This window comes from Ammospiza nelsoni, chromosome 2, assembly GCF_027579445.1.
Source record: "Ammospiza nelsoni isolate bAmmNel1 chromosome 2, bAmmNel1.pri, whole genome shotgun sequence".
Lineage (NCBI taxonomy): Eukaryota > Metazoa > Chordata > Aves > Passeriformes > Passerellidae > Ammospiza > Ammospiza nelsoni.
The window spans coordinates 10,638,540-10,710,628 of record NC_080634.1 but is presented as its reverse complement, the minus strand read 5'-3'; the positions used below and the strand labels follow the sequence as shown (position 1 = coordinate 10,710,628).

General features: G+C 38.8%; 1 long non-coding RNA gene across 1 annotated transcript; it reads left to right on the top strand.

Moving 5' to 3' along the window:
* Positions 1 to 24,673: 24,673 nt before the first annotated feature.
* On the top strand, positions 24,674 to 53,598 carry LOC132087408 (uncharacterized). Its single transcript, XR_009420510.1, has 5 exons — positions 24,674 to 24,745; positions 29,988 to 30,104; positions 48,904 to 48,961; positions 52,516 to 52,549; positions 53,140 to 53,598. It is a non-coding gene; the product is annotated as an uncharacterized LOC132087408 (long non-coding RNA).
* The last annotated feature ends 18,491 nt before the right edge of the window (positions 53,599 to 72,089 follow it).

The following is a 72,089-nucleotide window of genomic DNA, read 5'->3' as shown; positions in this document are numbered from 1 at the left end:
ACAGTGATGCCAAGAAACCTCTGAGCATCAGCCACCTCCAAAGATAACTCTCCCTGCCCTCCCCATCCCCTCAAACCACCCAGCCTGCTCTTTGTTTATCCCATAATATTATGGTTCATAGAATCTCCCTTCAGCCAGTTTGGCTCAGCAGTCCCAACTGTGAACCCTCACTGTTCTTCTAACCCATCTTCTTTTCCGCAGGGAAAACAAACAACATAAAAAGGAAAGGCCTTTTTTTACTCCTTTTGAAGGACTGCTCAGCAATAGTCCAAATATTGATGTGTTATCAGCACATTTTTAGTCACAAATCCAAAACATGGCACCACATACAGCTTGCTCTGAAGAAAGTTATCTCCATCTCAGTCAAACCAAGTACAGCAAAAAGACATAATCAGGGCAAAAAGCAAAGATGGCTATCTATGACAAGTTTTTGATGTCCCTTGTGTAGGAGAAACTCAGCAATATTTATCCCTAATTGAGTCTTGTAGGAATAGGAGAAGGTCAAAGCCCAGTTCCTGATGCTTTCTACCCCAAGTGTATGAATCAGACAGAAATTTAATTGTCAAATATTGAAGTGAAGATGATTTATTGAAAAGCATCTTGAAGATGCTTCTGGACAGAGTTTCAGAATATTTTCAGGATTTATCTGCAGAGATTGCTTATGAAGGTGTTGAAGAGCACAGGGCTGAGGATGGAACCCCACTGGTGACAGGTCACCAGCCTGATGTCCCCCCAGTCACTGTAACCCTTTGTGAGCTGGTCGCTCACCCATCCCATGCTGTGTTTGTCCAGCTCTGGGATGGCCATTTCACCCAGAAGGATCCTGGGAGGGACAGGATCAAAACTATACTGAAATCCAGAAAGATCTGGATGTGAATTCTCTTCACTTGGTCAGCTGGGTGGTTTACTTTGGCACAAAAGGAAACCAGGTTTGATAAGCAGGAATTTGCCCATGAAGCTGTGCCAGCTGTGACCAATGGCTGTTTTGTCTCCAGGTGTTTTTCAATAATCCCAAAATAATCTCCTCCATAACTTTACCAGGCACTGAAGGGAGACTGACAGCCTGTAGTTTCCAAAGTCCCCCTTTTTGAAAATCAGGACAATGTTCATCAGCTTCCAGTCAGCTGGGACTTCTGGTTTTTCAGGACCACAAAAAAATCATTGACAGAGCTTTTGCTTAGCCAGATCTTTGAGGAGTCTTGGATGAGCCCCATCAGACCCCATAGATTTGTAGGGATCCAAATGGAGCAGCAGATCCTGTACAATCTCTCCTGGGAATTGTTCATTCAAATGGGTGCAAACTGTTAAAAAGTATGGCTTTATCTTGCCTTAAGGGTAGAGGTTCTTTGTTCTAACTTACAGTAGTGTGTATGTTCATAAAAATGTGCCTAAAATCCTTTTCATAGGACATGTAGGCTATTTATTTTGGATTGTGCAACAAATTCTTCTTCAAAGATGGTCAGTATCTTTTTTGCTATTCAATTACAAAGTGTGTGCTACATCCACTTCTTATGACTGCCCAGCACAAATAATTATGTGATAATTAATGGCTTGCCAAAAAGCTTTCTTTTTTATAAACTACAATTTATTCAAAAGGAATTTTAAGCAGGCACTTTCAATCCTCAATTGAAGTATATCATGGCAGACACTATTTATCTGCCTCAGTATTTGAAATATAATAAACAAAGTTTGATGCACTGCAAAGAGAGAATTGAAAAGAAAGTGCAAAACACTTAAAGGAAGTATTGAAATGCACTGAACTCAGCAAAATGCTGTGAAATACATCATATTACCAGTAAGGTGGCAGTGGAGGGAGGGTCATAAACAAACAGTAATACATTTGTGGCAAATGGAATACTGATTTTCTGTTGCAGCCATTATCTGGAACTTGGGAGAGCAATAGAAAGCCAAATGATGTTATATTTACTAAAAGTGGGTACTTCTGAGTAGGAGAGGGTTGTCTACAAGTACTCTCAAAGTTAACTTCTTGCAGTTATTTTTAATGAATTTTAATCTTGGTGTAGAGTTGAGGTCTCTTTATGTATTCAGTTATTCATTTTTGTGATCAAATAACATTGATGTTATGGACTCTATCAAGCAACATTTGATATGCACATTAGCCTTGCCTTGACACTACTGGTTTGGTGCTGCAGCCCACAGAGTGGATAGAATTTCTCTTAGCTTCATTGTAATGGATGATTAAAACAATTAGCAGGATCAATTCTGTGGCTCTTTGCTTATGCAGATAAAAACTTCTTGAATTTTGCCTTTTCAATTAATATCTTTCACTCTCTGACTGACAATGGGAGAGAGTCCTTATTTTGTGTTCTCCCTTCTTATCCAGATCAATTGCTGTTTCTTGAAAGGCAGATTAGCTATCAGGAGTTCTGTGTTCTATGAGAGCTTCTGGTATTATTGCTTACATTTGTTTTATTTTTTTTCCATTTGTCTGATTTGAATTTTCTGGGTTTTTTTCCCCTTAACTTTGACTGTGACTCAACAGCTTAGAAATTCACTGTTTCGCATAGTGACAGATATCTGTCAGGGCTGCTTTACTGATGAAATCCTTTACATTCACAGAGCATCATGTTGCATTGGTGAAATAATGGAAATTATTTTACACTACTGTAATAATGAAAATAATGGCATCACAGAAATAACATCTCTAATTATTCATTAGGATTTGGAAAGATTAATTAGCATACCAGTTATGCTCTTTGAATTGAAACGTGTGACCTACTTTTCCTATATTCAACCATATGCATGCTGCAGAGCTCAGATGCCTGATTTGAGGCGTGGGCTCCTCATTGTTTGGCAAAATGTAATAGAAATGAGAGGAGGTGTGGATGGAGGGATGTTTCCTGAGGGTTCAGAAAGAGCTCAGGCAGCCTGGATTTGACCCTTTGTACATATGAAATGGAAATGTCACAGTCAGAGGAACTGAAACTGAGTATGGAAGTGCTGGGGAAGTTGTTTAACAAACATCTCTCTTTGATCCTGCTCTACTTTAACAGCAGAAAGGCATCGAGGTGGAAAAGGAACAGTTGCTAGAAGTGTAAAACTTAAATTGTGCCGCTCCTTAAGAAAAGCAGCAGAAGCTTTAGCACACCATCATGTTTCCTCTATGAAGAACAGCAACAGGTTCATTCTTCTTAGCATGTAGTAAAAAAATAGATGCAATAATAGAAATGATGGCTACCTCTTCCTCTGCTGGCTTGATTCTTTTTCATTTTTTAAATTAATAGATCAATGATTAATGTGCGCATGAGGGTGTGAGGTGTAGGGGGATCCAGTATGGGTAAATGGAGAATGCAATCTTACCCCCAAAGAGTTGCAGCTGAGCCAATTACTAAAGATTAGGAGCAGGCCTGATGTTAACAGGCCACACCTGTAGCCAATAAGCAGAGTGTTATAAAAGAGTGGAGTGGTTGGTTGAGGAGAACTGCAGTCAGTAGGGTGCTGTGAGGACGACGAGGAGTCAGTGCCAGAGGAGCTGCCTGCAAGAAACATCAAGGAGGTAGGAAACTCTAGTAATATGGAACCCTTGCAATGTAATGATAATAGAACTCTTGCACGGTAATAACAACAGTGAGGGACTGGAACAAGCTGGCCAGAGAAGCTGTGGATGTCCCATTCTTGGAAGTGTTCAGGGCCAGGTTTGATGGGGCTCTGAACACCTATTTTAGTGGAAGGTGTACCTGCCCATGGCAGGGGATTTGGAGCTAAATGCTCTTTAAGGTCCCCTCCAACCCAAAGCATTCTACAATTCCATGGTGTGCAGTATGGACTGCCATGCCATTCTAGCTAGTGGCAGGTTCTTGCTGAGCAACAATTAATTTGTTCCACCACATTCAGTTGCATTTTCATCCAATGGCCTTATCTTCTGTTTCTCTTGCTATCTGTAGTTTTCAGGTGGTGTTTTCTTTGCATGGCCTTTGCTCCAGTTTTTCAAAACTGGGTAAATGACTTGCAGAAAAGGACTCTTTGTGAGTATTCCCTGCTAAAGCCCATATCTCTTTAAATTTTTTTGTAAAATATAAGCACTGAGAATTAGAGAGCATACTTGAGTTAATGTTGTTTCATAAGAGGCAGGAATTAGTAAAACTGAGGTTTGTCTGTCTATGTAAAATCCTTTTCCCTTACACTGTGATTCTAGTATTACCATTAACCTTGCAGTAAAACTACAGCATACATAAAACTGAAATATTAGTTCCTTACTGGTCATAATAATAGTAAAGCATTTTTAATAATAAACCATTCTGATCAGTGGAATATAATATCATTACTAGTTTTTCCTTTTGTATGGCTGTGTCTAGGGTAGTGTAGAATGAACAGTGCTTTAAATACAGTCTTTGGGATGGCTTGTTTGTCTTATGTGTGTTTGTGCTACAAAAGGAAGTGCACCTGCCTTCTACGTCTGCTTTTTTCCTGCATTCATTTGAAATAGCCATGTCCATCAATACACACCTGCCATTGCTGCAATTTATAGAAAAATTACTAATTCAGTCACATTTTTAGACACAAATAGCAAAACTACTCTAGCAGCCTCTATGCAGCTGAGAGAGTTGCATGAACCTGTCTAATCTAATTTCAGAGTTCCAGCAGCTGGGAGGTCAAGGAGGACAGTGAGTGAGATGGAAACAACAACAACAGCAGCAGCAGAGAGTAGGAAACCATTAACTAATTGGGAGAGAGAGGTGTCCGTCCTTTGGTCAGAGAGAAACCCTGATTAAAATATGTCAAGGGTTCAGCTGAGAAGTTGTGGGGAAAAGGAGAGAGAAAAATGCTTTCTCAAACACTGTGATGTGAAAGGGAAGGTTAGAGAGATTGCCTGAGGCAGTGGTACAGAATTCTTTTTGAAACAAGGGGAGGCAGTACTGTAGGCTTATGCAATTTAGCTGGATACTAGCTATAGATAGATTATTTAGGTAGGAACCAATGTTAAAAGATGAAAAAAAAAAGCTGAGAGAGCAGCATAAAGAATGGATTAAAGAGCTGGGGAAATAGCATTTGCATTTTTCCTTGTCAGGCTGGAAATCTGTAGCTTTTTTCACAAGGTTTTCAAAAAGATTCATCTGACTTCAGTCTTTTGTAAGTATATGCTCTCAAGAAGTAAGGGTAAAGTTTGAAGTTCCTGTGGTACCTCTTCTTGCTTGTCCAGAACTATTTCTTAATGGGATCAGAATGGAATAAGCTCAAAACTCCCAAAAATACAGTGGATTGTGAGCTAACAACTGGTTCAAACCTGAGTGGCTGCAGGGTAAGGTTAGCACATGAGCACCAAGGAAGAGCAGAGGATGAACAAAAATTTTCTGCTTAATTTTCTGAATTTTTCACAAAATGTTGAGTTCTTCCCTTTCCTCAAAACAAAATGCGGACATCCAATTCTGCTTTTTACAAGGATAAAACAGCCAGATGCAAGAAAAAAGGATGTCAGCAAAGCAAGGGAGGATTCAGGAAGAGGAAAATGCAATAATCATGCATGTAAATCATGCATCAGCCACACTGGCATTTTCAAAAAGCCATTTAAAATTTCAGGAATTATAGATAACACAGAGTATGTCATTCTGAGGTGTTTTTCAAGGTGCCTCATTTATCCTTTTGGAGGCTTCCCTGTCCAGTCTAATTTGAGTTGCTCAAATTGCAGTGCATTCTAGCAGTCCCTGAAAGGCTTGTCCCAGGTAAGGACGGCTGGAGAGCAATTAGTTCCAGACTAAAAGTTTCTAGATGCATCATCAGTACCTGGGGAATACCCAGTTAGTAGTTTACTTTTCTGTCTGTCTAGTTTATACATCCTAATACTGAGACAAGGAACAGGTGCTATGAGACAAAATATATTTTAGGACATCATATTTTAGGTGGCCTGTCTGTCACTCCAGTCACTCCTGTCCTGACAACAGGCCAGCTCAAGGCAAGAAGAACATGCTGCCTTAATTTCTTAACATCAAGGCAAGAGTCAGGACACCACAGCACGAAAACCAAAGCCATTAAAGTGATTTTTACACACATTTTAAGGTCCTTTAATATGCTGCAAAGGGAAAATTTCAGAAAATATGTTGCTTGTCTTCTTTTAACATGAACTAGCAAGAATATACAAAAAAGGGTCTTAAGAAGTGAAACAAAAAATATTGCATTAAATCCCATTAGATGAATCTATTTAAATTTCATGGCCAACACATGGTATCTTCTCTTCCACATTAGCTGTATGTCCTATAAAACACAAATGTAATCAGGAACAAGTAGAAAATGAAGGAAAACCCTCCAGAAACTAGTGGTCACTTCACCTTAGGAAACTTTCTTCTGAGCTGTGGAAGGAAGGATGCATTGCTGAGTCAAATCTAAGCAGAGCCAATGAACTGGCTTCCTCCTTAAGCCAGTGTCGCAGACATCTTTTATGAAAAATGCTTTCCTTAGGATTTTTTTTTCCTGAGAAGCTGAGAGGCCTCAAAAACAATGTGTAAACATTGATTATCTGCTGCTGTGGAATGCAACAGGTGCATCTTTGATTGACCCATGTTGGATGTTTGTAATTAATGGCCAATCACAGTCAGCTGGCTTGGACTGAGCCAGCTGGGCTGTGATTGTTATCATCAAGCCTTTGTTATCATTCTTTGCTATTCTATTCTTAGCTAGCCTTCTGAGATGAAACCTTTTCTTCTATTCTTTTAATATAGCTTTAATGTAATATATATCATAAAATAATAAATCAAGCCTTCTGAAACATGGAGTCAGATCCTCATCTCTTCCCCAATCCAAGAACCCCTGTGAACACCCTCACAAGACAGTTAAGCTTCCTAACCAGTATATTTACACTTGGCAGTAGAAATTCCCTTTGGAATTCAAAGAAGATATATTCATAAAACTTTCTGGGAAGTTGCAGAATAAGAGCAATGCTGAAGTATCGTTTCCAAATCAGAAACTGTGACTCAGTGGCTTTCTTCCCACCTTTGTCTCAATGTGCTGTTTTCAATGGTGCACTTCAAGCAGTAAAGAGGCAGCCAACAAATATGAGAATTATAATATTGATTATTATAGTATTATATATATAATATATAGTATATATTGTATAATATATGTTAAATATATATATTTTAATATATTATTAGTATATTATATATACTATATGTTATTATAGTATTGATTTAGGGTAAGACATGACTTCAGCTTACAAAGAGTTTGTAGGTAATAAGGTGTGGTTAATGTAGCTGGCAGCTCCATGGTATTTGGTTGCTGACTGGTGATAAGCCATGACAAGGATCAAGTGGAGGCCTTCAAATCTGCACAAACTCCTGCCAAACTAAGTGAGATGTAACTTCTCAGCAGTTTCTTCCTATCAAGGTCATTACAAAGTGTCATGGGATGTGATGGCATTTTTCCATTTCATCATGGCTGGGTCCATTGCTTTTGTCTGCCATACACAAACCATTCATTTTTCTGGAGAATATATTCATTTATTCCTGTGATACCTTCTTCAGAGTTTTCTATTGATTTTTGCTTTTCATCTGTCATTTATAAGTAACCATTCCAGCCCCTGTGATTTTTTTTAATCTAGTCCCTAGATTCCTGTTGCTATTGATTTCTTTTTCTACTTTTGTATGCTATTCTCAGAATTAATCCTTTTTGCAGCTTTACTTTTTTTTTTTTTTCAATACATATGGTAAGAAAACCTGGAGCAATACATTGACTTGGTAATAAAGGACAACCAATAACTGTGGTGCAATATTTCCAACTCCTCATCTTTCAGAGATATATTAATGATTTTTTAGTACATCCATCACAGAACAGTAGCAAAAGGAATTGATGTTTCTTTGACTATACTAGCTCATTCTCTTTGTTGCCTTGCCTAAAAGTGCTTAAGAAAAATAATTGAAAAATCTCGTTTCAATTTTGGGAGTGATTTCCACACTGAGTTCTCTTCCCCTTTCTAATTGTCCTTTAAAATTCCTTTTTCTAATTCTTTTGAATTCTGCAAGCAGGCTGGTGGCTTGAGGCATCTGTAATGGAATATCATACATAAAATCTATGCATAATGTGTCAGTAAAAGACAATTGCAGGCCTATAAGGGCTCAAGTGAATTGCAGGTGTTTTGATGGTTTAAAAGCCAGCAGAAATGCCTCATAAATTGGTATTTTAATAAGTAAGGTAAACTGGGAGCAGTAATTATAATTTTTAGTTTCCGATAAAGCTCAAGCAATGTGGAGCTACTCATCTGTATTCTCACTGTACTCATATGTGCTTTAAAATGCAGTTGGAATTTTTCCCTTCATACATAGCAAATAAAAATATTATTAATTAAAAAAAAATTGTGGGATACACAAAACTTTTTACTTTTTGTGACTGAAAGAAACTAGCCAGCATATAGTACATGACTTGCTTTGCACCAAAGGAAAAAAGTCAATCTTCCCAGCCTAACACAGAAGCCAAAGAACACTCCCTCCACTGGAAACATGGTTTGACCTATCTGGAAGTGTAAGCAGTAATAATAGTAACAATAATTGTAAAAAAAAAAAGGTCTATTTTGACTCCTCTTACTGAGTCTTGTGGTTGTTCTTACATTCTTGTGTATGGGAATTTGGTCCTAGTGACATTGTTGAGGTTTCAAAATGCCCCTTATGAAGAGTTGAGAAGCAGATTTTTTAATTGTTGTTTTTATATTAAAATTATATGTTGGAATCCTAGCCAGTGAGGTGATAAATTTTTTCCTAGTTCTATTCCAATTGGGTTATCACATACACAGAGGGTAATTGCCCTCATTGAATTCTGATTACTGGAAAGCATCAGCAAGAGCATGAATTCCTTGGTTTTTCTTTATACATCTTCATGTTTTCAGTTCTACTGTGATGTCTAAAACCACTCCGCTTTTCTGACAGGAAGGGTGCAGTATTTGCCTCAGCTGCACTTTTCGTGGGAGCAATCATCAGTCATTTCAGCTCTGATTTTCCCCACCAATCCATATGTTCCTTGCAGTGTGTTTTCCCAGCCCCAGACCTCCCAGGCTGCAGGAAGCCCTGGAGTTCTCTCCCTCCTGGCATTTTCTCCAGCCCTGTGCTCTGTCACCCAGCCTGCAGCAGCCTCACAGGTGACAGCTGTGCCCTGGCCAAGGCATGGGAGAGGTGCTCCCTTCAAAGGAACCAAAGGCTTGCTTTCTTCTTTGCTGCTCAAAGATTTTTTTTTTTTTTTTGCCTCTCAGTCAGTAGAGGAAGGGTTTGAAGTGTGGGGGGTTTTGGTTGTTTGTTCATTTTAAAGTATCCAAATATTCATGTAGTAACTGTGTAGTTTTGGGGGCAGGTTAGTTGCTAATAAAAAAGCATTAATTTTTGATTTTTGTCTAAAATGAACTTTGCTGCTAAAGAACTGAAAAGATGAGCAAAGGCTTCCAGTTCAGTTGCTCTAATTGTTTCCAGGGAGTGGGAAGTGAGAAATAGACCTTATTTATGAATGCTACTGATCAAAAGAGATCAAACTAAACTTTAGTTATTTGTGAGATCTAAAAGGACTCCTAAGCACTGATTCATTGTTGTGAACAAAGTGTTCAGAAGCCACAAAAGACAGGTAGATGCTCTGATGTCCCCCTGGAAATAAGGCTCCCTCAAACATCAAAATGCTTTTAATGCTCATTGGTGGGGGGTTGCTGTGCAGAATACTTTTTCATTGGGAGAAAAAAAACCATCCACCCTCTCAACTTCAAGTTTAACAGCCTTGCTTTTGGTATGAAAGGCATTTGGCAAGTGAACCCATTACAATAATCAGGAGTGCAGCTCTAACAACTGCTGTCAGGCAAAGAGCTCCTGCTCTCTCTCTCTCCTCTCTTCCTACTCCTTTACTTTACAGCTGTATTCAGAGAGCAGACCCAAGCTGTAATAAATAACTCTTAAAGACACTGGCACTCAAGGGGATGGCCTTCAACTTCTACACTTCCCTGTCTCTTCTGAAAGAAAATGTAAAAAAAAAAAATTGACTCTGATTTTGCATTCGAAGAAGTAGTGACATGAATAAAAAAAGAACATTACTGCTGAACACATGCTTACTGCTTTAATTGCCAGGATATAGAAGGGTGGAAAATGCCCATCCAGCATGACTGCAGCTGTATGACCATGGTTTAATCTTAAAAAGTGATGAACTAACTTATAGTTAAAGTGCTCTGTGTATGTTGGGCTTATACAAGACTACTGGTACAACTATTTGGGCAAAACCCCCTGCTCTCAGCAAAATAGTTGGACTGTTCTAGTAAATATGTACAAATTCACTTATGTATTGAACTCTGTCCATTTACAGATTGTGGGCTTATTCAACATGTGGTTTTTGGCTAAGCACTGATTCCAAAATTGATATCTCTGAGACTAATTAAGATCATTAGCATACTATTGAACATTTTCAAAACAATGTAATTGAGACAAAAATTTGATTTCTGTACCCCCTGCTGTCTTATCTGTGGTTTTGCTTTCCATTTGGAAGTGAAGCCAAGGTCACAGAATATTTCAATAACCTACAGTGCATGGGCTGCTAAATGTCATTGCCTTGAATACAATTACAACTTAAAAAAAAAAAGTGCATTGTCCATTTGCTCTAAATGCATCTTTGATGGATGCTTCTGTATCTTTGTGATAGATTTTCTCCCCTCCCCTCCTCTATAACTCAATTGGATGAAGTCTTACATAGCTGTAATAATCAATGGTGATATAAAATCAATTAGAAATTTGTTTGGCATTATGAAACTGAGATTTTGGGTCAGATCTAGGTAGGAAGTAGCCAAAGTGCTTAACCTTCTACACTACAAGGGGTTCAGAGGCTAATTTTCACTCAAAAGCATCATTATACTTTATTTTTGACACAACTCAGATCGAATCTTAAAGATAAGCAATTGGAAAAAGGTGAATGACTTCTTAGTTCATCCTGATAACTCAATATTTAATTTTGTATTCATATCTGATACCACAATGATGGATTTGCTTTTATTTGTCACATCTCTTTTCTGTGTCAGAAATCCTTCAAATGGGGCAATACCTTTGGGCAAATAGAATGTAAATCTGACGTCGAAGTTGAGGCTGACTGGGGGAAAGAAAGGTGTTAATGGATGTGCTTCTAGAAAGAAAATGGGAATCAAAGTAGTGATTTGCTTATATTTCATTAGTTTTAATTAGGGATGTTACATTTACAGTCTCTTCTCCATCCTCCTCTCATTTGGTTGACACATTCATACCTCATACCTACTAAAATTGTTCAATAAAATCCCAATTCTGCTGAAATCACTTCCAAAATACTAACTAATTTCAATGGTGCTAATACTCATAGATACAGAGAAGAAAGTTGGTTTCTCTAATTGATCTTCCTATCTCAATTACAGGAGGTGATTTCCTGCTATTTTTTGCTGCTTTTCAGTAATATTAATATCTTCAAAATCCCAAACACACATAAGAAAAAAACAAAACCAAAAAGAAACTAAACCAGCACAAATAATTACAATACCCAAACCAAGAAAAACCCCACAGGCTGTCCACAAAGATACACTTTACAGGTGTAGGATAACTCTTATATTAATGTTCTTGCATTGGGTCATAGGATGACTGAGTGGTGTGGGTTGGAAGGGAAGATAAAGATCACCTTGTTTCAACCTCCTGACAAGGGTGAGGACACTTTCCACCAGACCACACTTCCCAGAGCTCTATCCAAGCTGGCCTTGAACACTTCCAGGGATGGAGCACCCACAAATTTTCTGGGCAACCTGTGCCAATGCCTCACTGCCCTCACAGTAAATAATATAGACTATATGTGTTTAAAAAGACTGCATAGCACACAATTATAACATAAAGGTGAGCATTTCCTCTTAGCTCTGAACAGTGAGCTGTTGATACCTATCCCATCTAAACCCTCTTCCTTCAAGAAGACCTGAGCAATAAATGCCACTGCTCCCAAGTGGCAGAGCCATAATGATAGTAATTGCCTAGATTTTATTTCTCTTTCTCTCTATGTGTATTTCCAGTTCTATTTTGCTCCAAAACAAATGGATGTGAACCTCAAAAAAAAAAAAAAAAGAATGAAAGCTATCTACTTATTGCTGTTTTGGTAATATGATTAGAAATGTAGATTTTCTGTATAGTCAACAGAAAGATTTTCCCAGGCATCAGTGGAAGGCATGAATACCCACTTGCCTGTTTACATTTAATTAGATACTTTGTACTCCCTTATTGAAACACCTGGAGAAGAAAATTCATTGTTCCCTATAGTAACTAATATTTTTGAGCCTGAATTACTCCTTGGAATACACTGTAAATTTGGTGTTGCTTGGAGCATATTTTTGGGAGGGAAGATGATAGTTTGTAATTATGAAAAAATATCTGCAGTAGTTCAGTATCTTTCTCCCTCAGGCTTTTCCTTTTCTTCATATTCAAATCTGTTGCATCTGCTTATATCATCCCAAAACCAGTTCCAAGCCAAGATTTTGAGGCTTTTCCTTGGCTCCCCCACCAATCTGTTTAACTGTTTATTAAGTGTCCATCACAGCAGTCTCTTTCTTACCCTGTGCATGTATTAGGAATCATTAGCTTTGTCACTAGAGGATAAGCATCCACATGGAAAAGCTTGTAATGCACACAAGGTACAGTCTATTGACATTACATCATATGCCTTGTTATATTACCAAAACAATTAAGTTATCTGAGTATCAACACTGCATGTACACAACACATCATTTCTAAATCAAAGCACTTAGCAGCAAAGAAATGAATAATTAAGAACACTTAAAATTTATGCTGCCCACACAGCAGTACAGTAAGTACATTATTCTTCTCAAGGCTTCTACCTTAATAGACCATAAGCTCTTCAATGAAGGCAGATTTTTGCTGTTGCTGTCCCATACTTTGTCTGTGTCTGGCATAAGAGGACTTTGTCTGCTCTACAACAAAATGGAGGAGGCCAAAGATATCTTGTCTTAAGAATGTGTTCATGCATCTTGTAATTCTGAGCTGATCATTATTCAGTCCTTGATAATTTCTGATCATAACTGTTTGGCCTTTGTTTAATTTTGATTTTTCACTCGCCCCGTTCTCGGCTGTTTTGATGGCCTGGAAAGGCTCGGGATGGCCTTGGGACAGCCCACGCTCCAAAGGACGAGAAGAGTCTTCAGGTTTTTTCTCAGTCTTCAGTGTTTATTAGTTTTTATCTACAAGATTTTCTCTCGGCCCGACAGAGGTCTGCACAGCACGCCAGCCATGAGCACACTGCAAGCCCTTGGGGCGGTCACTTATCTTTATACCCAAAACTACGTATAAGATATTTACCTATTTTCCCCAATGCCTTTCACCCTTATTGACAAGTGCACCTTTAGTAAGAACCAATCCCAAAGTGCCACCACCACCACAGAAGATGGAGGCCAAGAAGAAGAAGGACAGGACACGCCCCAATTTCTCCATCTTACTTCTCTGGACCCCCCTGTACCAAAATTCTAAAACCTGTTTTCACACTATAACTAACCTACCCCTTCACCATTTATCCCAGTGAAATCCTCCCATCCTCACACAGGTGTTGTCTCCTGTGCAGGATCAAAGTCCAGCCACCAGACACTTCTGGCAACATTCCAGGACCTCCGAGCCCCCAAGGGTTATCTCGGTGTCTCTGCATATCAGGTCTGATGTGCTGAGATACCACATTCACTGTCTGAAAAAATTTTTGTCTGGTGGACACTGCGCTGAGACCATGGATGCCAAGAACTTGTGCCATGTCAGACACACTGCCAGGTGTCAATCATGAGGATGGTTTTGATTTCCCTGTAAAATGAGCACACCAGACTGGACACTACCCTGAATGAACTTCCTGACTGGGAATAAGTGTCTAGCCCAGGGCAGCAAAGCAAGTGTTCTCTGCCACAGCAAGATGTCTTGCATTGCTTTATTCAGTTGGTCCCAGTCAGTTCATGACTCCTGCCACCAGCATTTCAGCTCTCTTCTTCCATGCTCCATCTCTCAGGCCATCTGTACAGCAAGGTGACTGCTGGGTGTGAAGCCATAGCAGCCTGAGTTTTGGCACAACCATATCCATAGTCATGGATCAGTACTGGATATGCTCCAAGACACTTCCACTGAAGAGGCCTGTGTCTCTGCTGCACAATCTGTGAGGAGCCTAATTGGCACACCTGCTTTCAGGCTCTTGTTGGGGAAACTTCTACCAGGCAATTTTAAGTGTGTTGCTACTCTAAATCCCTTCTTCTAAACTTATGTTACTGTCTACATCTCAGATTCTGAGATTTCAAAGCCTGCCTTTCTTTCAGTTTTGCTCCATTTTGCAAAATGTTGTAAATGCCTGGAACTGGGTTTTGTCGTGTGTGTGTATGTACATACATATATATAGGTAAAATTTTTTCTTAGCTAACAAAAGGAAGCTCAGCAGAAAAAGAAGACATTTTAGAATGTACAGTAAACACCTTGGGAAGGCTGAATAATTTAAAATAAAATACATATATACCAAAGAATTATTTAATTACTTTAATTACTTCCATCTGCCCAGCCTTCCATACTCTCTTCCACTTTCACAGCTGTAGCTTGTATTCTCATGCCATACAGGTATTTAGAAAAGGCATGCACATGAGTAGATAATATAAATGTTGATGAACTGAAGCATCATGCATCTTGTTTCTAAGATAACCTTACCTACTCCTTGTCTTTCTTGATCATTGATGAACTTTCCACAAGTCTGTCTTCATTTTTTTTCAATCGCTAAACTATATCCAACAAACAGCAAGTGGTGAGTACTTTTTTTCCACTTTGTGTGATTTATTAGTAATGAAAATTTCCTTTCTCAATGTAAAATTCTTTTTTGTTTTTTTTTTTTTTTTTTGTTTTTTTTTTTTGTTTTTCAAAAATAACTTAGCAGTGCTTTTACAACGATATTGAACACAGCTTGTTTGTTGTCCTGGAATGTTTACTTAATATTTCATGGACTGGAGATAATAAGCATTTAATTTCTGGAAATTTTTGTTTGCTGAGGTTTACAAAAGGCAAATACTCCCCTTTCTGCTTGAGAGTGCCTAAAATGTGAATTCTTACCTGACTTGCTTGATGGCCATCTCTGTGTAGATAAAACATCTGGTTCTGTTCTCATGCTCCTTATTGGTTGTTTGTCACAAAACTGCTTTATTTTGGGGTATTACATTCACAATACCAATTTTCTGGAGAACCTCAAGTCATATTTCTGTACTGGAGGAAGTTTTATAAACAAGTATTGATAACCAAGTTGTAGTGTTATTGGGTTGCTACACTTGAAGCTGCCCAGAGAAGCTGTGGATGCTCCATCCCTGGGAATGTCCAAGGCCAGGTTGGATTGAGATCTGAGCAACCTGGTCTAGTGGAAGGTGTCCCTGCCCATGGCACATGGGTTGGAATGAGACGATGTTTACGTTCCCTTTCAACCCAAAATGAAAGGGAACTGGGGTTCTTTTGATTCCATGATTCAACACAAGAAGCAAGGAGGAGGGAAAGAAATGATCTGGAGAGGAAAGCCGTCCCACAGGTTAAGTACGTGCAGATCTGGATTCATACAGGGATCTGGCTCTGTGCATGAAACATCAGTCATTTCTTAACCTCACTGTCCCAATGTCCTCAGCTGCAGAATAAGGTTAATAATATTTACCAGCCAGTGGTAGTGGATCACTAGTCTGTCAGAATGCCTGCAATAAAATATAATTTCTGTGTATTGGGGGGGATATCAGTGATGCTTCAGGCTCTCATGACGTGATCCCTATTTTCAGAGAGTGCTGGCAGGAACCGCTTGGCATATTCCCAGGAGGGATAGCATGCCATCTTCAAAGGGTGATAGAAATTTACGGTTGGAGCAGCTTGCCGGGTTTTCCATCAGCGATTCGGCGGGCGGGGTTCCTCCCCACGTACGGCCGCGGGTGCCCGGGGCCGGTGCCGCTGTCCGCGGTGCTGGAGCTCCGGAGCGCCGCAACTTTCGCGCCCCGCCCGGCCGTGCGCCCACTCGGGCACGTTTCCCTCATTAAACTAACTCCTCCCTTCGCCTGCGGAGCCCGTAGGAACGGGGGCCTTCCTCTCGCTCTCCATCCGCTCCCCTTCTTTTTTTTTCACCCCCTTTAGCAGAGCAAGGGAGCCTGCTCCGCCTGGGCTGTGCTCGCTGCGGACCCCGCACCCCGCACTGGGCTCCAGTTCCAGCGGGATCTGCCCCCGCCCTCCCCGGCAAACTTCGGGCATCTCCCGGGACCGCCTTTCCAGGTAAGAGGGGAGAGAGCAGGAGATGAGAGGTTAAAAAAGGGGATGGGGGGCGGAATCCTGGGGTTTATCCCCAGCACAGCCCGAGCTGGGCCGGGGCTCACCCTGGGGGCGGGGGTGGGCGCGGCGGAGCATCCTCCCCTTTGGGAGCATCCTCCCCTTTGGAGCATCCCCCGGGAGCGCCGGCCCCGGCCCCGCACCGCCCCCCGGGAGCCCTCTGCTCCCTCGGCTGGTGCCTCCCGCCGCCCAGGTAACTTCCCCAAGTTTGGCCGGGGCTGGAGGTGGGAAAGCGGGAGAGGTTGGTGGGCTGTGGGGGCGCGGAGCCCAAGGGCAGCGGGGAAAACCCCTCGTGCTTCCAGCTGGCCTTGTCCTGGGCATCCCTCGGAATCCTAACGGCAAAGCTAAGGGAGGAGTCAGTAACGTGCTGGCATGAAGAATGAGCAAAACTCCGATGTTCTTTCATCCTCTTTTACCTACAATTTAATGCATCAAAATGCCGGCTATTTCAAATTATGGATCACAATATAGCAAGCAGTTTAGCTTATAAAAGGTGTTAGAGTGCAGTATGTAAATTGGAAATTGCACACTTCCTTCATTAATTTGGAACTAGCATAATATATTGAATTTGGCTGAAGTTAATAATAAGAAAAAAGTTAGGCAAGAAAGATAGTTGTAATTAGCTTTGGGAGAAGTAATACAAATGCAAATGAGTGTGGTGACACCTCAGTACAGAAATGTTGCACCAAAGGAAACCCAGCCTGATGAATTTAAGCTCTGTGCAACCAACTCAGAAGGAAGCTTTTTTTTTTTTCTTTCTCTTAAGTTTGGATAAGGGGAGCTATGTCCACCACATACTTATGTGTATAGGTAAAACATTTATGGTCAAACAAGAAGGAATAGTAATACTCAAGATGGGTCCAAACATAGGCCTATAGGATTGCAAAAATAGGCTCTAAATTTTTTCTTAAAAACCTTGGGTCAGGATTTTATAGCTGGGTACCAGCTGTAAATCTGGGCAAGTAATTTTTCTTCTAGCTTAAGGTACAACCTCCAATTTAAAGCTATTGATACTGGGTTACTTATTTCAGATTTAACCTACATAAAATATACTTAATTAATTAAAATACTTGTGGAAAACCAACCATATTTTATTCCTAATGTCACAGAAATTAATGATGAAAATTAGTTTTGGAGTTACATGTTATTTGTTACATTTCAGGTATTTCACACCTGGTACACATTTCACTATTTTTCTGGCATTTTTTCATACAGCTGGATATAGCAAGAACATAGGTGGTTCTTTCTGGTCATTTCACTTCTGTAAGCCAGAGGCACAGAGGCAAAATTGAGAAAAGCATTAATTCCCTTGCCTCATGTCTCCTGCTGGGTGGTGAGAAATAGGTGCTCTCTACTGCAGCTCAAATTTGGTGCAAGTAGGAGGTGTTTACCTGCATCTTCCCATTCAAGGCTCCATCAGCAGTGTCAGTCAGAGAAATGGTTGAATGATTAATTGAATGAGAGTGATTAATATGGGCACAGGCTGTTGCTGTAACTCACAGTTACAGTGGGCATTCACTTGACGGTCTTGGTAACATTAGTAACCTTTGTACCATTGTGGAAAACTCAGATTGTAAAATTTCAGATTTACTAGATATAAAATTTCTTTTCAGTTAATATGGAGAAATTGGGTGTAAATGTCTTTCCTCTCTTAAATGACCTTAGCCTGTGTGCAGAGGACTGCCATGTGATCTGTATGTTGCTCAAGCTGCTGGAGTTCTTACAGTGCAGTTATGGTGTACTGTTTCTCTGAGTAGTTATGAATTTCTGTTGCACATTTTACTCTGGCTTCAGAATGAATTAAAAAAATATTTCTTCTGATATCAAATAGCGTTCTCAAAATCAACAGAAAACAATATAAGTATATATGCTTATACTGAAAGTCCCTTTATTCCAAAATTCCTAAATTAGGTAGGTTGTAAACATGAGAATAAACAGGAAAAAGAATCCCACCAATCCTATTTCTTAAAGAAACAATAAGGAAAAGAAATACCATTATGGACGAAAGCCACTTCTTGATATGTTTTTACTGAAATTTAGCAGGATTGATGTTTCCAATGCAAATTTTTGTGCAGGTTCAAGTACTAGGTGGGTGTTATTACCTTCCTTTCTCCCTCCTTGACTTCTTGTTTGTGCTAAAATTAAGTTTCCCAACAGTGAGACGTCACCAGGCTTTTTCACAAGTAGCAATTGAAATCTCTTAACACGCCTACAAAGCTGAAAGCCAAGTCATCTATTTAAAGAGTGTTTTGAAGTGGTGCTTTTCTTTGTTGGTTATCTGGGCAGTGGAGAGACAGTTTATCTGACACCAATTCCCTTGGAATATTTGGGTTTTTCTGCGGAATAACTGATCTTAATGAATGTGGGGAATTGGCAACAGATTAAATCTTGATCCATGGTTCAGCTCAATGAAAAAAACTCTGGAGTGCCTTCAGCTCCAGGGCTTTGTCTTTAATCATTGAACGTAGAGAACCTGTTACAAGGTCAGCTAGAAGTTATAAGCAACAACAAATGGCCACCTATGAAGTCTCTACTGATGAGACATTTTGTGAGAAGGACAAAGCAGTCTGCATCTTTTGGAAGGAATAAAATCCCTGGAGCCCAAATACCTGTACCTGAGTATCACAATGTCTGGTCTCTGATCTCCTAGTGCATGTTTAGCTTGCTCTGAGGGAGAGAAAAGTCTTGGCAGAAAACAAAACAGAACCAGCCTTTATGAAAGACAGAAACAAGCTCTGTGCCTGCAATTGGAACTGAGGCAGGAGTCACAGAAAAGCATAAAATGTCATCAGGGGTTAAACTTAAGTGGAAAAATAATGGCAGTCTTTGTCCAAAAAATCCCCTCAGTCAAGGTGTCAAAATGAGATATTGCTTTTATTACACTGCACTGATGCTCAGGCATTGATTTTTCTTTTATCTGCTGGTCTGCTTCTCAATCAGCAGAATTTCTTCATCAGCTCCACCTTGCACCTCACAACTTCATGGGGTTTGCCTGGGAGTCCTGACTGGGCTTCTGGAAGGTAGCATGTCCTTGGCTGTGGGAAAAACAATGTTAAATACTATGTTGATTTTCACAGTATAATGTTTTCTTCTTTTCTAACCTGTTTTCAACCATGATTTGTCAAGTAGGTTTACTTTTCTTCTTTAAGGCAGCTTTCAAAGCCCAGGGCCTCCAACAATGCTAGTTTTTCTTTTAAACAGAAGACAAAACTCCCAAAGCAATAAATCCAAGCTAATGGCTGCAGAAGCATTTCCTTTCCTCTTCACCCTGTGAACAAGAAGTTCCTGTCACAGAAGTACACTTAGCTAGAGCCTAGAATCAGAGATATAAAATATTGAATGAACAATGGATTTAAGGCGACACATTCTCAGGAAGCTTCTTCAGAGGTCACAGAGGGCAAGTGTCTGCCCTTAAAAGTAGAAGTTTCTAGCTCCTATAGAGCAAGTCTTTAAAATCAAAAGATGCAACATTGTTATGCATAGGAAAGTTATCCAAATGAATTTCTTGAGGATTTTGAAATTTATTAGCAACTGTGCTTTTTATCTTATAGAAGCCCAAACAGCTAAACTCTGGAGAGATCCTTTAAAAGAGATGTAACCATAATTCCAATAAATATTAGAAACTGCTAGACTACTCTCAAAAAATTTTTTTGGTAAATTATGCACTCTCTGAACATATGAAGGTATGATTGCTTGTATGGGTGGAACACTGACTGTTTTATTCCCCTGGGATTTATGCCTACTTGGATTTTGCATACTCAACATAACAAGAAAAAAAGCCCTAACCAACTGTTTGCATCTCTGTTGGTACTCCCATTCAAAAAAATTAGGTGATTTTTTTACTTTTCCCATTCTTCACAGTTATTCTGTGCCCTGACTTGTTTTTTTTCAAGTCTATCAAAATTAGCTTAGGCAGGCAGGGGGAGATTTACAAGAATAACTGTGCCAGTGTTCCTTGTTAGTGGTAATAATGTAAAAATATGTAGTACATAGACAACACTGTAATATGAAAACTTGTTAAATAATGATCAGATTTCTTAGCTATACTAGGTGATGAAATACATTCACTGGATTGTATTCAATAGATCACCCTCCAGCTAATTTAGTTTTTCTAAACAGTCCAGTACAATATTAGAAGCATCTGTAACAGTACAAAAGAAAAAAAAGAAAAAAGACAAAAGGCAGCAGGGACCAAAGGAAATAATTTGGAAATTCTGTGCATATGAAATAGCACAACTGGGACTTACTCATTTGTAGGTGGTTAGGAGAGGTGTCAGGCTTTGAATCTACTCAGACTTTACCACCCTGCTTGTATGCACCTGAGCAGATGCCCAGGTCAGCCTGGCATCTCCCACTCCTGAGTTGCTCTCCATGAAGACCTGCAAGACTGCTGGCTGCTGTAAATTCTGAATTATTGAGTTCTGCTTCCATGTTGGGGGAGCTGGAACGTCGTGGTGCTTCTTCGCTCCCTTGAGAACACAGGACTGCACAGGTCCTGAGGAAATTCCAGCAAGTTCAGCATTCCTGTTTGTGTATGAGACATCCAGGTCTTCCAGAGTGGTTTCCAGTCATTAAATATACATTTGACGCTCATACAGTCCTTATACTCTCTCTTCTGATGGGGGCAGGGATTTTTTTTTCTCCTTGTGTTTTCTTGTCGAGTCAGAGAAAAGGGCCCACCTTGAAAATTCCCATGCTAAATTCTAGCACTGAAAAAACAAAATTTGGGTTAGAGCTTGTTTGCTGAGCCATAGAAACTTCCTTACTCTTCTAAGCAGCAGGCTGAAATGCGTCAGCACAAGCACACTTGCACTGAAAAGTCTTCATGATGCTTTGGTCAGACTTATGGAACTTGCAAGCCTTGCTTCCAGCCTCACCAGACCAAAATGCACTGATGGAAGGTCTCTATTCTAATTTTCCCTCCCCATCCACCAAAAACAAAAGTGAAGAGGTGCTTTAGGCAAAATGTTTAAAATCCCAGAAGGAAAAAACCAAAAAGTTACATCAACCTCTGTGGACTTCTGATGTGTGTTAGAGACAAATCAGACCACAGCAGCATGTCCAGGAGATGAAAGGTGGGCAAGTGGTACACAAATTCTTTTATTTATTTTTTTTTACAGAAATGTAGTTATCTAGTGTAGTGACCCTCTTTCTCCTTTAAAGTGTAACAGAAGAAAATACGTCTTAAATATATAATACATCTCACCATTTTGTCATGTAAGTGTAGAGTGGGGAAAAGAGATCAGAATAATGAATGGTTCAGAGAAGTGCAGATGTTTAAGCACTCTGTTATGCTCCTGCTCCTTTTTCTCTGCTATTTTTTTGTTATCTCTATTTTAGACATGAGTGTTTCTCACAGGGTTGTTTTTTTTTTGTTGTTATTTGTTTGTTTTTGTTCTAATCTTTCAATATTATGCTCCACATGTGTTTGAGATCAAAATAGTTATTATCTGAATTTAATTTAGTACACCTTTCTCTTTGTGATGGGCTGCTATTTCAGAGAGTACAATGCTACTATTAATCATCATAAAGACAATGCATGAAAACACTCCAAAATATGTGTCAGGTACTTCAAGGTGATGGATGCACAATAGATAGCCCCATTATTATCACTCAGTAACATGAAAACTTTTGGTCCTCACATTTTCTCAGTTTAAAACATCATTAACTTGTTCATGGGATCCAATACTTTGTGAAAAATGTATTACTCTCCTACTCACTTTTTCCTCATTCTTCATCTGTATTGACAGAGCCAGTTACCCGAAATTTCTTAATGCATTGGAAGTTTGCTTCTCAGTGTATGAGATAGCAAAGAAAACCAAAACAAATGGTTTTATGGAAAAAAAGTAAATTCTATTGATTTTGGTATGTTAATGCAAAAGCAGAAGGTATGAGTGATTGTAATTAGGGGACTTATGTTGATTAGTCACAGTTTTATTTACTCATTTGTTCTCTTTTGTGAATCAGAAAGACTTAAAGGCTAAAATATCCATGTCAACTGAATGTAGCTGATATTCTTCTTCTTTTAGGATTGTTAGAAAAGTTATACAAACAAGTGAGATTGACCAGTGCAGCCCACAGATATTCCTCAGTCAGAGTATGGACATGATCTAATCTAACCATTTGGGAGTAAATTGGTTGCCTTTTCCACAACTATCTTCTGCTCTCTGTAGTGATAAAGCCAATTCCTCTATCAGAGGCTATAATCTGAACAACTGGATGAAAAATCTTAAAAGCTAAAGTCATGCAATATTTAAATTTTCTATTGCAAAGAAATAGATTTTTTGCAAAGGAATAGATTTTAGAAATTGGTTGGGGTTTTTTTTGGTTTTTTTGGTTTTTTTTACATTTTGGGAAATAAAACTTTTTAAATCTTAATGAAATTGCCTTGGAGGTTCATAGTGTTTCAGAAAAGTGAAATTGCTAAGTGTCTATACAAAAAAGAATTTGTAAAGGCCCAGCTTAAAACATATTTGCCTTCATTCAGGAACCATTAATTCAGAGTTATAGTATGTCTTTAGGTAATTTTTATTTCTCCTAACAGTACATATGTTACTTTCTTTATAACATTAATCTGATGTTTAAAAAGTTCAATCTTAAAAATATTGCAACTCTTACATTTTTCACTTATATTTTAATCAGAGAGCATGGAAGAATCAATAGTTACTTAAACTTTGAAAGGTTCTGAAAGCAAACCTGATTATAAGTTAGTGACTTTATGATTTAGTATGTTACTGAATAATCAATAACTGCTATCAGATGTTCTGAATCACTGTTACTAAATATGTTTTGGGAAGTTTGTAATTACACCACAGAAGTTTCAGGCAGGTGTGCTGAACTGAAGAAGACATCATCAATGACACAGAGAGTGGACTGAGTGAACCCTCAGCAGGTTTTGCAGATGGCACCAATCTGAGGGGTGTGGGTGACACACCTGAAGGATGGGATGCCATCCAGAGGGACCTGGACAAGCTCAAGAAGTGGCCCTTGGGAATCTCATGAGGTTTAACAGACCAAGTCCAAGCTGCTGCACCTGGGTCAGGGCAGCCCCAGCACCAATCCAGGCTGGGGATGAGCAGACCCAGAGCAGCCCTGTGAGAAGGCCCTGGGGGTGCTGTGGGTGAGAGGCTGGCCATGGCCTGGCCATTGGGAGCCCAGAGCCCCCCGTGTGCTGGGCTCACCCAGAGCCCGTGGGCAGCAGGGCAGGGAGGGGATTCTGCCCCTCTGCCCCCTGTGCTGAGAGCCCACCTGCAGGGCTGCATCCAGCTCTGGGCTCCCAGCACAGCAAGGACAGGGACCTGCTGCAGCCAGCCCAGAGCAAAGGCTGAGAGCACTGGGATTGTTCAGCCTGGAACAGAGGAGGCTTCCGGGAGACCTCATTGCGGCCTTCCCGTACGTGAGGGGAGCCCACAGGAAGGATGGAGAGAGACTATTTGCAAGGGTCTGGAGCGACAGGACTAGGGAGAATGGTGTTAAAATGACAGAGAGTCGTTTTAGGTCAGATATTAGGAAGAAGTTCTTTGCTGTGAGGGTGGTGAGGCACTGGCACAGGAAAAGCTGTGGCTGCCCCACCCCTGGAAGCGTTCGAGGCCAAGCTGGATGGGGCTCTGAGCAACCTGATCTGGTGTCGCATCCATTGCAGGCCCTTCAAACTCAAATCCTTCTAAGGTTCTGTGATTCCATGATCTGCAGAGGCCCCTTTTCTGATGTCACAAGAATCTGTGCTCCAGCAATGGATTTGCCATCTCAGTTGATCCATGGCTGCCTCCAGGCTGGCAGATGTCCCAGGTTATCTGTTCAGCCCATGGCTGCTCGCCTTCTGTGCACAAAGACGGTGTCTGGCAGCTTGGAATGAGGAGCAGGAGAGCTCTGGCCCAGCGAGGGCAGCACTGGAAGCCTCTGGTGTGGTATGAACTCTTGTTTTGCTGCTTTTGTATTGCATCTGGATTTAAACAGACAAAACAATCCTGATACTGCAGGGAGGTCCTTATCTGATGGTATCTGGTTCCACAGATGACCCTCTGAGAGACTTTGTATTCATAATGTCTTTGGTAATGCACTAACAGAAATGAGGTTAAAAATACAGTCTTTGTAACAGGCAAAGTTACACATCGGTGATAAATTCAGTTATTTTAAATGAATCAGACGAGGTTCTGGTTTCAGTTCCACAGATATAAACAGGCCTGCTGGTACCATAGGCTTTTGTTCATGCAAGGATGTAAGGGGACAGAATATAAGAAAGTAAAGACAGTGTAGAAAGTAATCTTACCCCTAAGGAGTTGCAGCTGGGCCAATTACCAAAGATCAGGAACAGGCCTGACTTTAACAGGCCACAGCTGTGAGCAATGAGAAGCAGAGTGCTGTAAAAGAGCGGAGTGGCTGGGTGAGAAGGGAGCTGGAGTTGGTTGGCTGCTTTGTGAAGAAGAAAGAGTTGGTGCTGTAAGGAGTTCCCCACGAGAAACACCAAGAAGGTATGGAGCTTTTGTGATAGGAGACAACAGTGTGGAACTTTTGTGATCAGATGACAACACAAAGGAGGTCAGAGTCTTGTCTCAGGGTGTAAAAATGCATCTACTTTATAATTTGTATTAGAAAAAATTTAGTCTGTCCTTACACTTTCATTAGACATCAACATTCAAAATATTTATAGGATATTTTGTGGGTTTGGTGATCTTTTATCAGTATTTTGGGGGTTGATTTCCCCCTCTTCTCCCTTTTTCCTTTGCAAACTTTTAATGTACCTGCTAGAACTCCTGTATTATGTTGCCATTTCAGAGAGATCCAGCTAATATGTGAGGCTGGCTGTATTAGCAATGGCCAGAGAACCCATTTATCCCTTCCTACTATCTATACCTGGTATTTCATAGGTGCTGTGTGGAGAGGGAAACTGTTCTTTAAATATTGTTTTGTGGCCAAATTCTATTTCACCTGCAGTGGTAACTTCCACTTTTATGAGGCAAGTGACAATCCCATGATTTGCCAGGAAGCTGGTAATTTTTTTTTTTTTTGTTATTTGCTAGAGATTTATGAAGTGTATGCTTGCATAGAATAAATATTTTTAAAATATACAGTTTGTAGAGCAACTTATAAATTAACTGTACTAAAAAGGATACTTGAATCTACATAGTTGATGTACTCAGTGATTCAAATGAGACAAAAGCCTATAAAATAATCCAGGTAATAACAGAAAGAAAGCAAAATACGTGAAAGTTGTTGCCACCCACAAATCAAAGCCTATGGATTTTAATGGATTGTGCTATTTAGGTGTAACAAATCTCTGGAAATGCAGCTGAAAGCCTCCCAGCTCTTCATGCCAACACTGCTTCAGCAGAAGTCTCATCTAAAACAAACTTTAGACTTTGTTAGAGTCCTTTATATGACAGATTTATCCATGTTCCATGATTTCTGCCAACTGACTGCACCTGGTTCACTCTAAATTAGTTGCTGTTAATTGTCAATAAATGTGAAGAAGGTCTTCTTTCCATTTTCTCTTGGCTGTGAAGATGGTGAGTCTCATGGCTATTTATTGGTTAGAGTTATCTACGCAGGTTTAGAGGAGAGAAAAAAAAGACTAAAATAGAATGCAGTGGTAGCTGTTTTATTATTTTTTTTCCCATGTGTGTTTTAGTGCAGGATATGTGTGAGCACAGCTGCATTAAAGTTGGGATGTTATTTGATTCAGCTGACTCTTGGTTGGATGGGCTATAAAGGATGTGGGGGAGGAGCTGGGCTTTTTTTCTGCTCGTGTAGGGAGAATTGTTGGATTAGAAGGAGTAGGGTGAAGAAAGATTTACAGGTAGTTTTTTATTTCCCTCTTAGTCAAGTATATATTTTTTTCTCTTATAGTGACTTTGGAAGGTAATATAAAAAATAGGTTATTCTCTGTGGAGTTAGAGTAATTAATAATTTTTTTTGTGCCTTTGAGAGGATGTGATTTGTGTATCTCTTGGCTTTCCTTCAGCAAGCCTTGCAAACTTGCTTTAAAAAATTATTTTTTGTGTAATTGTAATTTCTGTTCACCTCTTTACAAGCTAACTAAAGGAAGGGTGCAGAAGGAGGACTTTTTCCTGCCTTCTGCCGCTCTAGACCTGTTGCACCTGCTGTTCCTGTTGATTTGGCATATTTATGGCTTGCTTCTGTCCTTGGTCATTTTATTCCTGTACTTGAGGGACTGAAGCAGCACTAGTGTAAACACAGATGCTGTAAAGGTTAATTACAGACTTGCTAGTTAAGCTTTCTTACTGTAATGTACTTCTCTGTTAGAAGAGGTGTTCTTTAATTTAAAAATGTGTTTGAGATAAACCTGTTTGCCTGCACCTGTGTGAAAAGTGAGACTCAGGAGTCACAGGGGATTAATGGATTTGAATCTGAGGTTTTCTTCTTCTATAATGAAAGCCTCCTGTTGAATTTTCCTTGGGAAATTGAAGCTCTAGTTTGAATTTTCAATTACACATTTGTTGGTTGCTGTTCTTTGCTTCTTTCCCTCCACAAATTATCTCATGGAAGACAAGAAATATGACAGGAATAATATCTTTAAGGCTTAGATTCATGACGCAGACATCTTTTAATGAATATCCTTTCATTAGGATTTTTCCTACTGAGAAGCTACAGCAACAAAATGTAAACAATGATTATCTGCTGCTGTGGAATGCAACAGGTGCATCTGTGATTGGCCCATCTTGGATGTTTACAATAAATGGCCAACCACAGCCCAGTTAGCTTAGACTCTCTGTCTGAGACACAAACCTTTATTATTCATTCCTTTCTATTCTTAGCTTAGCTAGACTTCTGAGATGAAACTTTTGCTTCAATTCTTTTCACTATAGTTATAATATATATTATAAAATAACAAATCAAGCCTTCTGAAATATGGAGTCAGATCCTCATCTCTTCCCTCATCCTGAAAACCCCTGTGACCACTGTCACAGATTGCCTCTCTTTGGAGTTTTGTGCTGTTGTGGGGCGTGCAGCTTTCACCCAGTCCCTGCAGCCTATTCTGCCTAACTTTTTCTTTTTGGGATGGTTCCTGTGTTATGAAGAAAGTGGTTCTTGGATCCAAAATAAAACCTTACAGTTTTTGCTCTTTTGTTCTTAATTGGAATACCATTGATACAATGCCTACAGCTATTAAGGTGGCTGTTTTATTCTGTCTACTAGTTATGGACTTTCAAGCCAAAAAAGATTTTCTAAAAGTTAAACATTTCCTGGTGAGCTTCTGATATAATCACAGAGTTGTTTGTGTTGGATGAGACCCTAAAGATCATTTGTTTCCAACATCTCTGTGCCATGGGCAGGGACACTTTCCACTATCCCAGGCTGCTCAGAGCCTCATCCAACGTGGCCTTGGACACTCCCAGGGATGGGGCATCCACAACTTCTCTGGACATCCTGTGCCAGAGCTTCACAAGTCTTAAAGTGGAGAATTTATTCCTAATATCTAATCTCAACCTACTCTCTTACAGTCTGAAGCCATTCCCCCTTGTTCTATCCCTATGTGCCCTTGGAAAAAGCCTTTGGATATATTAATGTTTTCTGAGCTGTAATATTTATATTACAGCTAGCAGGGCTGTAGATAGAAATGCCAGCTTTTTGTGCAACTCTAGCTTTCTGTAGACACAGTCAAAACAAAAATTATCTTGGACATTTTAATTAATTGCAAAGTAGGTAAATAACTAATTGAATACCATCTGTTTGCTTGGGCTGAGCATCAAGAATGTGTCTGTTAGTTTGAGGAAAGAATATTCATGAGGCAGAACATCTCTTTTTCAAGATACTGATTTTTACAAAACTGTTTCTTTGACCTTGCAGTGCTAATGTGAATATATTTCAGGACATTTATTTGTATTTATTGTTGTAAAATTTTTACTTTGTAATTCCCATTTTCAGTTGTTTACTTCTCCTTTCTTGTGGGGGTTAAATAGTCCAAAAAAGGCAAGGCCAAAACAAACAAAGCTTTTTAGCATCCCTTTCTCTCTTCCCTCCCTATGCCTGAGAGGGGACAAAGAGGAGCTGTGTGTGCTGGCTGGGGAGGGCACTGTTTTGCTGAAACAAAGCAGCTTAGGGGACCTCAAACAAGCTCTTCACAAGAAAATCAAGGTGTTTGTGGCAATGGGGAGGTTCCTCTGTTACCTTCCACCACCAGTTTTAAAGCAAGAGACAATTTTTGTTCTGAACAGCTAAAGGAAGTGCACGGGCAGATGCTTGGTGGTTAGAGCACTGATTAAATGCAAAAGTGGAAGTCTGAGGGTCACAACAAACAGGAAAATTACCCCTTCCCTTTAACCAGTCAACCAAAATCCTCTCTTGCAGGAGCTTCCCCTGCCTGCCTTCCCTCCATAGGTGGGGCCAGGTGAGAGAGGGAGAAAATGAAGTGTAGTGTTCTACATGTCTGCTTTTGTCGCCTTCCTTAGGTTCTTATTCTGTAAATAGTCCTGGGGTTTTAAGATGCATAAAGCAGAGATTTTTCACTGGAGATTATAGATCAGAATTGAGAATTATGGGTTATAGTTTCAGTTGAACATTTTCTTATGTACGGATGCTGCATCCACGAGTTTGGAAAGTAACTTTTTATAAAAATTACTGCAGTTGCAATATTAAAAGTATTGGCTTAATCAATATATAAGTATACCCTTATGTTAGTTTAGTGTTTTCCCTGGGTTTTTTTCCAAGTTGGTTTTATTTTTTAAATTTTTCTCTTCACAAAAAATTTAGAGCTCTTTCTAGGAAAAAAAAACACAACAAGTTTTTACAATGCCACCTTTTTAGAAAGTACTTATTGCTGCAACATTTCCCACATGTTGGATAAATTTCCCAAACATTCATATACCAATTTCTGTAATAGCTGCCTGTGCTTTGGACTAGAAATGAAATTCTATTTTTTCCACCCGGTCCTGTGTAATTGGTACAGTTGTGACAAATCAGTATTTGATTAAACAGATCTTCTGAAGGAGCAGATCTGAGTCAGAGTGCTGTAAGAGGAGGTGTGCTGTGGAATAATAAATAGGTGAATGTTGCCAATGCCAGTGATGATGCCCAGAGAAGCTGTGGCTGCCCAATCCCTGGAAGTGTTCAAGGCCAGGCTGGATGGAGCTCTGAGCACCCTGGGATGGTGAGAAATGTCCCTGCCCATGGAAGAGGGTTGGAAAGAGATGAGCTTTAAAACTGCTTCCAACCCAAATAATGCTAAATTATGAAAATTTGTGGTGGCTGGAAGATATAGTTGGTCCCTAAAAGCCCACAATGAGAAGCAACTGCTGACACATCTCAATGTTTTAAAGCCCAAAATTAAAAAAATAAAATCAATTTTAAAGTTAACTGAGGGACTTTGCCTCAGGAAATTTTCTGTGCTATACAATAAGACTTCTAAGACACTCAGTGAAGTACTGCTTGTCCTGGTCTTTTAAGCCTGGCTGGATCTGTTTTTGGGTTTGTTTTTTTTATTTTTTGTGAAGCTCAGGCTTTCTGTATGAAAGGGAAATTCAAGCATTTTCAAAGCAGCTTATTTTGATTTTCTAGTGGCCTATGAGGTGACAGTCTTGAGCAAACAGTCAGGGAGGTTCTGAATGAAAAAGCATTTTTGCCAGTGAGTATTTATTAAAGTAGAGTTATAGATGTGTGCTGAGGAAATTTATGGGAGCTTTTTGCTTTCCTTCACCCAAAGCTCTATTTCCCAAGAGTTATAACTAAAGCATTCAATAATATTTCTTTGTGTAGCTTCCAACAATGCAATGGCTGGAAGACAAGGAAGTGGCAGAGTAGCAGGGAAGATGCACTGGATATTGGCAGTAATTCCCGTGCTGTGGGGTCACCAGATCAGTGGACAAGGGCAAGGTAAGTGAAGATCTTTTACTGCAATTTGCTATTGGCATGGCATTGCATGGCACTGGTTAGAGAAAAAGGCTGTGTGATCAAGGGATGAACTTCTGTGAAGAGCTGACAAGAAATAGGGATAGAAAAATCAGAAGGACTTCAGCTGAGAAGTCTAATTCTGTTTGGAAAATGATGTCTTGATGCCTTCAGGGATTATCCAGAATCTGTTTTCATGTGCTCAGTGATTGAAGTGTGCCTTGAAATGCATCTTCCCTTTGTATGTGTTGTTGGCTCTCTAGGTGTGGAGAAGTAGCTGTTTAAGAGATTATAGACATGGATACTTTTTGTTTGGCTGTGATATCTGCAATATTCAGTAAGGCTTTTGTGGCCATGCTATAAATAATTTCTTTTTTTTTCCCTGTCTCACTCACTGATGGTGGCGCATAATAACAGCTGTGGGGAAGCAGACAGGCAAAAGAAAATGTCTTAGTAGGTTTTCAGTTCTGAAAAATGAAGCATTATTGTATGTTTCTGATCTGAGAGCTGCTAACAAGAGAGATAAAACCAGGCTATTGTGCTTTTTAATATATGTTTAGAATAAAACATGTTTGTGTGCTGTGTCAAACTGGGAAAGGGGAAAATGTCATTTTGAGGTGCTGAAATTAAAGAGAAGTGGATAGTCATCCCTTTTTGAGGAATTCCTTTATCAGGCCTTCAGGACATACATGTTACATGCAGGCTGAGATTTCCACATCCTTAATTTACTCCTCAAGTGTGGAAAATGCTGAATGTTTTTTGCTAGAGCCTCTCTGTTCCCTATTACTCCAGTCTCTGGCTACAAGCATGGGGCTGGTCAGTGTGTGATCGATTTCCAGAGGCATTTTTGGGCTGCAGAAAGCGTTCTTGGCTGTTTGGAAGGATAATGGTTCAGTCTTGCTTGGTGCAGTTTTAGAGGTTGGAATTGGATGGCAACTGTGCACTGCAGTTCTGCTGGAAACTTCTATGGCATTTCTGTGTGTTGTCTCCGCAGATCCTAAAAGCCAACCTGGCAGCCTGTGTAGGTCTTGAGCAGCAAAGTGTCATGAGTGTTTTGCAGGTAGTAGCCAATTTTTCTGTGATATAAATTGTATTTGTACAAAAAGGGGTGTTGCTTTTCTCAAGTGTCCATTTTGACATTTTAGTCACTCAATTGGAAAACCAGATATATTTGAGGACTGGCTATTTTGTGGTATTGTGCTAAAATGTGATGGGAATGGTAAATTTTTCAGTTTTATGAAATCCTGGTTAATGGCATTGGAAAGAAACACAGCTACAACATCTTGAAAGAGTTTGTTTTCAAAGTGGGTGATGTGAGGGCACCTGTGCTGTGACATATTCTTTATGTGGTTTTAAACCCTCTGTGATAACAAGGTAGTCTTGATCTGTGAGCTGACCTTTAGTCATGTAGTTCTATGTGTTTCTGTTTTCTAATAATTATCAAATTGTAACTACCTAATAACTACCAGATTGTAGAAAAATGAACCTACTATGCCAAAATAGTCTAGAATGCAACATGTCTTCCTAAAATTAGGAAAAGGATTATGGACCGTGATCATGTTATTTTGCTTTGATTTTAAATAACATTGTGAAGTTGTAACGCAGCTTTTGAATATTAAGTACCTCTAAGCAAGTCTAGTATAATAAAAGTGGCTGTGTTTCAGTCTTTGTAGACTTTGTACTCAAATAGAAGTGTAGTGCAGACTTTTGAGCATACATTTACAGCAACTGCTGTTCATTGCTTGAACCCTCACTTGAGAAATGTGAATTTTTAATGGCAATGAAATAGTAAATTATAAACAAGGATCAGATTTTTTTTTGCATAATTACATGCACAGGGTATTTAAAAATTGAAAAACCTGGGTTTCTGGACATATCTGTAATTTTGATTTCTGTTAACACTTTATTTTTCTAAAGTAAAAAGTAAAGCCCTTTGGGCATGCCATGCAGGAGCCTGAGAAATATAATTTCTGATTAACTTGAGTAACATTCATATTAATTATAAGTTTTGGTTATTTGGAGACTATCAGGACAATAAAATGAAGAAATAATGATTCTGTATCTGGGCATAGAACCAAAAGTGTTTAAAAGCCATATGGCTGCATTTAAAGAAAACAGCTTCTGAGTCACAATCACTTCAGTGTGAGTGGGTTGCTATGGAAGTTAGAAAGAAATCAACATTTGTTCCACTTCCATTTCCAATCAGAATAGTAAACTTAAATTGAAAATACTTTGTTTTACAACAGCTCTTTCTATCTGTCTCTTTTTACACATTAACCCATCCCAAGAATTATCTGGTTTTTGAAGTCCATGGGGCTGCATCTTCCTCTATTCATGTGCAGCTTAGGACTAAACACTTCAGTCCATCCAGTGTAAGTGTCCAGTAGAGACTGGAGTAAGGATGAAACTGTTTTAATTTATTTTGCACTCTACCACAACACACATATGTGTAGTTTTTAGTGTTTTGCATCCATTCTGCTTTTCTCACATACCCGAATATTGCAGATTTACTCCTCAGTCTTCAGAGGAGTAAATGTATTTTGGCCTGTATTTTGTGTACATAAGTAAATTTAGAATACTTATCTCTAACATTGAGCCCTGAGTAATTTGAAGAGTATTTTGAAACAGACTTCTTTTTCTTGGTAAACTTAGAAATCCTATATCTGGAAGTCTGAAGTTACTTGAACAATAAGCAGGCAATTACTGTTCAGTGATACCCACAAATAGCGTTAGTATTGATATTTAAGACAGAAGATGAACAAGGAGTCCTGGAATCTAATAATGTTCAGACTTGTAAAAGAAGGGAATGTTGCTTAATACCTGGAATTTCACTGCTGTAGAGATGAAGCAGGTGCTCCCTTTGAAGCTCTAGAGATGCTGGATAAAACAGTGTCTGCTCTCTGAAGTACACAGCAGCAGTGCTGGTGTTCTTGGATGTATCCTTCCTGCCCAAGATGTGCCTTTCAAATCCTTTTTTTTAGAGAGCTGTCAGGGTACAGCGTTGACAGGTTGTTTTATTTAATGATCAAGCACAAAGGCTGTGCAATGTGCCACAGCCAAGAGGCTTCAGAGCTCAAACAATGTGCTAGAAAGCAGTGGGTGTTGCTGGCTGGCCAGGCTCTGACCCCCCTGCCTACAGGAACTTTATTTTTTTCCCCCAACACAGGCCTAAAGGGGCAAAAGCACCTTAACTTTTGAATTGAAATAGTATTGTGTGTAAGTATGTAATCCTTTTGGTTTCTTTTTTGCATTTTGTGACTTTAACTGGTGATAAAGCAGGCAGCAGCATTATGGCTAACTTGGAATATACAGGAGTAAATATCAACGTGCCTTCAGAAACAGAGAAAAGTGAGTTTTTGCTGGACTTCAGAGTCATAAGGTGAGTGCTTATAGCTGAGGACAAGTGTTCAAACTGCCTCAATTTCACCTCCTTTTGTGTGTGCTGCTGACAAAGCCCAAATGTTCCTCAAAACATACTCCAAAAACAACAAAGTCTTCACTCAGTCCTGAGATTACTGTGGTTTGTAAACAGTGGGAAGGAAGGCAGATTGAGCATACCTAAGATTTCTTCCCAAACCCATCCTTAGTGATGTGTTTTGACTATGAAGACTGAGCTGTGGTGTCTATTTCCATCCACTGCACTTTGCTGTGGGCTAGAGCAGCTGTGTGTCAGTGTCTTTGTCTAGCTCAGCTGTCTCTCTGACAAGGTAAGGAAAAGTATTTTGCATATATGGAGTGTGTATGTGTGCACATGTACAGTTTTATGGTACTAAATGACTGGCAGTGATTTTGGCTTTAAAAAATGTAAAACCCTGAGAAATAACAACTGTGTGTAGAAATCAAGAGTCTTGATTCCCAATTTCAGCTAATCCTGAAATGGTACATGGGTGCTGTGGTGCCATGATTTGTATTCAGCATTGCCAAATCTACCAAGTGCATGTGTGTAGCCTGGCTTGGGACTCCCTGTGGGAAGAGGAGCAGCCCCATGGTGACATGGAGTTGGGATCTTGGTGGCACTGCTGCCTCAGGGGTGCTGCCCACACCAGCCTTGTGCACATCCAGCTCCCAGGTCACCCAGCCCATGCAGAGCCTGTTGAGATCTGTTCTGGGTGTCTGATGTGAGTTGACTTGCAGGTTTTTGTTATAATAATAACTTCTGCTATCTGAAAATCAGTCCTCTTGCATCAGTCTTTCAAACTCACCTTTGTATAAATGAATGTGCAAAGTTGCAGGTAATGTATTAATTGCAAGACCTGTGCTTAGTTCCAAATCTAGATTAAACCCAGGTGACAAGATTAAGCAGTCTTTGCTTGTGTGCTACCACCTGTTATAAATTCAGATGATACAGTAATAATTTTATAGGGCAACCAAAGCTCTCAAGGCTTTGGTTGTTGTTGTGTTACCCCTTCTGTTATTCCTTCTGTCTTAGTGCTTCCTCGTTGTGGAATTCTAGTGGATATTTAAATGATGAAGAAGCTAAGTAATGATGGGGCTAGACCTGTGTTTGTATCCTCACTGTAGGTGTGTGAAGGCACTTAGAGACATTTGAGTGAGTTTTTGGAAACAACAAACCCAAAACATTTGTTTTTGAGGCCAAGGTGTACTGTGCTGGAAATGTGTGTGAATGGTACATCTAAAACTCATGTTCTCACTGCTGTCTTTGCAAATTGGATGCTGTAGGTGGAAAGGTGGCTTGTATATACCCCTATGCATGGAAAAGATAAAAATTGAACTGCAAAGTCTTGTTTTTGGTTTAGCAGCCTGTATTGAAGCTTCAGTGAAAGAAGCATCAGCCTTAATGCAAAGTGATTGCTGCTTCTCTCATGATCGTGTTTCCAAATACATTTGAAAGCACAGTATCAGCATGTACCTTTACCCTATCAAAGTACCAGTAATTTTTTTATAGCAATTGAACAAGATTTAGTACTTAACCTTTCTGTCTTGTGCATTATGCAGCTTTGCTAATGGATAGGAACACTGTATTTTGAAGGGAGGATTTGTTTTGTTTTTAATGGAATGGTTAATAGTAGCCACTTTAAAATTGGCAAGTAGCTTTAAAAAAAGGGAAAAAAAAGGCTGTTAACCAATAATATATTACATTTTTAAAAAAGAGATCTTAATTTGTCGAGGCAGCACTTTTTGCAGGCACTCTTGATGGAAAAGAAATTAGGAGAGTCTTTCTTTAAGGTATTCTCACTTCAGGTGCTGGCTAATGAAAAGTTGAAATCTGAAAAAAGGCAGCTGCACATACCACCTTGTAATGCAGCTGAGCTTCTGCATGAGCTGTGGAATTTCAATTTGATCACAAAGCATTTTTTGCTTTCAATCAATTATATTTCCATTTGTCATAAATCCTTTTTCCAGGCAAAGACGCTGCACAGTTAATGCAACGTACAAATAGTGTGTTTTTCTTTAGAATTAATCTTCATGGACATTGACAAAAAGTGCAAGTTATTAAGCATACAGACATTGCTCTTTGTGGCCAATAATAAGAACACACTTCATGTCTTGCCTATTTCAGATAGGTCCAAAGTAACTCAAACAGCAAACAATTAAATATAAGACATCATCATTACAGAGTCTACTACAATGTAATTTTCAAATCATGCAACAAAAGGTAAAACTGTTTTTAGCTTTTGAGGATGTAACTTGAGCAGAATAGCCATTACTAATGAGGAAGTAGAAAATTTGTGGTGAGAGTGCTAAGTAGTCGAGGAAAAAAGGGTTCTTATTACTGAAGTGACAAAAAACCCATGAAGTTTTTGTATCAAGTGATAAAGCAATAAAGAGGGCTTGAGAATTCTCATGCAAAATGTTAACTATCTAAGCATAAATTTAGGTTTTCCCCATTAGTAATCTGCAAGATTTTGACTGAGTTTATTTGCATGACTCTCTTATGACTTGAGAAGTATCCCTTTTCTGAGGACTGTGTTTTCTGTTTCTGTTTTCCCCCAGGTTTGTTAGTCTGCACCTGAGGTGAAAATCCAGGTTTTGCTGAAAAGGTTCTATGGGGAGTAGGAAAATAATTGCTCCATACTGGGGAGCAATGCATAGGAAATTAGAGCTGGTGCAGGAGGTGAATGCAATACCTAACAAAACAAAAGGCCTCCTGTTCCATGCAAAAAGAGCACAAGTAACACTGCTAGCCTTCAGTTCTCATAGGTTAATCAACCAAAAATCAGTGAAAAGGATGAGAGCTGGTACTGTGTAGTTTTGCCTTCCTAGTAGAACTTTTGTTGCAAAATTTGTTATGTTTTTATTACATGAAAAATTAAGAGACACTGAGACAATGTTAAATGCTTGAATTAATGGCCTAATGCAACTCAAGATGTAGGATTTTTTGTCTAACATCATGCTATTTATTGGGCCATAAATAGATATATAGGAAGAATGTTTTTGAGATGAGGTGCATGCTTTTTGTGATTCTGTTTTAAGTAGAAGATTCAGCATTTGCAATTTGCAACAGGTTAAATCCTCAAGAATGGCTTTCCAGGAAGCTTTAGCATTGAATAATGAGAACTTTGTAATGAATGTGTGCGTAATTGAGAACCTCAGATGTCATCACCTGGAAACCAGCTTGGATGATGCAGACAATTGGTGGTGCTGCTGTGGCAAGGTGTTGTTGTTTTGTTCCAGGTGGTTTAGGTCTCCCTTCCCATTGTGTAGGAATTAATCATTTTCCTGGCACTAACCTGAAACCCAATTTTTATTTTCCTTGCCAAAAATCAAACTTGCTGATTAGATGACAGGATATGAATAAAACGACCACTTCATACAATTTAAAAAGTTTCATTTTATATAATTTAAAGTCTTTCATTTTGGAAAATATGGTGTTCTTGATGTTTTAACAGAATGTATGAGGCTTCAAAAATGTTCTTGGCAGTCATTGTGGTAGTAGGCTTCATGAAAAATAATAAAAATTGGCAGTAAGGAGAATGATACAATGCATGTAATATAAAACACTTTATCCTGGAACGTGTACAAGTACTAAGTGTCCTAATGTATATTTATTGAGATAGAGCTTAAAGCTTTATTTATGTTGGATTTTAAATGAAAATACTTCCGTATTGAGTTGTCTTTGTTCATTTATTTTATCCACTTCTTTGTAAAAATTACCATAACCATGAACTATCAGAGCTTGGTGACTTGAACTTAACCATTAAAAGGATATTGCAGGAAACTCATAGTTGAAACAGGTTTTTTTTGATATCTTGGGCTGAAATATATTTCCTTTTAATCAAGGTTTCTTTTAATGTTCAGTCTTTGTTTGGGCTTCATCTCTTTGAAAAACAAAATTAAAAAGACAAAATAGACAAACCCAACAGCAAAGCCATTTTAGCCTTTCTAAAAACAGATCCCTCTATGAATAAGTGCTGTGAAAGCTTTATTGGATGAGGATGCCAAGCCTGGGTTCCAACATTAATAGTTATTTTCCTGTTAATTCAGCCTTTTCTCATCCTTCAGCTCCTGTGCTGGCTGTGTCATATTTGGGAACAGATACTTATTTTTCTCCTGCTGCCACTTGCTGTTCTGTGTTTAGATCCTCACTTCTTCAGGAGAAATAAATCACCAAAAAGGTTTTGGAATGGCAAATGTTAATTGGAAGAAAGGCAGTATAAGTCCTCTCAGGTTGGCTTTACTATTGGTAATTGGGACACCAATTCTCAACTTCCAAAAGAAAAAAACCAAAAAATCTGTGGAAAACTGTCAAGATGTGCCAGAACAAGTGATGGTCAGTAGCTACTGAATCCTGTGAGGACAGAGAAGGGGCAGGGAGAGGTGGGAGGTGGCATCCTTGGCATGCAGAATGAAGCAAAGATAAAAGGTCATCAATAACTCTTCGAGCTCTGCTCTGGAGGAACTTGAGAGCACCCCAAGAGCATTTACCTGCCAGTCTGTAGCAATATAAAGGCACAGTGTCCTATACAGTGCCTTGCATGTGAATCACTTAATTGCAATTTGTGCCTACAACTAAGGAGGCCATTTCAATGCTCACTCTGGAGGCGAATTATCTGGGGATCTTAAATCTTTCTGTACCTCAACACCAATTCTGGAATCCATCCAGTGAGGGCTGTCTAAGAAATATTTTTTTAAAAAAAGAAAATTGTTTGGTTATACTTATTGGGTGACATTTTATTAAAGTGAGGAACTTCTCATTAACACTCAGTTCACGGAAAGTGGTCTTCAAAGAATTATCTCATGTTTTAGATGAAAGTGTTCAGTGATTTGCAATTTGAGAACAGTTTTTCATTCACAGTTTAAAAATTGCTAGCAAATGCACAATTAATTACATAACAATTTAACTTTGACAGCTCATTTCTGGATCAGATAAAATAAGTCACAGGTTTTTCATCTTGCTAAGTGATGTTTCATTGCTTGGTGACTATGCTTCATAGTTGTAGGGTCATATGATTAAAAATACAAGGGGAAGAATGTTGTTTCCATTATTCTAATAGGTAGTAGAAAATTCAGATTATTTCTTAGCTGTTTAGACCTGTCTAAATGTGAAAATGAATATTTTCAATTTTCTCAGTCTGTGTGGAAAGTAGGGGATAATAATGTGATAGTAGGGGAATAACACGTGGTAAGTTTTGTTGTTGTTGCTAGTTTCAGGCAAAAAATACAGAGATGCTTCAACCATAAAAGCAAAACCTTATTGCAATGAACTGAAGTTTTATTTCACTGAAAAGAAATACTGTGTTGCATAGTTAAGAGTCGAAAGCATGCCATGCTCTTTATAATCTTTCTGAAATCTGTTTCTTTCAGAAACTCTGGCATTGATCATTACCAGTAATAAAACCTCTGATATTTCCCTGTTGTTGAAAAGTAGCCTAGGGCAATTTTTTTTCATGTATATTGTAAGATTGCAGATACAGATATATGTCTATGTGCCAAGCAGTTTCCTGCTGGCTTGATTTGCTGCATGATTTTATTATTTATTAATTTGAAATGAATGAATAACCCCATTTACACGAGAGATCTGTTCATGAAGTGCACTTTGAAAATTTGTCTTCAATGCTAAGACTCATAAATCACATGCTATAAAACTTTTAGATGTTTTGATTTAGACTAGGATAAAGTTCCCAAGAGAACTTTGAGAAACGTGCAGCTTCAGGTTTCAGAATGTTTATATTCAGCACTGTCCACTTGAGTCAAAATCTACAAGTGTCTTGGGTGAAGTCATTTCACTTTTTTTTTTTCCTTAAAATCTCAGTTGAAGTAGAAAAGGTGAGGTTTTGAGCAGTGTGTAGAAAGAGGTAAGGTGTTCTTCCAATGGCTGAAATTGCAAAGGTCATCTGTGCTAAGCTCCCTGCTCAGGAACATGTGTAGACACCTCTGCAATACAAATATTTGGTAGAACTAGAATTATTATTGCTCTGTAGACCATTTTAAAAATATGAGGGGGAGGGCATTTGCAATTCTAAATGTAACTTTGCATATTAATTTATGCATGTGTGTGACAGGCAAACTGTGATTGTTTCACTGGGCTGTCCATCAACGGCAGAATGAGCTTAACAAATATGTTCATTCTTGTACAGATCAGGAGGCAGATGCTGTGTTTGAAGTGCCACTGTACACAGCATGGGCTCATACATGTCTGTTGAGAAAAATAAACACAAGCATGACAGGCTTCCTATGAAACTGCTAACTTCATCTGGCAGGTCACTGTCATTATCTTGGATTTGAAATGCAGTGGAAGCTTTAGAACCCCCCACTCCTCCAAATCTTTGTCTTTTGTAGACCCTGTGTTTGGAGTGAGGTATTTGTCGTGAGGAATCCTTTGTTTTAGCTTCCAGTGTGCCTAAACATTCTGAATTCACAGCACATGCAGCTAAACAGGCACGTTGGTGTTCTAGCTCTGTTCAAATCTCTGAAGCTGTGAATATTTTGCCAAGCTGGCCTCCTCTCTGATGGAATTTTATCTTGATCAAAAAGAGCTTTACAACCACAAGTCAGAAAAATTAAATTGTATGCCAAAGGTGTCTTCTCTATTATTGCATGTGGCTTTGTGTTGTTACTGCTTTTAACAGTATAAGTACTAAATTGGCCTTCAGTAGTCATGAATAGTTGTGTGCAGTTGATGCATCTATTTCTTCTATCAAAAACTGCTTTATCATTTTGTCTCCTTGATTTTTTTGGTGCTCTCTTTTTACATGAGAAATTCTTCTTTCCTTCACCCAAACCCTTCTAAAGAGCTAATTTTGACTATTTCCAGCTAAAAGTGAGTGACATGCAGGGTAAATGTGATCAAGGGTGTCATGCACACAGGCCGTGTGTAAGTGAGCACCTGCAAGATTTAACTTTGTAAGCCCTCAAATAAGATGGACAGCTACCCTTTTATTAACAGAGCCTAAATATGTAGAATTTGCTACAATTCTGATAAGAATAGAATTCAATAGCAACACATTTGACCACTTTTGGGCCCTCTGTTGTGTGTAGTTTTTCTTGACATCAGCTCTGAGGGAAAGCAGTGATTTATTTTGTCTACCCCAGCTGGGTCCTAAATCAGCATTTTTGCATCCTGTTAATAGTCCTTTGTTCTTTACAAGGCCACTGAAAAGGCCTGTGACTTTCGGATAACAGACTGTGTGTCTTTGAATGAATATTTTTTCCCTCTTAAAAAGAAGAAACTCTGCCTACTCCTCAGTGTTTTCTAAATCTGATACATGGAGCACTTCTAGAATCAGCATAAAATTATTAGCTTCTAGCACACCTGTTCAAGAGAGTCTGTATTTCAAGGTGTATGGAGCTTTCAGTGAGGGATTCTTTGCTAAGGCTGGATACAGATCATCTAAATACATTAATTCTGTGAAAATGTTACTAAGCAGTTGTTGGAAGAGGTGGCTCTTGCTGAGGTGGTGCTGGGGAGTAATGCATTCTAATTAAATTCCACAGAGAAATCCAGAAAGCATTTCACTGAGGATGCTCTGCAAGCTTGCTGAAGGCAGCAGTCTCCTCTCACTGTAAAAGCATGAAAACAAATGGCTCTAATTCTTCTTGTTTTTGCAGTAATAACTGTCATAGGTTAAAACAGATATTTCCATTAGACCACTTGTATTAGGTTAGCTTAGCTTGTGGAGAGGTAATAATGACTTTCCTCCAAGGGTAAGGAGGTAAAAAAAGAAGATCAAATTAATATCAAAGGAAGCTGCAAGTACTTTGTAAGTAAATCAAGACACAAGTTAGTCAGATTTGTAGTAGAAATACATATAAAGGATGGTCATTGGTATTTTAAAACTTTTTTTCACTGTCTTAGAAGTTGCCTTGTGAAATTACACAAATTTTACATCCGTGTGGATGAAGGCAGCCATTATGTTGTGCTAACATCACATCATTTCTCCAAGGAACTCCTTGGGGGTTTTCCTTTCTTTAGAGGGCAAAAGGAATTCCGTGAGTATGGTAATATGGTTTGCTTTGTGTTTGGATTATAAACTGAAATAAGCAGTGGCATAAATTCCCATGAGAAATCATTGATGCCCCATCTCTGGGAGTGTTCAGGGCCAGGCTGGGTGGGCTCTGAGCAACTTAGTCTAGTGAAAGGTCCCTGTCCATAACAGGGGGGTTGGAACTGGATGATCTTTAAGGGCCCTTTAACCCAAACCATTCTATGGCTCTGTTTTGAGGTTGGCTGCAGGCCCCTTCCTCAGGGGGCCTTTTCCTTGTATCATGCTGAGAAATTGCACATATAATAAAACTAGTCACTTAATTTTGTTGCACACATATAAATGGTATTGATAACTCCATGAACAGAAAGAATTTCATTATTTCAATAATCTTAATGTAAATTTTCTATGTTTCTGTCTTCCTCTATTAATGGATAATGTGTAGGATGCAGTGGACAGGATGTGAATATTATTTCAATAGAGGGGTAAGAAGGTATTGCTTGTGTTTTAAGGAAGTTAGAGTCCTAGACATGATCTTGTATTTCTGGGAAGATACCAAATGCTGTGTCCTGGCTCCTGAACATCCAGTATTAGTAGAGCCTGGAACAATGCCATTGCCTAAGCTGCTCTTTGATCAACTTGGCCAAGTTGTGAATAAGACACAGCACTGGTTTCTCCCCAGGCCCTTGAACCAAATCAGTCTGAAAGTGGTGACTCCTGGCCTTGGGTGTTTAGAGCGCTCTCTTGGAGCAGAAGTACTTGGCTGGTTGCCTTCTGACACTGGGACATCTCCCTGTGCCTGGGCTTTCCCTTGGGGTGGCACAGGGCTGTGGCACTCTAGAACAGGGACACACCTGCACCACTGCTCCACCCTGGAGCTTCCCAAGCTCTCTTGATCACAGACAAACGTGTCTTGATGTTTAATTCATAACACAAAGCCTGTGATTAGGGCCAAGTGGCTGCCTCAGAGAGGGAGGATCTGCTCCATCCATTTATATCCTGAAGTTGGGCAGGGAGTCACCATGGAGGGTTTTGGCAGGGGACCAGCCAAGCATTTACTGTCACGTTTGATTCTCTGTGAGGCACTGGAAGTGGGTATTGGAGCTCGGAGAAAATGAGATCTAGCATAAATACTGCCCTAATCTGTGTATGTTGACTGGGTTCACACCAGGCTTTGGTTTGTTTACTTTCAATTAGAGATGGTATGGGAAAAGATTTATGTGATAATCCATACCGAAGGGCCAGTTACTAATGAAGACATTGGTAATTTTATGAGTAATTAAATTTCATCTGAGCTAATTACTGAGGTATTCTGATTCAGAAGCCTCTAGCCACAAAGATTGAAAATCCATTTATTTAACTCAGCTTTTACTTAGCTTGTTGCACTAGCTGATAATACTCAGTAATTTCTAAAGCATTTCCCTTGGGTGTCCTCTCTCTCTTGCTGTGGTCCATAGATCCTTTCTGTTTGAAATACAGTAGAAAATGGTCTTCTATGCATCCAAGTGCCCAGTAAAGCAGTCCAGTGGAGTTTCTTATCTTTTAGTAGTACAAAAACATTATTGAGGAGAATTGAATCCATGTATCACATATCTTATATTATTTTCCCAGTTAGTCTCTCTCCAAACATTAAATCCTGGTGTATCATGCTATGTAAAGCTTGCTTTAGTAGCTGTAATGTGCTCTTGTGAGACTGGAGCTGATAGCAGAAGCTAATGGAAAAGAATTCAACTCATGATGAATTCAGAATATGGCTGCAGTGAACTTAATGGAAAATCTTAAATATCTGAGGATCTGGTTGTACTTGCATTTGAACATAGCTTAAAGAGAGTTTATTGTATTACTTGATGAAAAAATTACGCATTTTTTCATGTGTCCTTTTTGCAAAGAAAGGCTTTACAAGTCTTGGGAGCAAAATGCAGAACTTAGTTTGTGTGCCTACTTTTCCAGATAAAGAGCTTTACAAAACTTTTTCACAATAAATACTAAGTGCAGTGTTACAGTAAATTTGAAGCAAGGCCTATTTTTTCCTTAAATGAATAATGGTATTTTTAGGTAGGAAGTTGCTTGAAAATCTTGTCCTAGAGAGGTGTTACATAAGTAGTATTTCAGAAACTAGAAAGATCCAGTTTTTCAAAAATGCTGAAATAATTTCTAGCAATACTGATTGTTAATTTTCATCAGCAGAGCAAGTGGAGGCCCTGAAAGCTCTGCTAGAAACTATTGCACCTGATATAAACCCCCTAGGATTTTTAGGGAATTTGCTTTCTCCAGCAGCCTGTGATACCTCTTGGGGTTTTCTCTTTTGGTGACTGCAGTGATGCATCCATCCTCTGGCCTTGATTGTAATGTGGGGGACCTCTTTCCCCTTTTCCCCAACTTTAATGCCAAACAAAAGGACATTGTTTTGTGTGAGAGAGGGTGTTTTGTTTAGCATCACAGCTGTGGGAAGTTGCCTTGATGGAAAGGTAGGCTTGGACTTGAGTTGTGAAAATTGCCAACGAGATTAATTTTGCAAGTTAGAAAGAAATGCTACTCAAGTTATTTGCTATGCTACTTTCCATAAATAATTCAAAAATTAGAATTTCAATTTTCAGACTTCTCTGTAACACATTTTACCCATTTATTCACCTTGCATCCCCTTTAAAAATCCAATCAGGTTAAGAGCATTTTAATGCACTTCTAATATGTGCATTTCCTCAAGTTTTAGATTAAAGTGGAAAATGGGTCTTTATGACTGTAGTGAGTGATGCTCCAGGGTTGCTTTAGGAATGACAAAACTTGTTCCATTTAGTGTGTGTTGTGATCAAAACACTTTGCAATTTAAAAGCACATCCTCTGAAGATCACCTTCAGTGATGGGACATTTGCACCGCACCTGCTTTGACCCCTGCTCTGGAGACAGTGAAGTGAAACCAAATTTTGTTGCTAATAGTAAACATGATGAGCAGGGCTTGGTGCCTCTGAATGGGTGGCTGGTCCACAGAAGTCACACAGTGAATGTGGCTCTGGGACCCCTGCACTGCTCAGGTGTTGTTGGTTTTGTAGTGCTCAGACTGAAATGATGGGTAGATGTTTAGAAGCCCTGAGAGAAACAGCTACATAAATCCAGCTGTGCTGGCTAATTGATTGTAAAATGGCATATGCTGGTTGGAATTAGTTCTTCTGCCTCAAGCAAATTTCTCCTCACACTGGATTAAAAAAGTGATCTGTAGCAGCTGAGTGCTCAATGCTATGATGCACTGGTTCCTCCTGATGCTGGAAGAAGGTGGAGTTTTTGCTTCCTTTGCAGAAAGAGGGAAAATGGAAAAGATCAGCATTCACTGGACAGCAAGTGGTCCAAACAATTTGGAAAATGAAAACTGATTTTCAGCAAGGAAAGGTGATGCATTATTTGGGGTTGTCATTTACTGAATTAGATATGGACTTCATGAAATGGATGTAGAGTTCAAATAATGCATGGAGGGAGGTTCTATTAACTGGCAAATGCTGTGTTATACTGTGGGTTACTGGATGAATACACCTGTCTGGAAGTTAGCTCTTTTCTTTATGTTCTGGTGTGTTTCTGGTGGAAAAAGCTACATTGAACACATCTTTGTACCTTCATTTTTGTCATAGTTGTATGTGCAACAGTGCTTGGAAAGTAAAAAAATGTTATGAAAATGGTACATTACACAGGGGTAGGAACTGGAGGGAAAACAAAAAAAATGTTTTCATACCAAAATGTTTTCTTATAAAATTATTATTTTTATTTCAAATTGATCGATTTTTATTTATAGTCATAAAACTGAAGTGACTGATTGGGTCATCTTTATTTTCAAGGCCTCCTTTTACAAAAGGGAGGAATAAGAGAACCACTTTATTGAGAAATCCTAATGATTCTCTGTCAGGTATGGAAACATCCCATGAAATTGAGTCCTTTTGTTGACTTCACTCAGTTAATAATCACTTAGAGTCCCTGTAAAATTATTTCAGTATGAAAATGGGGTTACTTTTGTGGCCTTGATTTAAAAGAATTTTGTTAGATTGCCACAGTGGCTTCTCTTGCATTTAATGTACATGATTTAGCATATTAAGGCTTAGGATTTATCAGCATAAAATGAATTCAAATTGCAGGCTTATAGATGAAATACAGCAACCAGATTTGTGGCTGACCCATGTCAGTGGCACTGAAGCAGAAGCCCCGTGGCAGGGGGGCTGTTCCTGAGGTGCTGGATTTTTTTTTTGCAGGGAATTTTTTTTTTTTTAAATTCAAGCCCCCTTATTGGATTAAATTTTTGTACAGGAAAATATTATGTGAAGTATACACATCTAAACTTTGTAGTCTTTATTGTGAGACACAATGAATACTAGGAATATTAAAGCATGTCCATCTTTGTGAAGCTCCAAATATCCTATATATGCAATAGATTCTGTGGTTTGAGGTCGATGAAGCTGTCAGGCATTAACTGAGGAAAAGACCATTCTTCAGTGCTTCCAAGCTTGTCTCCTACATGATGCTTGTAATATCTTCACAGCAGCTAGTGACTGTCAGACTTCTTTTTTCCTTTCCCCTCTTAATGTAGAGAGCTTTGAAGGATTTTATTTCAGCTTTTATTCAAGGCAGTCACAGTTGGGCTTGATCCAGTGTCAGGTTGCATTTGGGAAGTACTCTCATGGCACCACTTATTTTCCTAAAATGTTTGCAGCGTTCCACGAAAGCCAGGGAGTGAGGAAAAGGTTTTTTGTTACTTCATTACTGCATGTTTTGCTCAGATTTCACTGCAGGATTGGAAAGGTTGGCACTAGCAGCAGAAGAGGCTCAATCATAGAAAATATTTCTACCACAGTCATTGTTAAAACTGAAATATGAACATAGCAAAATTGTACTTCTGAATGATAAAATTGTTTGTATAGTCTAATGTGTTTAGTGTTATCCCTAAGAGAGGTCAATGCTTTTCCAGTGGGTAATGTAAATATATAAATAACTGCATTGGACAGAAATAAGGTAATGCACCTTTCAATAGCTACAATGGTTTTCATACACCTGGGTAACAACTGGTGAGCCACTAGAAAATTTGAACAGAACTGTCCTGATATCAGCATTGGCAATATTGCAGGGACTTCCACTTTAGCATCCAAATTTTATCTGAAAACTGAGCTACTTGTATTTTGGCTCTTTGAAATGTACAGAGAAGGGAAAATGTAATTGAAAGAAAAACCTTTTGCTTGAATTAGTATTGATAAAGATTAGCAGATAGCTAGTAAGTATGAGTTGTAGTAAGGTTTTCAGACAAAACTCAAGAATGCAGCAGCATGAACTAATAATACATGAGAACTGATCTTTTTCTTATCTCTTTTCATCCTGTTCTATCAAATACATACTTTGTAAGTTCTAGTTTTTACTAAAATAAGTTTGAATGTCTCAAAGTACATATTTTATGCATCTTGGGAAGAAAATTAATTTTAACTGACTGAAAAAATAATTAATACTTTTATTCCTCTCTTAGTTTAATTCCATATTGGTAATCAATTGGTAAAGTATATTTCTATAGTAATTTTTTTGGAGGTGTCTTAAGATCAAAACTTTCTCCTCTTCCATAAGCAAGTACTACCTGTACACTTCAAGTCTTGCAAGTTATTTACTTGGAAAATAAGCTTGCCTATCTATTAATACAGAAATCAGAATGTCTCCTATTTCTGTGGCTGGAGGATATTACTACTCTTCAGGGGCAAAAATATTCACAAAAATAAGTACATTTTGAGATGACAGGAAATACACTCCTAAAATCAATATCTTAGTGAATCTTGGAACAAACCTGGGTGTCACTGTCCGTTTTGCAGGAATGACTGTGGGCAGCAAGGGATCATATTGTCTCAACCTCCTTTTTAAACATTTTCTCTTTTTTTCATTTTCTCAACCTTTTAAAATCTATGGTTTAAAACGTAGTATTTAGCTGAACTAAGCTGGCATGATTTACCTTGGATGCTTCAGGTATAAGCAGAAGTGAGAAAATGTTGTTTCATGAGCTGTTTGTCCATTTGCTCGGCAAGAAGTGAGGATGGCTGAAAGATTTCACGCCATCAGTCACCTGTGCCATGTTGGCAAGGGAGAGCCTTTGCTTTCCTTGTACATTTACACCATTCAGAGCTCAGAAAAGACAGAATGGTTAAAGATTCAGCTGCAATTAACCTTTGAGAGCTGTCTATGTAGTTCCCATACGTGTCTTTCAAAAAGTCTTTATACATCTCATTAATTTGATTCAGTTACTTTTTGAAATGACAAAAAATGCATTTGAATGCATGGCTCAAAAAAATCTGTTGGGCAATTTTATTTTGTATGTGTTTTGCAACCAGCCTGCAATATTTCTCTATAGAAGTCATACAAATTTAGAGCCCTATGAGCATAAAAGTCAATATGCATTAGTTGTGTGGTGGGAGGGTAATGTCAGTTAAGGCATTCATAGAGTCTTTGCTTTTTTTTGTTCTGCTTTTCAAGATTTTGGTGTTTGGCTTTGATCAGCAATTCCCAAAGGTTAGCTGTTTAAAGATAAAGCTGTAAAAAGAAAACATGCCTTCTGATGTAAGCAAGACTTAAGTACTTATACTGCATGCAATGCTGCAATACCAAAATCCATCACAAACATTTAAGGCTTTGTCCCATAACATGGCAAAGTAGAGTGCAACCCATTTTGGAGAGGAGAGCTGAGAAATTGAAGTGCTATTGGTACAGACTTGAGGGGCCTGTCTTCCCTACTGTGGTACAGTGATGCTGTTGGCAGTGCTAAGCTCAAAACTCCTGAAAGTTCCCCTGGATAGTCTGGGGTTTTTATGAGCCCTGCAGCCCCCTCTTATTATGTTGAGTCATCTTACAAATTATGGTGCTATTTTTTAATTTATTGCAATAAATGTTCTCTTACTGTAGAACATGTTGCTTTATGCTGCGCATTTGTTCAGTCTCTAAATACAGAAGTTGTGGTCTTGAAAATTCTGTTTATGTATAATTGATGTACAGTTAATTTGCCTCTGTTTGAACCCCAATTTACACAGGACAAGGGGAAGCTTTTTTGTTGCACAAGTATTTAGGAATACATGGAGAATACTTTTGAAGAAGTTGCAGTAGTTTTTTCTCTATATTATGAACTCCTTAGGTTGCTTGCAAAATTTCCTTTTTACTCATAACTGTTTCACTTCCTGCCTTCAGATCTGCAAGATCTGTTGCTTACCAACATTTACTGAAGCTGAGTTCTAGAGGTTTCTTAGATATGTAGACAAAAGACAGAAAGCACGTGAGGATCTTTTTTTAAATAAGCACTTGTGTGAAATAGGAAGACTCCCAGTTGAAGTCAGTGAAGTCAGATGTTGACCTTTGGATTTGTTGAGCTGCCAATTATCTGAATCTGTTTCTTTTCTCCCTTCCAGTTGTGTGCCATCAACAGCACAAACATGTTTGAAGTATGAGATTTTGCTTGCATGAGAGGTATGATGTTGTCAGAAATATAATGATTTTCCTACCCAATTCATATAGAAAATATGCTATAGTTATTAATGTGATTTGTTCTAGCTACAAATTCCAACACATCAAGTACAGCTTTCTATACCAGCACTCTTGAAACAATAGGTTTTTGTGAAATATCTTGACACCTTTTAGAACAGACACAATTTGATTGAATTATAGTCCTTACCCTTGTTTGTATTAAATATGCAAGGTTTGCTTAAAAAAAAAACTGAAAAACTTGTTTTCCACTTAAAAATAGTTTGTGCTTTATACATCACATAATGAAATGAACTTCAAATGGGTGAAGTTATCTAAAGTTCTGTAACCTGCCTTTTGCCCTGCATTATTTCATATTATTTGTCCATGATTGCTAATTTTTTATACAAATTTCAGTGAGTTTGCAAATCATCTGCAATGAATCATTCCTGTTTGAGTTTCAGATGGCATCCAAGCTTGGTAACAGAAGGTACAAGGGATTAATATTTCGCTGCAAAACAACAGTTTGAGCAGGTGGTACTTGATGCTATTACACATATAGGTCACTTGGGAGAGTGCATAATCACTGAACTGAATATTAATTAGGACAGCTTTCTCAGCCAGCTTTTTAAAAAAAGGAATATTTCTTGAGGAGGAGGGGAAAAAAGACCAAACCTATCCAAGTCTGGAGTTATGAAAATTGAGGTGCTTGCTGTAAAACCTTGCTATATAAATTGAGGTTGAGATTTTTTCAGGGGAACTAATATTGTGATAAAAGAAGTCCCTGTGGACTTTGAGTACAAGCTGTGTGAACCCAGTCTTTCTTTTTAATTTCTCCTGTTAAAACTTTTCTCTATCTGCCTGGATTTCACACTGTCAAATGCCTGACCAAAATTATTTGGTCACTTGAAGCTGTAGATTTCCACAGGTACAGAGCAGTACTTTAAAAAGTTTTGGCTTGAGATCCTGAAAAGAAATGTGGGATTAATCTATCTGAGTTGAAAAAATTAATTCTTTATATAATTTAAAGAGAGAAGCAGCTTAGTTGCATGAGTTGCAGAATGTAAAATCTACTTTCTTTGCCTTTGTTTTCTGTACCAAATCATGCTTTAAATAAGTTCAGAATGTTTCTTGGTTTAAAAGAACCATTCTGAAGATTTAGAAGAACAATGGTACTTGTTTTACAAGGTGTAAAGTTTGTCTGAAAGATGCTAGAATGCTCTGAAGCACAATATTAATCTGATTTAGTCATGCCTGATGCTACCATGGATTAAGTCCTCTGAAATTCAGGAATGCTCAGGAAGAGCTGAAGGAGTTTCCTGGAGATGGTGCTTGCTGTTGCCTCTGCAGGACAGCAGCTGGCATTGCCATGCCCTATCAACACTCCTCTGCTGCACTGTCTGAAACTCCTCTGGGAGCTCTGGTTTTTCCCAGTGCTCCCAGGGAGCTGCTGGCTGTCACAGCTGTGTGACAATGATGGGCAGCAGGAATTTTCCCCCATTCCCCAGGCAGGGGCATAGAGAAGGCATAGCTGTCTCCTGGAGTGGATTCCTGGAGGCTTTTCCACTCAAAGGGATGAGGTGTTTCACTTGGAAAATGGGCTTTAGGCATTGGGGAAGCGAAAGATGGTCAGGGGGAGGGCCAGCATGAGGCTGGGACCTCCCAGGACCTTCCTGTTGCCTGCTCAGTTCAAAACCTGCTGCCCCCACCACTTTTAGCACTGAGCTTTCTGTGTCTTAGCAAGAGGTCCTGGCACAGTGTCTTGTGCCTGTGCACATCCAGGCAGAGCAGGGTGCTCTCACCTGGGCTGGCTGCTCCCCTGAACCTCCTCGAGGCACCTTGCACGCGGTCAGGTGTGCAGGGACAGCAGTGCACACCTGGGGACGTGCTGCAGCATCTTCCTTCTGAGGCCTGGCTTAGCATCACGCGAGGATGGAGTACTGTGAATTCTGCTGCTCTGACATTTCCAGCCACATTTGGGATAGCATCAATTTATGGTCTGTGTTCATTAAAACCTATCAGTGAAATTCAGATTTTATATGTATTGGTAACACAGTCCCATGAATTTGAACATGTTTCCATTGTGGAAGCTTAATTTCTTAGCTTTATATATTTTTATATCTTATATCTTAATATCTTAGCTTTATATCTTCAGATGTTTGGAAGGGGAGAAATTTTTTTTCTGTTTTGTTAGTTGAGAGATGAATTTAAATATTTTATTAAATATTGAAGATAGTGATGTAATTGTTGATTCAGCACTGAGGTGGAAGATGTTTATCTTTAAGCACCTTGCAGTGTGTGAGTTTTCCACATAAATACAGACTAGAGGAAACATCTAGAGAGGGGAGAAGAAAAGCTGGGTTGGAGATGAATTTGAACTGGACTCTGAATTAGATCCTACATAGAAATAAACAGTGGCAGCCAGATGGCACTGTCAGATAGCTGGGATAAGGAGGTAATGCAGTGGCATAGGATTTGGGGGGAAACAGAAAACATGTCTTGATTTCAAGGTGGATAGATGGAAGCACTGGTGACTGAGGCTAGGAGTGTTGATTCTCAGAGCAAGCAACAAAGTGAGCTGGTGATTAGGAAATGAACCAGATATTGCTGGAGGTTCAAGTGGTGGACATGTGGTGTCTAGCCTGAGGAATGCAAGAGAGGGAACTAAGAATCTTACAGGAGAACTAGGTGATGTAGGTCAAAAGATTGGGATAGAGTTATATTGAAAGGAGATCCTGAACTTTTATAAGGAAGCATGGGGTTGGAAAACTGAGATTTGAGAAGCAGGGGGTAAAAAACAGTGCAGGACTGATAGAGATTTGTGGTAGAAGGCAAAGTTTATTTGGGGGAGTTGAGTAGTTTGACAAGTCTGTTGCCACAAGAGCAGGTCGGTTTCCTACAGCAATGCTGCCCATTCTTGACTTTTTTTTTGTCAGCAAATGTGTGAAATTGTTGTGGCCAATTCTGTCCCAAAAACCCACAGGGCAGCAACTGCTGCCATTTAGTCCCCCAGTCTGTTTGTTGCACATGAGTTTTGAACATTGATAAATGGACAAACTGGTTGTGAAAGAAGTGGGATTTGGTTTTAATTCTGAAAAAGTATATGAGGGTATTGCATGCAATAAAAATAATATTCACAGAAAAATGAGTTTATAGTCTAGGTATGGTTAATGATTCTTGCAACAGACGTTTGCCTCCAGTTGTATGCTATACAGTAATTCTTAATTATGTTATCCCATGCTATTTTTGTTCCAAACTATTCTTGCCTTATTCAGGTTTTTGGATGGACAGAGTTTGTTTAATGAACAGATGTTCTCTGTTTTGTACAACATGAGGCCTCAGGCCTCATTTCCTGCATTTTATTCAGACCCTTACCATGAAGTCAGAATGATTCTTTTCCTTGGGGGCTTTTCATGATGCTCATCACTGTAATATCTGAATAGCTTCTCTCAAAATAATTAATTTACCTTCACAACACCCTTGAGCTGTGCAAGTTTTATCTATTTTTACAAGCAAGCAATAAAGGAGAAATGAGATCAAGATGAAATATCTCTTTCCAGAGTGCCAAGTCTGAGATATCCAAGACACTGCCAGGTTTGTCACTTTTTTTTTTTTTCCAGTTTCTTTTCAGGTACGCAACATTACATTTTGGACTTTTGTTTCCAAATTTTAGTGCTTGCTTATATGGCATGGAAGGGATAAAGTCAGGTTAAAGTAATAGTCTTTGGTGCACTATTGTTTGGGTTTATTAACACTAGTAATGTTAGTTTTGTTTAAAGAATAAAATAATCTAGAATTTCACATTTTCAAAGGGAATAAAAATGAGGGCTCCCCAATTGAAGTAGCTTATGGATTTGTAGATATTTATATGTCAATGTAGTTATAATACAGAACTCTGCCAATTTCTAAACATTTGTAGGCTGCTTACTCAGGTTTTGATAAGAAGGTAAGACATCATCTGTGGAACTTGTAGTGCCTCCGAACTAGTTAAATCAAACAATTAAGGAGTCAACGCATAGCATCAGTATGAATAGAAATTAATTTTCAGTGTCATAACTAGAGCAACTGTCTAGAATAATCCTGACTATAGAGAGAGAATTTTTTACAAAAGTACTTCTCATGATGTTGACAGGAGGATTTTTATATTATTTAATCCAAGGAAAAAATTATGGTTCTTGTTGCAGAAAGGTTAACTACTCAACCCACTGAAATCCAAGAGCATCTTGGAATACCTGGTCTGCCCTGGATAAGATGGTACCACTTCCTCTGTGATTCTCATTGCCTGATAAATCCAGCTTTTTGCCTTACAGTGCTGATTCATTATTGACTTATCAATAAAAATCATATTTGGAAGACTTTAGATAAATTTACCAAAATGTAGCTAGTTAAATTTAATATGAAACCATCAACATTTATATGCAGCATCATACCTGGTGAAGCTCCAAGCTTGCTGGTCTTGCCAGCTGGAGCCAAGAGTTTTTTTCTCCTGTTATTACTTGTGTGCACCTACACTTATTCCCTGTCATAGGAGGCTGCTTCAGGACAGCCCTTTGGCTTCCCCCTCTGTTAGGCCTGTGAAAGTTGTTATGCTTTATAAAAAACTTAATTTGGAAATACACACTGTGCTGTGAGACTGAGTAAAGATAGTCAGATTTATGGCTTGGGCCTTTTTCATATTAGGAAATACTCAGCTTCAATCCCTGTTTCAAGTTTAGGTCAATGTTTAGTTCATTTTTATTGAATTGCATCCAGTGATAGTGGTAGTATTTAACAAGTTGTGTGTATCCCCTTCCCTCTGCTCTGTTTAAAGGCTTCATGCTTTCTAAGCTTTTGAAGTGTTTGTGTGTCTTGTTTTACAGACAGGTCCATGGTTACAGGTAAGGGCTCACTTCTGTATGGCAGTGTTGCTGAAACAGATGTGCAAGCTGACATCTGGAATGCTCAAACACACTTCCAAGAGGTTCCTGGGAAAATCCTGCTTAGAGAAGTGGTTGCTGAAGTCTCTGTTGCTTTTTGACCATCTTGCTTCAGGGCTGTGCCTAGGTGATTAAACACTTAGACCTGTCAGCTCTGAGCATTTTAATGAGTGTGCCCTTTGTGGATTTTACTTTAGTGTCTCTGTGCCTAATGCTCTGCTTGGCAGGGATGTTTCTGTCACAGGTAGCTGTGAGAGCATAAAACACTCAGAATACTGGGCTGGGGATGCACAAAGATGAGAGATGCAAAGGCTGCTTGATGCCTGGATCCCAGAGCTGTGCGACCCCAGGGGTTTGGAATGAACTAAGAAATGGAGTTTTGGGCCCATGGGAAGCTACTCCTATAGGGGTGTGCTACTGGTAGGATCATTTAGGTCCTAAGGTGATGCTGCTGTTTGGAATTTCAAGAATCCACCTGCCCCACCTTGTTGATAGGGATTTTTTTTTTTTTTTTTTTTGCATGAGTATGGTTTTTTATTTATTTCAATCCTAATCAGACTACCCTGGAGAAGACAGCAGTTAGTAATTTTTTAATGGCATTTGTGGTGCAGTTTTTCCTTCAGCAATTCAGCCTCTCTGCCAATTCCCCTGCTGCTCAAGCCTGCACTAATGCACTCCTCCCAGTGGCTGAACTTGGCAAATCTAGGTTTTTCAAGCCAAAAAAGTTGCACTGAACTTCAAGCAGCCTTGAGTATTACCTTGTTTTGGTCTGCTGTACCCCAGTGTAAAATCTAGGGTGTAAAATCAGGGATGCAGTGAGCAGCCAGGGGCAAAGAGAAATGTTTGCAGCCCTGTAAGCCAAGCATCTGCTGTCACTGCTCCTGATATGAAAGCAACACTGCCAGGGTTAGGCTGTTTGGGGAACTTTGCTTGCTGATCTTTGAATAGGGAAATTACTTCTAAGTTAGTGGCAGGGCTTATGTGGAGTAAGGAGTGTGAAAAAAGCTTTGTTCATAATGCATCCTGTGCTTGGAGCTTATATGGAGAAAGAAATGTAAAGCAAGCTTTGTTCATAATGCATCCTGTGCTTGGATCTTGGGTATTTTGAAGCAGCACAAAAGGGGAGGAGAGGGAGGAAAGATGAGCAGCACCATATGGGCTGCTGGAAGAGAAGAAGCCCAGTTGTGGGTGGGAGTATAATGCTTATTTAATAACAAAGACTCTGTGCCTGTCATAGTGCATAGGGAATGTGAAAATAGCAGCTCACACTCTGCTTTTCCCAAACTGAAGCTGTCTTTTGAGTGACTGGATCTGACAAGGTCAAGATCTCTGTCTTGTGAATTTGACTGATCTTAATGACCTGGAACAGGGCGAGCAGAAACCATCACTGTCAGAGGAAGGTTGCCCAGAACACCAGAAAGAGTTAACAGAATCTAATATTTATGAATGCAGTGGTGAAAGTTGCTAACACAACACCAAAATGTGCAGTGTGCTACCTGAACCTCATTGCCAGCTCCTGCTCTGCCTTTCTCATTTGTAGGCAATTTGGTGAAATTCATTGATATTTTCTGTGACCATTGTGTGTGCACTCACATGACAAACATTTTCCCTGTCATTGAAGATGCCAAGTGGACTCCACTGACATGTTTGTTCATTTTTTTTCCCTGAGTGCTGAAGGAACAGTGGGTCAGACAGACAATAAGAAAATGTTCTGCCTTTTTTTTTCCCAGTTGTATCTGAGCTACAGAAGTTACTGTCAGTCATCTGTGACCAATACATCTGGAATTGACACTTCCAGCTGAAACATTTGAGGGACATAAACAATGCTGAGAGCTCCTAGGAGAGAGTCTCTTTGTCTGTGCTTTTCTATTTTCTAGCATAGTGAGTTGGATCCTCTGGATGGTGAATGTTAAGAAAATTAGAGAGGACAGGTTTTTGACATGGAGTTACTCAATAATTTCACACCATGGAAGAAGAAATTTTTATACTAATTAATAAATTAAGTGAAATTGATTTTGTATTATGATTTGGAATTACTTTTAACCAGGTAAATCTGCTTTCAGAGGTGTTGTGCAAATAGAATCTTTTATATACCTGTGATCTCATCATGCTGATACAATACTAAGCACTCACTGTGTGAGTTCAGTAAGTCACTGCTGCCCTTCCCATTGATGTTTAGGTCATTTTTGCAATTAGTTTGGTGCAAAGATGTCTTTACTTTCTGATCCCTGTCCTGCAATGCTGGGGAAGACCACTGGATGGAACTATTACATTTTACTTAACAGGATGATGCAAAACCATGCTGAGAGTGAAATAGGTGTTCCTAAAATAAAAAAGCTTTTATTAAATAAAAGCATTACCATTAATATTTGATTTTTTAAAAAAATGTATAAAAGCCATAAAGTGAGCAGATTTTAAATAGTACTTCTATGAATCTCAAATTATCAAGAGACTATATTTTCTCTTTTGCAATCTCTAGTTATTCTATTTGGAAGAATCAGAGTTGAAAAAACCAACAGAACTTTAATTATACTTTTTGAAGTCACAAGGGCTTTTAAGAAAGATACTGTGTACCCTGTGCAGTAGTATTAGCCAGCAGATTATCCAGCCAGAAGTTTTTCAAGACTTAATACTGTTTGGCAGATAGCAAAAATCTTCTACTGTGGGAGATGTAAGGCAAGAGGCTTTTAAGAAGTCATGCTTCAATTATTCTGGTTAATTAGAAAGAAAGAAAGTCTGTAATTAAGGGAGTAGTTCTTCCCTATTTTTTCCCTCTCCGAACGAAGTTGAAAGTTAATTTGGAGCTAAGATTATGGGGTTTATTTTCTCCTGCCTTTCACTTTGATTGGATGGACATGATAGCTGCTGTCATAATACTGTGGGACCTCCAGAGATGAACATTTTAGCTGATCAGCAGCTTGAATTTAAAGAACTAGTTCCTATATTTGTAAACTTTAACAGATTCATGTAATTTCACTCTTTGTGTGATGATAGCTGCAAAGGTTTACAGTAGAAAGCTGCTTTTGTAATTTTCTAACGAGGCAGTTGTGAAAATAAAAATCATAAATGTCTGTATATTATCTTAAACCAGACCCCTCTTGAAGATTAAACTATGCTAATAGGAACTCATTGTGGCATCATCCCCTAGGCAGTGACAGCAGGCAGGTCTCATTGCAGCCCAAGCTCTGTGCACTCACACTGGAGTCCTGAAATATTCATTTGTCTCATATGTGTGTCAGGAGGTGCTGCAGAGGGAGACCACATCCATGGGTGGTTAGCAGCTGGCATGGAGCAGGGATGACATGCAGAGATTTTTCCTCCTTTTGTGTCTTATTTTTAGTTTGGAAAAAGAAAGGAACAGAGCCTCAATGCCCGTAGCACCTTGTAAAGCATGGGATATTCAGGTCTTTAATTAAGGAGAGAAACAGAGTCATTAATTATGCCATACAATATGAACATTTTGTTGGTTTTTGGGTTTGTTTGTTTTTTTTTTTTTTTTTTTTTTTTTTTTTGAGTAGTTTATACTTGTTTAAGGCCAAACAATCCTGGAACAACAGACTATGGAAAAAGTAGGAGTGCTCATAGCCTTTCTATCAGCACAGCAAGAGAACTTGAGGAGCCCAAACAGAAGATCAGACAGGTGACTGCAGTCCTGCTCAAGCTGAGGATCCTTTGCAGATGGTGCCAGGGTTCACCAGTGGGGTGGCTCTGATGATCTGCAAGTGAAATACTGAAATTCTGCTTGTCCTGTGGAGTTTGCCAACCTGTAAAGTGATACCAAAGTTAGGATAAATATGTAAACCCGTTATTTCTTCTGAAAGGGGAGGAAAGAGTGCCTGAGAGGCAGCCTTCTAAATATGGAGCAAATCTAGTCATTATCAGGGAAGGACATGTCAAAATTGCTTTGTGAAGGAAAGAAACAATTAGAGTAAGCTATTTGCTTCATGGTTTTTGTCTGTCTTTTCATATTGCTAAAACCCAACAGAGAAAATCTGTTTCCTAGGCTGGACTGGCTAACCCTGCTGTTTTGTCTCCTTTATCATGACTTGGGTTGTGTAGCTGTTCTTCTTCAGTCACCTTAGTTAGTTGTCTTGTAATTGATTTTTTTTTTAAAAGGATAGATTTCACAAACTAAAAAAGGCCTTGCTTTTTGGATATTGGTCAAATATGACTCTTGAAGTTACAAGTAAAGCCAAAACTACCTGATTTCTTCTGATAAATTAGCTTTTTTATAATGTTTGCCACTTGCATTCATTTAGCTCTACTCCAACTTCTTGCATAGCAAGAAGCATTGCACCTTAAACATTTCCCTATAGATGCTTGGTATTTTGAGGTATTTCAGGCTAAATAACTTCTTATTGTGAAGAATTGTCTTACATAGCTGCTGGTTTAGATGGCTTGTTCCTTTAGATGGATGCTGATTTAATCAATAGAACAAAACACAGAATGGAGTTGGAATGCTGACCCTGGATGGAGCTTTCCTTTAAGGAAAGGGAAAATTTGTTCTGTTTTATCATTATCAGCTGTGAGGCCAACATCTGTTTCTTGTTTCACAGCACCTCCCAGATGCTGGGCCTCCCAATCTGCCTGGCTTCACAGCTCCTCACCTGCCCTGCTCCCTGCAACTAAACTACCACAGTGTAATTGAGAATTTCAGGCTGCACAAGCATCAGATGATGAGATTTTTTTTTTTTTGGTTTAAGCCTAATTAACTGTTAACTTGTTAATTGGTGGAAATTCCTACATCAGAGATCAGAAGTTTGTGCTGCTAATTATCATGATCTGGTACATGAAGCTGTGCTGACACTGGCAACATTGGCAGACTGAGATAATTAGAAGTAGAGAGGAGCAAAACCAGAGTACTTATCTAATTGATTTGATGGAATATTCAGTTTTTCATTGCTCCTCTCTGTCTCAACAATAGGAATCAAGTATGAACTGCTAGACTTTGGAAGCTTGGTTGGCATCTGAGTATATGACCAAGCTCTACTCAAAAAAGCCATGTCTGAATTGGTACAAAAGACTCTTTAGGAGTGTAAGTCTGTAGTTTGCATAGCACTCAAAAGGAGAGCCAGAGCTGATTGGTTTTCACTTTTGGCTGCTGAGAATCACCTTGTGGTTGGGTCAGCACAGCTGCCATGGGGGGTGATAGCTGTTGGGGTGCTCAAGGCTGGTGGCAGGAGAGGCCAGAACCCCTTGGTTGGTCAGAGATATCCCATGGGCAGAGCTGGCAGAGTAAAAAAATGCATAACGTAGAAAGAGGTCCAAACACCTCTCGGGTTTTGTGTTGCTGAAATGGCTCCTGAGGTACTAAAGAGTCTTTTATCCCAGCCCTGCAACCGAAGAGCAAATCGGGATTCCTCAGCTCTGGTTCTCAAGGTTGTTTATTTTCCGTTTTCTATTACATTTTTTCTCTGACCTGGCAGGTTGGGTTGAGGCACATTGACTACCCTCAGGGTGGTGTTATCTTTTTATACTAAAACCTACATGTACTTTATTTAGAAAAATTTTCCAACATCTATCACCCATGTTAGACAGTCTGTCTCTACTCTAAACCAATCCAAAAGTGCCACCATCACCATCACAGCAGAAGATGGAGGACAAGAAGTAGGAGGACACATTCAGTAGTGTTACAACTTAATTTTAAAATATAAATATGCTTTTGAATTAATAATTTTTACCATGATTTTTTTTATGTTTTGCTTTTACATACATAGCTGCAGTGTGGGCTCTTTTTGGTTTTTCTGGTGTTATTTGTTTTTGCTTTAATGTGGAAATGTGTCCTGCTTGTAGGATAATATTGCTAGGCATGTTATTTTGTATTTCTTGCCTTTCCATTTTGTTCTTTATAGTCACTGTTATGCATTTTTCCTTTTTTTGCTTTCTTGGGCTCTTTTATTTGCCAGTGCAGAATCTCCTTTTCATTGCAAGAGGTGGTGGGGAGAAGTTTTCTCCTGCAGTTGCCTGTTTAGACAATGAGCACAGTGAAATGTCAGACCAGTGCTTTGTAGGATAGGGAATGCACTGGAGTGGTAACCAGAACCTGTTTTGGTCATTTTTAGTAATATAAAGAACTAGACAGATGAAGTTAAAGAGTGGCATCTTGGGTGGATATTGGATATAAAGAAAGAACACAAAAGGGAAACAAAGCATTGAAAGATGAGTTAATGGTTGCCCACTGGTGATGTGTTATGGAGCTGTAACTACAGTGTGGGTAGGAAGGCAGGGGGGAAAAAGCCAAGGGGGATGAACAAGTCCATGAAAAATACAATTGCAGATAAGAGGGGAAAAAAATTGTGTGATGAAAAGATTTAAGAAAAGCCTGGGAGGAATATAGAAATAAGTTAAGGGAATATAAAAATTGATGAGAAAAGCAAAGAGGTTTTATAAAAAGATCACACTTTTAAAGAAAGAGTTTGAGATGAAATTACTTTTTTTACAGGTAGAAAAAGTGCTTTTCTCTCCTTAGAAATCCTGAAATGCCCAACAGGGCAAGACTAGGCCTGGGGTGCCCCCTGAGAATGGCTCTCTCCAGGAGTCAGGGATGGGAACAGCCATGTCCTGCAGGGAAAGGAGGAGCAAAATCCCTCCGCAGGCTCAGCTTCACCTCTCTGGTCTTCCCACTAATGCTACTGGGAAAATTTCCCCCCTCACTTGAGTTACCTGCCTCCACCTTGCAATTATTGGTATCTTGGCACAGTTTGGGTTTTTGCTTGAGTAAGCTGCAGTTGCTGCTTTGCCAGGAGCATGGCCAGCAGGCAGCATTTAGCCTCTCAGGAAAATGCAGCCACTACTCCTCAAACATCAGCCTGTGCAAAAGAGATTTTTCTGCTTCCTTGGTTGAAAGCAGCATGGATTTTCTTTTTTTTTCTCCAGTAAAAATATCTCTCCTAAGTACTGGAGTTCCTTGGATTTGAAAACAGGTGATGGAATAGAGACCTGAGATGAGTTTTCTGGCTCTCCAAGTCTTGGCAGCTCCTGCAGGGTAAAAACCCAACAAAAGAAGACCCTCCCAGCTCTTCCAAATTCCATCTTTAATTTGCATTCAAATATTTTCCTGCAAATCTAAGTGCTGAGTTCAAATGCCCATAAATCAGCTGGGAATTTAAAACTCCATGGAAAATACAGTGGTTTAGCAAAGAAAAACCTTGTGGTGCAAATCAGTATGTATTAACAAGATTATTTCTTTATCTGAGTGAGATGGATTTTTCTCAGAAAAACCTGGGGAATGGTATGAGGGGGAAAGTACCTGACTACAGCCCATAGCTTGACCAGTGTGGCTTGTGTTGGGGCAGTGAGGTTGAAGTTTCTGCTTTGAACAGAAGTGTGCATTCATCTGGTATGTGTGTTCTGTTCATATGATGTTTAAAAAGAAAGATTTGGATGACCCCAGATCAGTTGTTGTATGGCTCCTGTTACACCATATGGAAGATTTACTTTGCCAGGATTCCTGTTTCTTTTAGCTGTTCCTTTTCAAAAATACTTAAGATTTTACCTGCAAATACTTGAAACCTGCATGCTGATCCAACAACAACAAAAAAAGTTGCATAAAATATATGGTGCATGATCTGGACTGTCAGTTATCTGTCACTTGTTCAGAGTTTTTCTCTTGGAGGTGGGAGGAGGTTATTTTCCAGTAGTTTGGCTGCACGTTTTCCACTGCATGGATCATGTGCTCATGTATAGTAATGTGACCTGTAACTCTCAGACTTTGGGTCCCCAGGTAGATGAATGCCATGGATTGATGAGCAGGGACATTTCAGTAACATCTTCTCGAGTTAAACTTGACAGGTTAGAGTAGTTCTGTGCTTGTCTTGTCACATAACACCCAGAGAGCATCAGGAGGGTCAAGTAATATCTGAAAATGAACTAATCCCAGTGAAAGTCTGTACAAGCTTTATGTCAATTTTTTTGAGAGCATTTTTTTAGCTTCTTACTTTCTATGTCTATTTTCATGGCTGTAGTCCTCTGCTGCTAGAATTAGTTTGTGGCACTGTTGATAGGAGCAAAGACAAAAAGATTAATTCTTCCTCCAGTTTGATTGTATCCTTGTTAATGTGTAGGTGCCTATACCAACAGTATCCTAGAAGAAATGTGGATGGTGATTTAAAGAGGTCCAGGAGAGGAAAGCACAGGAATCAGTGAGATGGTGGCTGCTCTCTTGCAACCTGCTCTCCCTCTTTTTCTGTATGGGTCCACCCCCTACTTAAAAGGGCTACTGGAGTGTGATGGTTGAGATTTGCCAGAAATCAAAGCAATAAATAGAAGCCCCCAAAATACAGCTGCCAGGGCACTGCTGACTCAGATTCAACTTGCCACTGGTGCTTTTCACCCTCTCGTCCTTCACTGTGTGTGCAAATCCAGGGTTGTCCCATCCCGGGGCAGAATCCAGCACTTGACTTTGTTTGAGGGAGTCAACAGCTCCTCCCAATGTAGTATCATTGGCATATTTAGTCTCCTTTTCTGTCCTGAGTCCAGGGCATTTATGAAGGTGTTGAAGAGCACAGGGCTGAATATGGAGCTCTGCAGAACCCCACCAGTGACAGGTCACCAGTCTGATGTCCCCCCTGTCACTGTAACCCTTTGTGCCCAACCCATGAGCCAGTTCTCACCCATCCCATGGTGTGTTTGTCCAGCTGTGGGTTTGACCTTTCATCCAGAAGGATCCTGGGAGAGACAGGATCAAAAATCAAACAATATTTACTGAAATTGAGAAATTTCATCCACCATCTTCCCTTGATCCCTGGGCAGGTTACCCAGTGCACCTCATCATAAGAGGAAATTCAGTTTTTTAAGCACTTTGCTCTCATGAATCTGGAATGGCTGTGACCAGTGACTGAGGTGTTCCTGGAGTGTCTTTGAGCATAAACACAAATGCTGCTTTCAGCTTCTCTTAAAGCTTAATGTGTTTAAGGTGAGCTGGGATGGTGAAGCTTTTTAATCCATCAGGTACACTGACTGACAGTGTGTAAAGCACAGCCACTTGATGGTTTAGTACAGAAATGGAGTCTTGAAAGCTTTGAGAAATATCACAGGCAGCATTTCTGTGGTAACACAATGAAATTTCCAGGTAAAATTTGTAGAATTACCTGTCACTTTAACCCAGTGCACATATGCAACAGAACAAGCAAAGTAAATTTTAAAGATTTTCAAAGTAGTTTTTAAGTACTTAATAACAAAAATGACAGAATTACACGTGCATTTTTTGAGTATTATTGTATATTTTATCTGAAAACAGTAAAAGTATTTCTAATAAATAGAAGTCATAAAATAGTTACAGTGTGCTATAAAAATGCAATTTATTTTATGCTTGGTAATGCAGGATGGAGTAGAGTAACACTAAATAAAATCTGATGCAGTGAATCTGGCAGACTACTAACTGTACATTTAGATGACTGTGCTATTAACCTCTTTCATATACCCTCTCTAGTTTGTGGGCTACCTTTTATTACAGCAATAAGTGATAAGGACTACTATTAGCAGTATGAGATGAATGCTGGCCCCCAATTCAATTTTCTCATCCAAACTGTTATGACAATGACCTATGATGTCTTTAAGATGAAATTAATTTTTGTTCAGAGGGCCAGCCTATGGCTTATGATTCCCTCAAGTCCTACTTAAGCCTGAGCTTGATGTTTTATTTAGAATATCTTGTATAATAATGAAGCACTGACTAGATTATTGTATTAGTTTTGCCCAGATTGAAGGAATTTTTCCAAGAAAAGAACAATACTTCAGGAAACCACGTGCTTTATATTTGTATAGTTTTGTAGTCACGAGCCAGCTGCTGCAGCTGAAGCTGCCTATTGCATAATCTCCAACTGTGCTCCTTTGAGGTGTGCATCAATATTTATCCTTGGATTATATGGTTTTGTTATATAATACAACATTCTTGTAATTTATATACATTTTTGTGCAATGTGGCTTGGAAGGCATTTTTTTAAACTATCATTTCCATTAATATTTTTTTCCTTTTAAACTTTAATTGTCCTTCTGGATAGTGATGCTTTTGCTGTGAGTGTCTTACAAGTTATGTGAAAATATTTTGTAAAAGGGCATCAATTTTCTCCAAGATGAAGCTTCAGCTAAAGCTTACATCTTACTAAAACCCACACAATTAATCAAAAAATATTTTTGAATGTACCAAACCACAGAAAACCTTTAGAGTTTGTATCCTATATATGCACCAAGAATCATCCCTCTGTCAATGACTCTCCCTACTTTGGTTCTCCACTAGCTGACATAAAATGAGTTGAGCCTGAAGAATAAATGGGTGCTAATGATAATGGAGCCCTAAAATGTGAATATAATGTGAATAATTTTATAAATCCATTGAAAACCAAGCGGTGGTCTCCTGTAAATTAATGCGTGTGTGTCCTTCATGTGAATATAAACTTTGAATTTTTTTCATTTCATACTTTATGTGATTTTTTTTTCCCCTTTTATATACTAGTGCTTTAATTTTAATGCCTATCTATCTTGGTTAGGTCAAACTTAAATGTCTAATGAATTTCACTCACTTTTTTCTTTAAGGGTATTTAAAGTTTGTGTCTGATTCTTATTATTGTGTTATGATAGCTATAGGGACTCAGCCTTTTTGCATGTCTTCATGTTCAATCCTGTGTCCAGTGGATCTAATGGAATTTTTCTCTGCATTGTGTAAAAATTGGTGTTAGTGCAAAGATTAAAATCCAAAATGCAGCCATGATTCACATGAATTCTTTTAAAGGATGTCAGAAGAATGTGTTCTACTGTAAAATTCCTCATTGCTTTTTCCAGGTGTATTGAGCCTTGAAAGCTGAGATAAACTGAAAAATAAAGTCTGTACTTTTGAAGGCAAGGAAACTGAATAACAGCACAGATCAGAATCCAAATTCCAAAGGCATAACTTAGTCTTAGAAATGTGTTTTAGGAAGATGTGGCACAGACTAATCCTAAATTCTGTCATAGGTCACATGAGACTGTTCTGACATTTAGAATGGTCCTCAGCCTGGCAAGCTTTCAGGGTGACATTTAGATGGAACTTTTTAGAAATATATCCCCTACTTGGGGAAGTGCTGTGGAGTGGAGCAGATTTATAGAGCGAAGAGCCTATTATACAGAACTGTAGATCACTGTCGTCCACCAAAGCCAGATTTTTTGCTAATGTTCACCAAGTGTCCTTTGCCTTTCTCCTCTCCTTGCTAAAGTAACAATTCAATTTGATTGCATTCTTTTAAAATATTTTTGCTGGGAACACTAAACCTCTGTCATTTGTCCCATTGCCTGCTCAATCCACCAGATGCTTTTTCTTCCTTTTTCTTCCATTTTGCTTTCAGCTGCTTGTTTGCTCCAAATTTGGTGATAGCAACATGTTGTACTTTTAATAATGTAGCTGGGTTCTGGATAGGGCATCCATCATATAATTGTGTACTCTATATATACACTGGCAAAAAAAATAAATTAATGAAACAAGTAATTTCCAGAATGCAATCTTATTGTGTGAAAGTGCAGTGCTACCCTGAGACAAATTCACTGTTATGAGAATGGAAGAAAAAACCATTTCAGAAAGAAAGGGGGAAGGGGAGGCATGAAATGACTGCAGTTATCTGTTGTCAAAAATTGTGAAATGACTATTAAGGAACACTTTTGGAATTCTGTGAATTATATGGTATTTTCTGGAATGTTGATAATATTTTGTATAAATTTGTAACTGTAGTGTTTCAGCAATGTCTAATATTTTTTGATAAATCTGTTATCCTTAATCTGCTGCCAGCACAATTGAATTCAGACCATCTGAGTCCAGAGGCTCAAATCCCAAAAGCCTTTACTCATGCACCCTCCTTTTCCCAGTGTGTCCAATTCATCCAGTTCTGTGGAGCAGAGCTTTGGCTGCCTCTTCATTTGGATTCAGCAATCAGCTTAATCAGCTGTACATGAAGGTACCCTTCATTAGTGTTTGGAATGAGGGTTTCTATTTTATATCAATGAGAAGGGCTGATAAATAGGTGGAAATAAAGAATGAATTATGTGAATGCAATGTGCTAAATAAATTCCAAGACACAGCTGGGTTTGAGTATCAGGAGGCTGTTTTCTGGTGACATTACAGAAATAAGCAATGGAAATTTTAAAGATTTGATATTGTAAGAATGATGGATTGTTTTGTGTGGTTTTCAGATTAATTAGTTCTTAAAGTTCCTTTTACTGTCACATGATCTCATTTTTCTATGCTCTCATTTATATTGCTACTATATTCTACTGCTGTAGAAGTATATTCTAATTAACTTTGTCACAGACTAGTGTAATTGAAGTTAGAGCTTGGTAAAGCTGAGGGTCAGTGCACCTTCCTGATGACTGGGGGATTAGGAAGATATTTAAAAAACTTACAGTTGATAAAAATGCATGAGAGGAGAGCCAGTTATTAACCTGATTTCAGCTAAAAAGAAACCTGCTATTACTTTTGTGATATTAATAGTCCTTCTGATTTGTAAAAAGCTCACTGCCACCTTCTTTCTATGCAAATTTCCTAAAATTATGTGAACTCTTGATGTTGCAGAATGTAGGATGCTCAATTGATCTACCTATGCAGATGGAATTAGGTGTTTTTTGTGCTAATGAAGAAAGGGAAGTATCTGACATTTGATCTTTTTTTTTTTAATGATCCACATCCTCATACAGAGATTTACAAATTAAATATGGCAGGCTATCCTTCACATCACTCTGTAGAACTTGTGACAATGGGACCAGCAGGAAATATTCTCAGTGTCAAGCTGTAAGAGATTCACTCTTCAGTTAAGCAGGTAGATGGAAAACTTAAAAAATTAGCATGTCAAGCCAGGCTTGACACACCCCTGGCTTTTCACACACCCCAAAAATCCTAGGCCTGACATGGTGGCATGTTGCTTCAAATTTCAGAGAAAAACAAAATCCCAAAATGAGTCAGGTTGGAAGGGACCACAGAGTGGGGGTTTTAGGGCTGTTCCTGCTCCCATGTTTAGGAGGAGTGTGCTGGATGTCAAGGAGATAATTTTCTTAATGACTGCACCTGAAGAAGACTTCAAAATTACAAAAGCAGAACAGAATTATTGAAATAATCTTTCTGCATTAGACCTTTTAGGGGGATCAGGAGAGTAAAAGGATGTTACTGGTTTAGTTTATTTCTGGTGGGTACACTGCTGTTGGAGTGAAGTGTGGATGTCAGCATTTGTGGGATGATTTTCCCCTCCTTCCTGTTGCAATCAGGTATCTCAGCAGCTGGAAACAACTATCTCAAATGTTAAACTTGCAAAAGCATGTAAGTAATGACAGTAAATAACTTCATGTGAACTACTAAAAATACAAGTGTTAATTGAGTAAGCTTTTTTTTGCACCTAACAAAAAAAATTACTAACTACAGCTCTTAAATGCATGTTTGTCCCTGTCTAGGTTTTTGCAAAAAGCTGCAAAATAAAACTGATAGCTAGATTGATTAGAAATTGAATTGTTTCTTTATTAAAACAGGACAGAATGTCAATTCTCTTTGCATACAGAAAGGGAAAGAAGCATGTCCATAAAGACTTCATGGCTGAACTTTTGTAGTGAGGAATTTTAGTTTGAAAGAGTAAAAGAAATCAAAGGGTTGAAATAGATTCAGTTTTCTTGGGAGATGGCAAGTTAAGTAAAAGGGAGTTTTATTAGTTCATCTGTACCTGTAAATAAATTCGATGGCAAAACTGACAAGTAAAACAACAAACTCTGTGTTGGAAGCAGTGTTTCTGTGAATAACTTGTGCTGGCTGTAGCTAAGATGAACAAACAGAAGACTCTGGCTTGACTGGAGTCATCATGTAACATTTTACAGAACTAAATAAGATTACTGCCCTTATGTTATTGGTTAGCTCACATAGCATTTTGATAAAGCTTTATCTTTAATCTTGTTCAGCAATGAAGAGTTCTTTGAAATCCCAGCATATTTTTCTGCTTTTCTCGTGGAGAACAACCTTGTCTTTGCCATGAATGACCACAGGGTGGCAACGTTAAAAATTGAAATCCTGGAGCATGAGCTAGAGATCCATGGGTAAGGTTGAGTGTTGGGTTGTGTAGATTTTAAGGAGAGGGCAAAGACGAGCAGAGGGTATGTCCCAACCTTCCAGTTTTTCATCAACTTCCACGGTTTAAGACCTCATGGCTGCAATTTCTGACTTCACTTAGGCATGTAGGAAGAGAAACTCTGTTTGGAATAAAACGTTTGTCAGTCTTTGCTCTCATCCAAAAAATTTTGTGAGGGGTGGTGATGTTTTATTCTTGAGTGGAGGAGTTACTGCTCTGTTGAAAGCATTGAGGGCAGGGCTGGCTGGTAGTTAGTGTGATGCACAAAAATATGCTGCAATGTTACCTGGATAAAAGAATAGGACAAAGAGCCAACCTGTTTGCTAGTATTAGTACTCATCTGGAGATTTAGAGTTAATATAATTAATAAATGTAGCAGATAAATTGATTTTTAGAATTCTTAATTGCATATTAAAATGAAAACAACTTTTTCTTTCTAGTATGACAAACATATAAAACATGATTTTAAATGCATGATTTGTTGTTTATTGCTAGTTCACAATTGGTTTGTGTTTTTCTGAAAACACTGTGCGTTTTTTTTCTCTTTAAGCATGTGACACTTCAAAAAGCTTGATTCTTGAGGTATCTACAATTAACAGCTGCTTGCAATGAAGAGTATTGCAATGTGCTTATAAATGTGCTACACTCAATTTTAGAAATTAGCTTCCAGAGGTGTGATAGTTTTCTATTCTAATATTCTAATAAAGTGAAGCAGGCTGAGGAGGTGAATTTAGCCTTGTTGTTTAACCAATGAATGGACTGTAAGCTGTTTCTCAAAAGGAGTTTTGTCCATGTAGAATTGGGTTTCTGACTGTTATGATTTTCTCTCAGCTCCTTTACTGGACATGATTTGTAATAAGTAGGAAGAGATTCTGAATGACTCACTGGAACTTTGAACTCCTCCAGGAGACAATTAGGAGAACATTTAATAGTAAAAGATTTAGTACTCATGCTGAATAATGGCAAGACCTATTAAATCATCTTCCTTCATTTATTAAAGCATTTCAGTAAAACTGACACACAATCTACCTTTGCTCATAAAAAACTGAGAAAGAGGAGGAAAAATACCTGCTGCATATCAAAATTGTTATCAGCTTATTGTTAGGCACATTTGAAACAAGTGTGTGCTTGCATGTGAACACATCTACACAAAAAAGTAGCCAGACCCCTTAAGCAGTTTCACCAACTCTCATCTAATGTAATACATAAAAATGTAAATTCCTTCCAGGCTTGTAAGTAAATAGCGGGGATTTTTTTTACATACTTTCCAAGGGTTTTAGGGGTTTTTTGGGTGGGTTTTTCTTTTTTTTACTTTGACTTGTATAACAATAAGTGCTAAGTGATTAGCTTTTTCATTGGTTTTATCTGGCAGAAGAAAATTAAGGAACAATAATAATGAAAAACTATTTGCCAAATCATTAATTTGAAACCTGTTAAACTAAGAAGTCACCCAATAAATTTGTAAATAAATCTCTGGTGGGTAAATACACCCTACCCTATGCTATCAAATTTTCGTCTATTTGAATTTCATACTAAATGGCATCCAGACAGGATTGGTCCACATTGCTAGAAGGAATAGTAGTGTGTGACTAGGCATTTTTATTTAATATTTTGTTGTGTTTTTTCTGTCTTGTAAAGATTTAAACTTCTGCCTTGTGCTAGGAGAATGTGCAGACTTTCCCTTTTAAGGTGGTGACATCCCCTGCAGATGTTGCAATTTATCACTTGGCTCTAACACAAATGTGACATGAACTCATTAAACTTCTGCCACGAGGTTTTATTGCTTTAATAATTTGTTGCAATATTTATAGGATAATGTGATGAATTGAATTTATCATATTATCCAAAAAATAGTGTGGCAGAACAATAAATCAATCACGTTTTAGAAAGTGTTAAAATTGTATTGTCTTAACATTCTAGATCCAAGCATAATAAGATCTCCTCTGAAAAGGCAAGCTTATTATCATGAAATATTTCATAGAGACTGATTGGTTTGGGTCTTGATGAAAAATCTCTCAAGCTGTTATGTGGTAGCTGCTGATGTAACTTTTTAAAAGAGTATTCAAGCAATGACTTGTCTGCTTGTGGAACAGAGTGAACTCAGGAGCAGAGAATGAAGACTCACTTGAGGCTCTTAGCTGAGCTGGGTCCTGCCTGATGCTGATTTTCTTTTAATTTTCTTGATAGTAGTGAGACAGTCTCTAGAAGTAAAAGAGCAGCAAAGAGAGCAGAGTAACAGAGAGCAGAGCAATTTGTAACAACCACTGCTTTTTGTCTCAACTGCCTTTTGAAGGAACCAGTTGCTAATTCAAGATATGTGTGAAGCCCCAAGGAGAGCTGGGCTGTGTGAAATACAGGTATTCCTCTGTACCTGAAATTACACACCAATAGGTGTTAGGTAGCAAGAGAATAACAGTAAAAGAAGGGGAAATAAAAATCTTAAATTAATGATAAAGGCAGTCACTAGATATTTGATCCTCCCGGTTATGATTTTTTTTTAATTTTAAATATGTTTTGTATTTGTCCAGCCTCCTCCACTCCATGCACTGATTCATTCCAGAGTGATGTTGTGGTTAATTCTAAAATTGCAGTTATTGCTTTTATGAACTTTTGTAAACCAAATAATCCAAATCAGGGAGCAGGACACCAGTGTGATGAGAATTATCTACATGCAGAAATACTCCAGACACCTCTGATGCAGATCCTTGACCTATATTGTCAGCTAAGTATGCAGTGAGAAGAGAAAAGGATGCAGACAGATGAAAGTACAAAGAAATAATTAAACAATAATATCTATTTGACTCAGGCCATCAGAAGCCTTATTAAATTAAGGTTTCTCAGACACAGAAGTAGAATTTTAAGGAACATAAGAATTATATTAAGATTGATCTTGTGAGTGCATACAGGATGTCATCTGAGCATAATACATAGTGTTCTCTTTTTATTACAAAAAAATACAGAGACTCCAATTTTGGCTTTTATTAAGAGGAGACACCTGAGTGACCAGAGTAATAATTGTGATTTCTGTGGTAGCCTGGGTTTAAAAATTAAAATCTCTTTTGGTTTCATAATTCATGTCTCTGTGTATGTCTTCAACATTTCAGATGACTTAAACTTCCTGGCATTGTCAAAATGAAACATTTGCTCTCTTGTGTATGGAATGAAGGAGAAGCGCGTTGTTGCAGTTCAGTTCCACTTGAAACTCTCTCTGCCTCTGGAATGTGTGCTGCTTTTTTCCTTCACACCATCCTATATGTGTGGCAAGTGCTCTGTTGTCAGTGGGTGCAGGTGTTTGACTCCCATAAAGTGCAGCTTTTTTTTCTGTTTGAACAGACATCATGGGAAATGCGTCTCAGCCTGGGAGCATGGTCTAGGCAGGGCAGAGATGAGGTCTAACTGTCCCTTTCTGAAAACTATTGAAATCCACTAAGTGGAATAAAAGTGATAGGGATTTTTCACCTAACACCATCTTAATGAGATAATTGTCTAGCTTTGTCCATCTTGAAAGTGTCTTATTTTCCCATCCCCCTCACCCCCTGCCTTTTTATTTTTCCTAGCATTATTCCACCTACCTATCTTGGTAGGTACTTAGCAGTTTCCATGAAAGTTTGGTGGAAAGGCTGATGGTATCTTCCAACCTTACCTTCTCTGTGATTTTTTTTTAATTGCTGCAAATACTTTGTGAATGAATGTGTGTGTGTTTCTGCTGACTGCTTTGAATTTTCCAGGATGTTTAATTTGCCTTAAAACCATCCCCACCTCCAACAAACTCATGGATGGACTGTCTCAGACAACCAAAAGCCCTCTTTCACTATATCACATGTCAGGCTTGGATTTTTGCCTGGAAAATCAAGTGATTTAAAGGGTATAGCAGATTTAAACCTGCTTTTGAATGCATACAAGGGCTTCAGGAGTGTGAGTTGTCATACTTGCTTTTAGCTGCTTTCTCTAGGCTGCTGTGTCCAGGTGCTGACCCAGAGCCCCAGCTTTTGAAGTGAGATTTTTTCCACCAATGCTCCCCATCTTTCCCTCATTGGTGCTTTCGAAGCAGGGAAAAAAATGTTGGCATGACTTTGGGATATGGAGAGGGGCTTCCAATGGATTTGACAGAGAATCAGCAGAGAAAACAAGCCTTCAAGCTCACATTTGAAT